The sequence below is a fragment of the Mytilus trossulus genome, chromosome 12 (assembly GCF_036588685.1).
Source record: "Mytilus trossulus isolate FHL-02 chromosome 12, PNRI_Mtr1.1.1.hap1, whole genome shotgun sequence".
NCBI lineage: Eukaryota > Metazoa > Mollusca > Bivalvia > Mytilida > Mytilidae > Mytilus > Mytilus trossulus.
In genome coordinates this window covers 13,297,171-13,369,259 of record NC_086384.1, presented here as the reverse complement: position 1 = coordinate 13,369,259, position 72,089 = coordinate 13,297,171, and the positions used below count along the sequence as shown (strand labels likewise).

The window sequence follows — 72,089 nt, the reverse complement described above, 5'->3', positions numbered from 1 at the left end:
ATTTTTTTTAATTTAAAGTCGGCTGATTGTTTGTTGTTGTATATTTATGGCCAGGAGTTTTGTCATTACAGTTTTTATCGATATATTTTGCATTGTCTGAGTTTCTACAGCATTTAATCTAAAATCCAGAGCTGATATTTCAATTTGCTTTTGAAAGTTAAGATATTGGAAGTCTAGAGGTGTGTGAGACAGTTGTAAATAGGTTGGCTTACCGCATTGATATGATTGCTGATCATTGGTGAAAGTAATTTGTGTTTCAACACCCCTATGAGATTCTGTCTTTTGATGAAGGTCGATTGTTTTTTCTTGCTCTCTTATTCGCTTTTCTAGTTCTATAGCATTTGTTCTGTTTTAGACTGATTTATTAGTTTTTGAGCGACTCGGTGATTTTGGTCTGGTCAGGTGAATGTCATTCAATCCACATACTGATGCGGTATATGGTTGAGAAGATTGATGAGGCGTTTAACTAGCCTGAATAGATGGCGCAGGTTCAGGTAATTGATTTTGTAATATTTTGTCATCTTGATCTAGACACAATATGATTGGAGTAGAATTTCTCTGTACTGGCAGATATAGGATATATATTGTTGTCGGAATTTGGATCGTTTCCATTACATGACACGCAGATGAATTGTTTGATTGATTGATTGATTGATTGATTGATTGATTGTTGGTTGCTTAACGTCCAGTGGCAAATATCTTATGCATATTCAGGACAAGACAAGAAGAGGCCATTTGAAATGATGGTCGGGTAAATTTGGACTGCCACTGGAAAATGAGGGTATATTGGATAGGGACAGAAATTTTGCCTTGCAACAGACCACCTACGGACCCCTCAAAGAGTTGCTGCATTGGTTCTTCACGTGCTAAGACAGGTGTGCCTAACATTGAACTCTGTCATTTTCTGGGCCAAGATAAGATGTTTGGTCATGTTCATTGTCTTCATGTTGATGGTTATTCAAGTTATTCAGTGATTTTGGTTGTCTGTCTTGAATTACTGATTTCAGTTTTGTATTCATATCTTCTAATTGGTTATAATTATTGCGAACCCAATTGAACCTTTCCATAGATTCACCTGCAAGTTACCTGTCCATTTTAACTTTTGGCAGTTCTATTGTCCCATCTAACAAATACAACAGTTATTATTCTCTGTATATAATACTAGTTTATTCACTAGGACCTTTAAATTTCTTCTAAGAGAAATCTATCACTCATTGATCGATTTATCTGAGCAAAAAAACTTATTTGCCTAATTGATGGAAATAACATGTTTACTTTTAATAAAAAAAGACTGTTATGAGTTTAACTGTATTATATTTTCAATCTGTTGAATGTAAATACTGACTCAAACATTAATAAAAGTTGATTTCTGAAGAAAAAAATTGATAAACAAAAATAAAAATGGTGATGTTTATAACCAAAGCCTTCTTAAGGGAGTTCGCTTCTCAGTTTCAAAGTAATTAACTTTTCAAAACACTAGTTTATATTGATAGGGAATTAATAAAGGAATCCAAAGAGCAAAAAAAATATATAGGTCACCGTGCTTGTTTTCGAGATATAAGCCATTGAAATTTTGGCGGGAAAATATTCTCTCTTGACTTTTCATAGCTTTATCATTGACAGGTTGAAGTTCTCAAAAACTGTTAAAAAGTAATTAAAATTTTATAAAACTTTTACAGATGGCTTATCATTATACATGTAAAAGATTTACAAAAAGAAAAATAGGGGTCACCGGGCAAATTTTTTCAAGGCATTCAAATGGATAAAACCAAAGGATTCCGAAAATATGACAAAAAATCCAAAACATGACAAGCCAGCTTCCTTAAACGTATTCTTTAACTAAACAAAAAGTAAAAGTTGCAAATTTTCTTACAAACAATTTTTTTTAGGATTCAATTATTATTTATTTTGAACATATTGAAAAAATATTATATATGTTTAATAAACACGAAATCACAGACATATTTTTTATGTGAAACATGTTATTTCTATCAGTTTAGCAGATAAACTTTTTACTCTGGTAGATTAATCAATGAGTGATATATTTCTCTTAGAAGAAATTTAAAGGTCCTGGCGAATAAACTATACAGAGAACAATATCTGTTGTATTTGTTAGATGGGACAATAGAACTGCCAAAAGTTAAAATGGACAGGTTACTATCAGGTGAATCTATGAAAAGGTTTAATTGGGTTCGCAATAACACCAAACTAATGTAGTCCTTTAAAAATGCCGGTAAGATAGACTCTGTAAAAATGTTTACGGACCATTTATCAAAAATGATGAAATGGTATTATACACCTCTACAGTAAATTTTAAGTAGGAGCCTGTAGAATCATCTTTCGTATGTTCAAAATGTTGTGTTGGAGCTGAACTATACCGTTCAATTTTGCCTTTATTATTCCAAATGCTGTTGTGTTGCATTTAATTATGAGATTTTTTATCCTTCAGGTAAATTCCAGTGGAGAGCATTTTTCCTGTATTTTTATCTAAGGCACTTTCTTGATTCAGAGTGAAATCTTTTAGAAATATTTCACATTTGATTTTTGAGGTTGACGCATTAAATTAGTATTTGATCTATTGCTCATGCGCAATGTTTTTGGTGGCCTATAGCCATATTTCTTTCAAATGGATATCATATTAATATGGTTTTATATAAAGTGGAACAAATGTTCTGGGCTTTTATGTAGCAAAGAAAAATAACTTTTCAGACTGGCTTAAATACAAGGATACAAACGGTTAATTGACACAAATTTTCATCGCTGGTCATTTATTATTGACTTATCATGATCCCCTAAATTTTCTATTTAAAAGTAATGTATAATGTTTAGAACGTTACTGTTTCTCCACTGCAACACAGAGCAGTTTCTCTGAACATACCAACTGGCAACACATTTCCATTGCTAAATTTAGAATGATGTTACTGGCGGTATTTCCTAGCTTTCGTCTCAATTTCCCGCAAGAATTGATGGGGGAAACTTGGAAGCAAAATCCGTTTCATATCGTTTTAATAATTCCATCCCTTATCAGATTATATTGATGAACGAATTTTATTGACTTCATACTGACGATATGCCCATTTTAGAATATTGTTGATCGGATTTACTATCATAAATTGAAGAAAACAAAATCAAATTTTCTGTATATAAAATAAAAACTTTCACACATAAAATTGAATGATATTTTTAATGTAACATAAAATAAACAACTAAAACAATTTGCACTACTTTTACATGTTATAACATACACTAATATTCACTGCAAAAAATAAGATGAATTCCCATAAACTACCAACGAATTTCCTTTGTAATTTTATTGTGTAAAGAGTTCCTCACGTGACATTTAATAGCCGGTGTAGATTATGCATTATTCTGTAATTAATGTACAACCGGTTCATTTTATAAATAGTAATATAAACAATTTGAATCATTTTATTATTTTAACACATAGCTTATGCATTATATTGTATACATAATAGTACTTTAAGAGTTAGAACACAATTGCTAGGTCGTGGATGTACTTCAGGTTAAGAAATGTTGTTAGATGTTCCTACGATACAGGGTCACATATTTTACGCGTATAACTAATTTTTTTCATACAAGATTTCAATAGCTCATACAAGGTCATTTACCACAAAATTCAAGGAGATTCAAATAGTACTATTACAAATATAAGGTTGAAGTCCGAGTCGACCATTGCGTGCCTCTTTTAAACATTCTATATCTCGAAAAAAGCTTAATTAACCCTAATATTTTTAGTTGATTTTATCTTTACTAATGCTCTTCCGACTTAACGTATCAATTTGAAAATCTAGATTTTTTAAAATCTCAACTGTGAATTACATTGCGGTATTTAATATTTTTATACCGCAATTATATTCCATAGACACTGCATGGTTACTTTACAGTCTTCAATTAAGAAGCAGATAAGAGGAAAATAGTTCCACAAGAAAACTAATTAAGAGTTGTTTATATTCAGATGTAAAAATGTTATTAATAAGATAAAAAAAATACTTTTATTCTGGTTTAAATCTATATCACTATATGACGGGGAAAGACTTTTCACCGGATACAATTCAAAATGTAAGTATAGTACTGTATAAAAATTCAGAGAACATGCCAAGAAATTGTCTACGTTGAAATTACATGAATGATTAATATTGACCATTTGATATATGGCTGTGTTCTAAACGACACGTACATAAAGGTCATCAATTGATTTGTTGAATGAAATCAAATCTTTCACTACTAATGGGTGCCATAGGAGGTCGTATGCCATAGGTGTAGCGACACACGCCATTGCTGGTTATTGCTAATAGTTATCAAAGGTGCCAGGATTATAATTAAGTACGCCTGACGCGCGTTTCGTCTACATAAGACTCATCAGTGACGTTCATATCAAAATATTTATAAAGCCTTACTAGTACAAAGTTGAAGAGCATTGAGGATCCAAAAAGTTGTGCCAAATACGGCTAAGGACGATTATAATTGAGATATTTTCTCATTCTCTTAATTTCCCCTCAGAATTGAAGGGAGACAACTTAATATCCTATTCTACTGGTGAAGATGGAAGAAAATATACACAAATGACTGTCAGAAAATACTATCCTCAATAGCTTACTGTTGCTGTCGTGATTGTGGTAATCTCGGGATATATGTAGGTACTTCAACAAAATTGTGCAATTACAGTCACATTTATCTGGTTTTTTTAGATAAGTTTAAAGGAGTGCGTGTTTTTGCTCTCTAGTGTACATCTACAGAATCCTGGATATGGAGATATAAAGAAGACGTACTGCCATCATACTGTTTATGACGTCTTTACACTAGATCCGTTGGCTGTATACCGATTGATATTTTAGTATGTGATAAAATGATTTATCAATTTGTTGTTATTGATTTGAACTATCTTTCAGTAAATTGGAACTTATTTTTACCGTTCGTTTTAACATAAATGTTCCTTGTTATGGATAGGTGGTTGAGACCTCACATACATGTTAATTAACTTCGCCATAATCTTTATGTACCTTCCAATGACAAATACACGGCAAGATTCAGCGTATAAAGGAACTCCTAAAATTCAAGAATGAATTAAACCTCATTGGAATTTGTCAAGAAAAATGCAATTAGTAATAGTGTAAGTTTTCTATTGTTTGTCCCTTTTCAAAACGATTATGGCCAGAAACAATGATCCCCCCCCCTTAATAATATAGACCTTTCATTTGGTCAAAGAGCTCCTTAGACATACAATTTTATCGACCGAAAACAATAAGTTCCTTGTCTTTTGGATTCTAATCTCTGAACAATTTGGATCATAACCCTTCAGTATTCTCAACTTTTTTTGGAAGTACGGTACAATTAAATCCATACATTTTTTTGTGGGTTTGTTTTGCATTTTCATTTAAGTTATTTCTCTTGTTGATCATATTTACTAACTTAACTACCATAAACTGAAGGAAATGTTATCAAATTTTCTGTACATCAAATAAAATATTTGACACATAAAATGGAATGATATTTTTAATGTAACATAAAATAAACAACTAAACCGCTAGTTTGCTCTGCTATCACACATAATAACAGGCAATCTTACATACAATGCAAGAAAAAATTTACATGAATTTTCACTAATATTTTTATGGAAATATTTCCTGATGTGATGTAACATGTGTAATATATAGCCTGGTGTATATAATACATTAGTATGTAATTATTGAACAACTGGTTCATATTATAAACAGAAATTAAACAATTTGATTTTCTACAGGTATTGAATGTTAATACATAATTTATACATAATATTTTGTATATATATTATAAAAGTTAGAACTAGATTAAGGATGTAAGTTTATGTCAGGTTTAGGAATTCGTGTCAGATGTCCGGACTCCTGAGTTTCTTTCCCTGCAATACAGGATAGCACATTTTACCCTTATACCACCATTTTTTTCCTTTTCATGAAAGACTTCAATAGCTCAACATAGGTCATTTATCAAAATTTAATCAGATTCTAAATTTCTGTCCTACCCAAATAGTACCAATGCAAATATAAGGTAAAAGTCAAGGTCAGCAGTTTCCCGTCACTTTTTTAAAGGAGTAGGTCCAGTAAGACCCCTTTTTTGTCCACAAAATAAAGCAGTTTTACAAAATTGTTAAATTGTGAACTTTTAGTCATTTATTGGATATTAGAATGATTCTGCTACATAAATATGGGCTGTTTTTTGACATTACAATGCGCATATATTGAGTACTAGCACCATTAAGTCATGCTAAATTACTGAAATCTTCACACAATTCCAGCATTTTAGTTAAATTTAAGACGGTGTCCGTATAAAACGAAAGTGACCGCATTCGTTTTCATCCAAAATATTGAAAAGGAACTTGTATTTGATGATAATACATAACATATATAAAGATTGTGGATGAACACGGATGCGGCCACTTTCGTGTTTGACAAAAACCATCTGAAAAGGGACATTTTTTCGCATATTTGGTAGATTTTTCATATTTGAGCCTGAATCGGATCGTTTTTAATGACTAAATAAGTTAAAATCTTTCACATGAATTAATTGAATCATATGAAATAGACACTTAAGTGTTTAAAAAGTGGTCAAAATCTTTCGTCAGATGAAACTGAAATTTGAGGCCAAAATCGGTCCTTACCTTTCTTGGAAGTTTAGATGTTGTTCTCTTAACCATAACAGTGAATAACATTACATTACAGTATTGTTTTAAACAATATTTTATTTCAAAAATATTGCACGAAATATAATTATGTAATATAAATACAGGGATTCGGAAACAAGAAAAACTTAAATAAATCCGTCTCCCTTTGTTTATATTCAGATATTAAAAATATCAATTTAAGATATAAAAAATAATTTCATGCTGGTTTAAATCTATATCCTTATATAACGAGGAAAGACTTTTCACCGGATATATATCAAAATGTAAGTACAGTACTGTATACAATTCAGAGAATGACAAAAGCCGGAATGGTCTGTTTTTTTGGGGGGAAGGGGGTGGAGATTTATTATTATGTACCAATTTGATATCATTATTATTTCCGTTTGTTTTTAAAAAGGTCATTGGTTAATCAAAGATTTTTTGACAAATTAACTGGTTTATTCTATGGTCAGTGAACATTGAAAAAGTTTAATTTCTGGTAGATGTGTTTATTCTAAGTAAAAAAGTTTAGCAACATATATTTTGATTTAAAAAGAAGTAAAATTTGGAAAAACATAACTTTAAATTATAATAGTTGAATTTTGTCGAGTGGTTTATTTTCTTAGGTACAAAAGGAGAAGGTTCAGTAAGACCCCGTTTTGGCCCCAAAATATAGCAGTTTTACAAAATTGTGAAAATGTAAATATTTTAGATATTTACTGAAAAGTAGAATGCTTCTGCTACAGAAATTTGGGCTGTTTCTGACAATACAATGCACATATATCGGGTAATAACATCATTAAGTCGTGCTAAATTACTGAAATCTTCACAAGATGAATTTTAGCATTTTAGTTCTTAAATGAAATTGGCCGCATCCGTGTTCATTCATAATATTGAAATGTAAGTTGTATTTTTTATGATAATACATAACATATTTAAAGGTTGAGGATGAACACATAGCGGCCACTTTCATTTAAGACAAAAAAACATCTGAAAAGTGACGGGTTTTTTTGCATATTTGACAGAATTTTCATATTTAAGCTTGATTCGGAGCGTTTTTAATGACAAGTTGAGTTTAAATCTTTCACATAAACTAATTGAATCAATTGAAGTAGACACTTCTAAAAAAAGTTTGATAAGTGTCCAAAATCTTTGTTAGATGAACCTGAAATTTGAGGCTAAAATCGGCCCTTACCGGACCTACTCCTCTCATTTAATGTAATTCGAAGAAGTTTACCGGTTGTTCATTTTTGATATATATGACATTAAGAAATTTGAAACTACACTTGTTACTCTGTCAAATTCAAAATGCGAATATAAATTATTGCGATTATAACACTGTCGCATTTTTTTGCAATATAATAAAAACATCGCAATAATTTCTGAATCAACAGTATATATAATATAATTTCATCTCTACACCTCTACAATTAATCATAATGATTTGTTTTATGATATTTTAGTTTTTTAATCAGCGCACTCTTCCTGCTAATTAGATTTCGTAAACAAAAAATTCTACGTTACATTTTTGTTATTGGATCGAAGATGTGACCTTGACTTATCCTTGGATTTTGTGCCAAGCTGTAACTTGTTTCCTTGGCAACTGAATCATTTCCATCCAGTGTGCATGAGAATCAGCATCTAAATTCGGCCCAATATAAACTCGACCTAATAGTCTATGCTCTTCCTTAGTCTTTCCGGCGTGTAGTAATGACACTCGGAAATAAACGCTCCCAAGCTTCTGACTTGGTACATCGAATGCAAATGTTTCATCAAATTCAGGATTGAGATCTCCTTTTTTGATAATTGTTTTACTTTTCTTAAGATGTCTACCATCGAACATTAAAGCGACCCTGGCGTATGCATCTGAAAGAAATACAATAAGTTAGTAAATAGATGCATAGCTACTTTCACTTTTCCACAAACGATTCCATAAATTAAAATTTAAGATTCAGGAATTGACTTTATCATATTGAATAATTTCGACCACTAACTTTTCCAAAATCTTGTAAAAATGGGATGCCTGCAATAAAACAAATAATGGGTTACGAAACGATTCAATTATCATTACTATGCAAATATTTCGACAAATAGTACTCAATGGTAATAATTCTTGACATAGCTGCGCAAATGGAATAGAAAAATCGAAATGTTTGACAAGACAAAAATGTATAGTACAAATGTAACAAGCAAGTTGAACGGATAAACAAAAATATAATATTCTACAGATACTTATAGTAATGTTATTAATTAACAACGAGTACTTAAATTATCTTGCACAGAAAAAGGCATCCTTTTTTTCTATCCTAATATAAACTCACCGGTTGTATTATCTTGTTTATTCATCGGTCGAAGTCCACGGATTTTTACAATAGTCAGATACAACTTTTCTGCCGTTGGTAGATAATTAAGTCCTATAGAGACATCTCCTATATCTTCCTGTTGAAGAAAATAATATCATTGGACTATATTAAAGCAGATCATAGGGAGGGTTGATATCTAAATGAACATTTAACTCCGCCACATTTATATACCTGTCTCATTGAAGTCGGAACGGGGAACATATAGCAGCAGCTTTTGTTAGTTTTGTGTGTGCTTGTTTTTTTTTTTTTTTTAATTTTAGTTCATTTGTTTCGGAGGTTAATTTTGCGTCGTTTTCGCTAAAACTGCCTCGTGCTGAGAGATTTCCTCGCTGTTTTGAAGACCAATTGGTGTCCTTGGCTATGAGTCATACCACATCTTATATCTATTTTTGTCTATATAACGTTTATTTATATAGTAAGTGTTGTGAAAAATGTGTTCAAACTTCATTTTACTCAAAAAGTGAATTAACATTATACCATTGAGCTTTTTGGTTAATCGAACACCTCCCTTACAAGGAAAGATCACAACCAGGGAAACACCACTACTTTAAAAATACCGTTAGTATTTACCGACCGTTCGAGTGCTGTATATAATAGCAAGTCAAAATAGTTAAACAGACTAATAAACTTCATTTGAATGAGATCATACAGTACTCATCGTCAAATTTGCCTTTTCAGAATCTAAAAAGCTATAGGTAATCACATTGTTCGACACACGTACCACCTTATAACATTACGTCATTGGTTGGTCCTGATACTAGCTAGTAAAAGCAGTTCATAAAAATATGAAAAGCAAAAATCTGAAATGTATTGCCGTAACTTTATGTTGACATAAACGTCTATAATATGAACAACATCAGATTAATACTCACATCTATAGGAGGTTGTAGATTTTCAGAGCATTCTGCTTCTTCGTTTTCCGCCAGATTAAGTTTCTTTAGTGTAAACGTTGCCTCACCGAGAACAATATGGCGGGAATATTTATCTAGGTCACATAGTTGTATTTTTACGGTATATAATTTTAAGTCGTCTTTATCTATTGGAATCACAAAAAGTTCATTAAATGTCGGATTGTCATTATGTTTCTTCATTTTAGTTCGAATTTCAATATGTAAATTATTTATCACGTGATCCTTGCTGAGACTAAAGAATTGATATGGAACCCTGTAAAAGCGCACGCGCACATAAGGGGAAATCACTGCTGCTGTGTCACTCAAGATCATTTCGGTTACTTTTAAAATGTTTACTATAAGTTTACGTTCATTTTTATCATATTTCATGGTAAAATCCAGACTCCCCTTCAGTAACGTTACTTTATGGTCCATGGAGTCGACATTGGGAACACTTAAACTTCTCTTCTGCATTAAACCGTCTTTCCATTGTGCCTATAAAAAAATCAATTGTTGTTATTTTTGTCAAAATTTAAGGCAAATCAAAGACATACTTCGTTTGGGGACGTATTAAACTATCCTTATCCTTTAAAAAAAAATTATGTAATTATTTGCATTATTTGGCTCAATTACGCCTTATACAAGTTCACTGGATTTTAATTGGTAGCTAGCCATGGCAGTGGCTTGCATGTATTTGTTTTTTAATGCATATCGTTCACATTTCATTAGCTACGGTAGATATGCATAAGGATGGGAGTTTCTCCCTGTCGTGGTATTTGCAAACTACAACTACGTCTTTTTTAAAACCATCAGGGAGACAGACATGTGCCCTTGGTTCAATAAATTAGCATTATTATATTCATGATAAACAAAATGGAATGCATAAAGCCGGAAATCAAATGCGATATAAATTTATATTCGGGTAGACATAAGGAATTATAAATCTAATTTACATATACCATTCAAAACTTATTTATTAGCTTTCTAAACTTTAAATTATTTCTGTTATTTTTGATAGTGATTTCCTTTTCCAAATCAACTTCTGCGATTTCGTTTGTAGATAATAGATCATAATAATAATCATGATAATTATAACAAATTTCGACAAAATAGCTTAAAACATATAGAATAATCAATGGTTGATCTAGGCATATTCTTTACAAAAAATAAACAATACTGAAACTGAGAGGTTTTGAGAGGTTAACCGTCTGTTAGAGCATAAAACGAAAAAGAAAACAAGCATTCCATAAAACAAATGCAATACACTGTACGCAAAATAAAACTCATCCGTCCATGACGGTAAGTAGTTCATACTCCATTTTGGTGCTCAAATCTAATTGACATAACCAGTAAACAGTAAGAGGTTCGTCATATTCGACAAAAACATATCAATAAACAAGAATGTGTCCAAAGTACACGGATGCCCCACTCGCACTATCATTTTCCATGTTCAATGGACCATGAAATTGGATAAAAATTATAATTAGGCATTAAAATTAGAAAGATAATATCATAGGGAACATGTGTACTAAGTTTCAAGTTGATTGGACTTCAACTTAATTCATCAAAAACTACCTTGACCAAAAACTTTATCCTGAAACATGCACTTTCATTTTCTATGTTCAGTGGACCGTGAAATTGGGGTCAAAAGTTTAATTTGGCTTTAAAATTATAAAGATCATATCATAAGGAACATGTGTACTAAGTTTCAAGTTGATTGGACTTCAACTTCATCAAAAACTACCTTGACCAAAAACTTTAACCTGAAGTGGGACAGACGGACGAACGATCGAACAGACAGACGAACGGACGGACGGACCAGAAAACATAATGCCCCTCTACTATCGTAGGTGGGGCATAAAAATCGATAACCGAGAAAAAGACAATAAAAAACTGAAATAAATCATGTTAATATGTGACCTAAATACTCAATAACATGCATAACGTTCAACTTTATATTGACGATTGTAGTTAGGTATAAAAAGTGTGAAATAAAACAGTTTATTATATTATAGAGGATGAGAGAATGTAAGGACAAAAGTCAATTTATTTGGCCAAACTATGTGCAAGTCTTGAATTAGGTATTTTCCAGTAATATGAGGGTTTTTTATAGATCAGACCGTTGGTGTTCCCGTTTGAGTGGTTTTACACTTGTAATTTTGGTGCCTTTTATAGTTTGTTCTTCGGTGTGAGCCAAGGCTCGGTGTTGAAGGCCGTACCTTGACCTATAATTGTTTACTTTTATAAATTGGATGGAGAGTTGTCTCATTGGCACTCATACCACATCTTACTATACCTGAGTATGGATAGTCTGTATCAATGTAAACCAGAAAATAACAAGTATTCTTAATTGTTTACCCTTTTCATTTCTATCATGCTAGGACCACTAGAGTCAGAAAATTCTGACGATTCTTTCACGGATCCAACACGCATGCGTGGCGATAACGGCATGCACTCAGATGGAGGACTTTGACTTCCAGTGGAAGTTGATCCATATCCTTGCGCTGGATCATGACCTTGAAAAATATACAATAATATATTGAAAATAAATATAATCAAGGTCTTACTGATTCGTCTAAAGATTTGTAAGGACATTGAACTCGCATCGAAAATATTATATAATTCTTTGCAAACATTTTTTAAACTGATTAACCAGGTGACAAATCAAACTAAGAGCTTCAACAGGCGAATTCATATGCAGATAAAACAATTCAGAATGTGATGAACTTTTGGGATCCGGGAATTTTATAGTCAAATAAATATGAGGTAAAACGTTTTATTTAGGTCAGTATTATCTAGATGCTAGTTATCAAGAATTAAAATCAATATTTTCTTTGTAGGATACTCTGTCCAAAAAACAACATTGTAGACCAAACATTTCGTAATTCCATATTTCAAGAATCCTTTATATGTAATATCACTACCACCTCATGAAGGGTGAAGATGTGGCATATTTAGAAATTATCATAATTTGTTTAGATCACGGCTGCTATCGACGGCTAGCTTCAAACTAGTCTTAATTTTACGCTAGTTATTTGGATTTTTTTCTTTAGAATCAACTTATTTTATTCAAATGACATAACTGAAAAGAGAAATATGGCTGATACCGTTCCTTTCTCTCTTGGTCAACTGTCATGAGATAGAGGCTCCCTCATAATATAATTTCGAAGTGGATAACTATTCATTTTCACTTGAACAAATATCAAGAAACAATATGACATTTGTTCGAACAGGAACTTACTGGTATTATGGCATAGTGTACATGTATAACGTAGTTTCCAAGGGAACTTCTGTAAGCCAGAACAAATATACGTTTACAAAACTCTAGCAGAGATAGTTTTGTGAGGTTAATGTTATCCAAATGTCATATATATATATATATATATTTATCATATGTTTAGTAGTAAATACAGTAGTTTTGCATATGTGATAAATAGCCTGCTGTTTAATCGATATCGCGCAACTTTGATGCGCACCCTTTATCGCATACCCTTTATCACACCTCTACCCTTTATCGCATACCCTTTATCGCACCCCTACCCTTTATCACACCCCTACTTTTTTTTTTTTTTTTTTACATGAAGTCAGTTTTATTTTATTTTGTTAAAAAAAAAATCCTCAAAATAGGTCATTTTTTTGAATGACGTCATTGTTTGGTATGTGACGTCACGAACGTCAAGTTTTCTATATTGTATGTGACGTCACGAACGTCAAGTTTTCATATTTTTGACACACTTAATGCAACTTTAAAAAGTACAAAACACCCAAATAAATACAATAATAAACACAATATTTTTTTTAAACCGGCAACAGCACGCAAATTGTAAGGTGCTTCGGATAAGTAATTGAGCAGTTCTTTTTTAAAAGGCCTTTGCAACAAGACAAAAGAAGAACAGAAGGTAACCAAGTGCTATGGACCAGAAAACAGTTCATATAATATAATAGTCTTCTGTTGAAATATATGATAAAGCGTATAATACATGGCAAAATCCGTATCACATGCCGTATCACCCTCGACCAATATCATCCCTCGGGTCCCGAGACATCAATATCAGCCCAAGGGCCTTTAGACGTTTGTGACATCACATACCAAACAATGACGTCATTAAAAAAAATGACATATTTTGAGGAAAAATTTTCTTTAGCAAAAAAAAATAAAACTGACTTTATGTAAAAAATAGAAAAAAAAAGTAGGGGGGTGATAAAGGGTAGGGGTGCGATAAAGGGTATGCGATAAAGGGTAGGGGTGTGATAAAGGGTATGCGATAAAGGGTGCGCATCAAAGTTGCGCGATATGGATTAAACAGCAGGCTATTTATCACATATGCAAAACTACTGTATTTACTACTAAACATATGATAAATAGTAATATATTTAACATAGAGAGGAATACAGGCAGGAAATGAACTGCTAGTGCAATCCAAAATCGAATGTATGCCGATAGCGGAGATGGTATTAGATGAACTTAACTTTAGTTCATCTATATATTTTGTAGTTTAGTCTGACTTCCATTTTCATTTAATTAGTCTAGTTCCAATTTTTGTTAATGGACCAGCTGAAGCTCGACTCCGTTTGTGGGATTTTCTCGCTGTGTTGAAGACACGTTGGTGTTTATTTTTACTGTTTTCTGCTCTATGGTCGGGTTACTTTCTCTGTTACTGAGTAAACATTCCATATTTCCGTTCTCAATTTTATTTTAATAAGGGTAAAATATCAATTGTGATACAAGATATTGCTAAACCGCATACTAACTTTTAATAAAACAAAATACACCAAAAAAACACATTTGTTTTGTTAACTTTTAATGTTTTGTTAGATTTTAAAACCTTCCCCAAAGCACTCTAAATAAACTAATTCCTTTGTTTGATATGTGAAATCTGAATAATTCGATGCAATATGCTGCATCGAATATTCAGATCAATTGTTGACATTGTTGCACGTATATATTTTTTTTTATGTATATACAAACTTACTATTTATCAAATCAATACATATCACGGTTAACAGTAATGGTATTAGCCTTTACTGTAAAAACTGATATTGATATTTTCATTTTTGTTTATTTTCATATCTTTACCAGTAGAGTAACTTAAAAGCTATCGTTACTAACTTATCATAAGCCGTTTTTAACTGAACAACAACAACAAAATTATCCAAGTGGTCAAATGTCCAATGACAAAATAAAATACAAATATGATGAACAGAGACTCGATATAAAGTTCTCAGAGTTGTTAACCTTAACTTCTTTCAAGTACAAGTCAGACTGAACTACATGTATTTTGTATAACAATACTAACTCTTTGTTGACGTATGGTGTTCGGTAACTATTTCCGGCATTTACGTTCAAACGTCCGACGTTTAATTTTTAAATTTTTATGATAATAATTGTAATGTAAATTTCTGAAATCTTGACTTACCTTTGTTTTTGGTAAACCAGTTTTTTAAACAACAAAACATATTTCACACGTATCTAAACCATGTCAATAATATCCAAAAATTATTTTATAAATAAGGGCCGGATATAGTTAGGTGATAATTGGCCAATTCGCCATATGCTGCATATTATTTATGTATAATAATACCACGTGGGTCATGTCAATGAGAAAACAACACGTTTCAAATATGGATTTATAATCTAGGTCTGGACGTAATCTTTTATAGATACATATATAAATCGAAAATTGTTATATTTTAAATAAATATGAATAAAAAATGAGACAATAGCACAGATTATGATATGACAAAACATTGTATCAAATGTTAAATAAAAATGGCAAGACATAACATTGCACACCTAAGGCAGACGAGTTTATGTTATATATAATGTACCTTTTACTGGTGCATGGGTCTGGAATGGACAGTAGTGGTGCAGCTGACAGAATAGAGACAAGACACACACGATACAGAAGTAGAAGCTAGATATACACTTACCTTTTACAGGTGCGTGGGTCTGAAATGGACAGTAGTGGCATAGCCAACAGAATGGAAAAAGACACACATGAGACAGACGCGTAAAAGTTATATACCGTACCTTTTACTGGTGCATGGGTCTGGAATTGGCAGTAGTGGTACAGCCAACAGAATGGAGACAAGACACACATGATACAGACGATTATAAGCTAGATATACACGTACCTTTTACAGGTGCATGGGTCTGGAATGGACAGTAGTGGTACAGCCAACAGAATGGAGACAAGACACACATGATACAGAAGTAGAAGCTATATATACACGTACCTTTTACTGGTGCATGAGTCTGGAACTGGCAGTAGTGGTACAGCCAACAGAATGGAGACAAGACACACATGATACAGAAGTAGAAGCTATATCTACACGTACCTTTTACTGGTGCATGGGTCTGGAATTGGCAGTAGTGGTACAGCCAACAGAATGGAGACAAGACACACATGATACAGAAGTAGAAGCTATATATACACGTACCTTTTACTGGTGCATGGGTCTGGAATGGACAGTAGTGGTACAGCCAACAGAATGGAGACAAGACGCACATGATACAGAAGTAGAAGCTATATATACACGTACCTTTTACTGGTGCATGGGTCTGGAATGGACAGTAGTGGTACAGCCAACAGAATGGAGACAAGACACACATGATACAGACGATTATAAGCTAGATATACACGTACCTTTGACTGGTGCATGAGTCTGGAATGGACAGTAGTGGTACAGCCAACAGAATGGAGACAAGACACACATGATACAGACGAGTACAAACAACAGAAATAGCCCAGCGCTGGCGATGATTAAAAGTTTATCCCATGGATCTAATGTAATAACAGCTGCTGATGCCTCTGTTGTGATAGAGAACATGATAGTTCCATCAATACGCGATATCAAACCTGAAAAAAAGATTATACAATTAGCTATACGTGATATCAAACCTGAATAAAAGATTATACAATTAGTTATACGTGATATCATACCTAAATTAAAGATTATACAATTAGTTATACGAGATATCAAACCTGAATAAAAGATTATACAATTAGTTATACGTGATATCAAACCTGAAAATAGATTATACAATTAGTTATACGTGATACCAAACCTGAAAAAAAGATTATACAGTTAGTTATACGTGATACCAAACCTGAAAAAAAGATTATACAGTTAGTTATACGTGATACCAAACCTGAAAAAAAGATTATACAGTTAGTTATACGTGATACCAAACCTGAAAAAAAGATTATACAGTTAGTTATACGTGATATCAAACCTGAAAAAAGATTATACAATTAGTTATACGTATTACCAAACCTGAAAAAAAGATTATACAATTAGTTATACGTGATACCAAACCTGAAAAAAAGATTATACAGTTAGTTATACGTGATACCAAACCTGAAAAAAAGATTATACAGTTAGTTATGTATACGTGATACCAAACCTGAAAAAAAGATTATACAGTTAGTTATGTATACATGATATCAAACCTGAAAAAAAGATTATACAGTTAGTTATGTATACGTGATATCAAACCTGAAAAAAAGGTAAACAATTACAATACGAAATATCAAACCTGAAAAAAAGATTATAAATTAGTTATAATACAATATCAAACCTGAAATAAAGATTATACAATTAGTTATACGTGATATCAAACCTGAAATAAAGATTATACAATTAGTTATAAGTGATATCATACCTAAAATAAAGATTATACAATTAGTTATACACGATATCAAACCTGAAAAAAGATTATACAATTAGTTATACGTGATATCAAACCTGAAAAAAAGATTATACAATTAGTTATACGTGATATCAAACCTGAATAAAAGGTTATAAAATTAGTTATACGTGATATCAAACCTAAAATAAAGATTATACAATTAGTTATACGTGATATCAAACCTGAATAAAAGGTTATAAAATTAGTTATACGTGATATCAAACCTAAAATAAAGATTATACAATTAGTTATACGTGATATCAAACCTAAAATAAAGATTATACAATTAGTTATACGAGATATCAAACCTGAATAAAAGATTATACAATTACTTATATGTGATATCAAACCTGAAAAAAGGGGAAAGGTTGTAACTATAAAGCCTAGATCATAAAAACGCAATTGATACAAATAATTCATACTTGTTGAAGGCCGTTAGGTGACCTATAGTTGTAAATGTTTGTGTCATTTTGATCTTTTGTGGATAGTTGTCTCTTTGTCATACCACATCTTCTTTTTTATATTATTATCAAGATGGAATCAGATTTTTTTTATTCATGCATGAAATCAAGCTTGTCGGGGAATGATAATTTATATACTTGATATCAAACCAAGTTAAGAAAAAAAAAATTCCTACTTATATCATGCATGGATCACAAAACAACTATCCATACTTGATATCAAGCATGGATCAGAAAAACACCATTCATACTTGATATCAAGCTTGGATCAGAAAACCACTATTCATACTTGATATCAAGCATGGATCAGAAAACCACTATTCACACTTGATATCAAGCTTGGATCAAAAACCACTATTCATGCTTGATATCAAGCTTGGATCAGGAAACCACCATTCATACAAAACAACCATTCATACTTGATATTAATCTTGGATCAGAAACCACCATTCATACTTGATATCAAGCTTGGATCAGAAAACCACCATTCATACTTCATATCAAGCTTGGATCAGAAACCACCATTCATACTTGATATCAAGCTTGGATCAGAAAACTACACTATATACTTGATATCAAGCTTGAATCAGAAAAAACACTATTCATACTTGATAGCAAGCTTGGATCAGAAAAAACACTATTCATACAAAACCACCATTCATACTTGATATTGAGCTTGGATCAGAAAACCACAATTCATGTTCGATATCAAACTTGGATCAGAAAACCACCATTCATACTTGATATCAAGCTTGGATCAGAAATCGCCATTCATACTTGATACCAAGCTTGGATCAGAAAACCACTATTCATACTAGATACCAAGCTTGGATCAGAAAACCACTATTCATACAAAACCACCATTCATACTTGATATCATGCTTGGATCAGAAAACCAACATTCATACCTGATATCAAGCTTGGATCAGAAACCACCATTCATACTTGATATCAAGCTTGGATCAGAAAACCACCATTCATACTTGATATCAAGCTTGGATCAGAAAACGTCTATTCATACTTGATATTAAGCTTGGATCAGAAAACCACCATTCATACTTGATATCAAGCTTGGATCAGAAAACCACTTTTCATACAAAACCACCATTCATACTTGATATCAAGCTTGGATCAGAAAACCACCATTCATACTTGATATCAAGCTTGGATCAGAAAACCAACATTCATAATTGATGTCAAGCTTGGATTAGAAAACCACCATTCATACTTGATATCAAGCCGGTATTAGAACATACAGTGCATGTTTGATATGGAACCTAGATTGATATATAATCAAGCCTTTTCGATAAACGAAAAGTTAAGGTATTAAGCGTAATTCACCATCAACAAAAATGAGTCTATAATAAGTAAACAGATCCCCTACTCGCACTATAATTTTGTATGTTTATTGGACCGTGAATTTGAGGTCATTAAAATAAGAAATATCATATCATAGGGAACATGTGTACAGACGAACGAACGCACAGACTAAGAAAAATAATGCCCCTAGGTGGGGCATGAAAATATGAAATTGGAAAACGTATTTTTTTTTTAAAACTATTAGAACAAATAATATCGGCTGTCGTTTTCTTGGTGTGATAGAGTTAAACACTACTACGTAAAAGGAGTTACCAAGTATGTTGTCAATTTGGGGTATTTTTCTGGTATCTCCATCAGATCCGCTCGAGACCTGATGTTCTGTGTTATTTCTAAGGTGCGTTCGTAATTTATTTTTCAACAGACGGAAGCTAATTTTGAACATGTGAGTAAGCTCAAACTAACTATGGGTTATAAATATCAGAAGAAAGTAGTGTTAGTCGTACTCTAACTTGGTGACACTGAAATCCTTTTCCAGGGATAATAATGGACAAACACAGATATATCTATAAAGCTGTGATATTCGTTTCAGATGACTGATTTCAATAAATATGTATATTTCCTTGCATTAGAAATTAATATTATGTACACAGATGTTACCACTTAAAGCTATTTAGAGCGGTTAGAGCGACCTACATTTTATAATTTTGTTTGTTCAAATTTCACTGAAACTTTGCACTCTTTGTAATATAGTTCAATTCTAAACAAATAACAATTGCACCAATCTCAACAAACCATCGTTCCGTAAACTAGTCTTGCATCAATGTGCTAGTTTAGGCAACAGTAGTTAACAAAAATCTCAAAAAGCAATTAAGAAGATACTATTCAAAGTCAAAACTAGAAAAGTGAGCATAAACTCCAAAGTGAGAAATTCAGGTACGAAAACTTGAAATAGACAGTTATCGAAACTATAGCTTTTGAAATAGTATATCAAAACTTGTAATCGTAGACGCTAAAAATTTATAGAGTGGGTTTCTGTAGCACTTGGTCGGGATATATGCTGCTTCAAGTAAACTGATAGTCTTCGAGGGTATCACCAGCTTAGTAGTAAGAACTTCTGTTTTGGCATGGTTCATTGATTTATAACTTTCTTTAATTCGTTGATTGATTCAGAAAATTTTAAGAATATAAGGTTCCGACTCCATCAGGAAACATCAACCCCTCATGTGAATTGACTATTCTTGTTAGATCCATTTGGTTGGTCCTATTTTAGCTTTTAAATTATTTAAAGAAATTGAGAATGGAAATGGTGAATGTGTCAAAAAGACAACAACCCGACCAAAGAGCAGAAATTATTGAGTATTCTTGTACATCCGAGCTTTTACCATTTTTTGGTTTAAGAATTTCTGATGAAGATAAACCAGCGCATTGAACTCTTCAAATTTATTGATTTTTTTCATTCATCATATAAAAAACAGCCCAAACTTACATACAGACATAAACACACAACAAAGCAAGTTATAAAATCGTAATCACGACAACCAACAAGGATATGCAAATACTTGATAGCTTTCATAGGCAAGTTTTTGGTTGATTTGTCTGCATCTTAAATTTCAGCATGCATTATTTTCATATGGACTTTTGTCATTTTTATCATACTTACATGTATAATGTTCAGAAAAGGAAGTGCTTACCTATAAACACTCAAAATTCTAATACAATGTGCATGCAAGGTAAATGGTCAGTTGTGGAAAACAATATCAAAAATGAAAAAAACATAGTAGGTATTTAGAAGATTATATTAGCTATGTCAGCTATGCAACTACTGATGTGAAATTTCAACAAATGTCTTCGCCTGGTTATACATGTATATTGGGCGATTTATTCATTTACGTTTCAGATATATATTGACACTGACCTTCTTTCTCAGCCATTTTGTTCACATTGTTAAGATTTATCAATCTAGTATCTGAGATTGTCCTTATCACTACGGAAAAGTTGAACAATTGTTGTTCCACTTAATTCCTTTATAGAATGGCACGATCGCATGATGTTTACTAAATACATTCTTCTCCAAACAATATTTATGACAACATTAGATCATGATGGTTGTAGTTTCAACATAATAGTAGAGTTATCATGAGCATCATGAAATGTTTTTACTTTTCAGAATTAAACGATCAATTTCAAATTTTATTCTAACTATCCTTACTCGTTTTAAAAATAATAATTCGGTCGGACTGTTTAATGACAAATACCGGGAACCTGTACTGAAACATCTGACATTTAGCTTCAGGAGTTAACTACGGTAGTATATTAATTTTAATCATCAGATAGAATACAATTGATAATAGTACCCTCCAATTTTATGTTATTAGATACAATGACCTGTCGGATATTGAGCCTGCCGCGAGTTACATTTATCGTGCAATTATTGAAAACGGATGCAATAATGAAGTTTAAAAAAAATTATTTGGGATCAATCGTATAGAAAACTTAATAGTAAAAAGCGATACCAGCTTACAGTTGTTTTTATGTTTTAGGGATCTCAAATTAAAATACCCTAAATAACCCTATTTCAATGTCGTTTGAAACAAATCGAAATCATTCAATTTGAAGTCTTTGTACAATCTACTTCGTCTTGTAATACTAAACTATAATTACGAAAACGTTCATAGGAAGATGAAAAGCTGCATGTATATGTACATAAACAAATAAATTTATTCCAAAATTTATTTGTTGATTTACTTATACTCACATAAGATGATGATCACATAAGAATGGATTACTTTTGTTTATGATAGCTCGATTTAATATTTCTATCATTTTGTATAGAAGAAGACTTCATTGGTGACCAAAATGTGTGATTGCAGATTATATCTAAATCATGATCGAATACAATAATTGAAACTAAATTTTCAATGGTTGCAAATCAAATCAAATCAAAATAAACATTTTTTTATGAAAAATATGCTCTTTCTTACAAGGAATTATATTGTAATAATTTATATTGCCAAAGATACATATGACCTTCATCAAACAAAGTGATTTTGTCTATTTTCTACCCTCTTTTTGAAATAGGTGTTTTTATATTCAATTTAGCTTTATAAAATGTGGTATGTAGGTTTTTAATTAAGAACAGGCAACCGACATACATATACCTGTACCTGGAGTAAAAAAAACAGATATGAAAACATTCCTTCGACTGAGTCCATGGTCTTGTAATCCCTTGAAATTGTCAAATCTTATAGAGCTGTCATGATTAGATACATACGATGCACAGGCACTTGTCTCAGAAAAAAATTCCTATATATACCTTTGCTATATAAAGCTATATAGGGAACACAAATTCTGAGACGAGTGCCTGTGATACGATAGAACTAATCGACTCATATATCACTTCGCGGACAACGTAGAGTATAAGAAGAATTGAATAACAGCTTTTTATTCACTTGAAATTAAGCATACTTCTAGAAATGCCTCTATCAAACAATATCTGTATTGAAAGTGAGTATTCATTCAATATATAAATACAAAGATGAGGAATCATTGCCAATGAGTCAACTATCCACCATTAATTTTTCATACATATATTAGGCCGTTAGTTTTCTCGTTTGAATTGTTTAACATTGTCATTTCGAGACCTTTTATAGCTAACTTTATGGTATGGGCTTTGCTCATTGTTGAAAGCAGTGCAGTGACACAGAGTTGTTAATTGCTGTGTTGTTTTGGTCTCTTGTGGAGAGTTGCCTCATTGACAATCATACCACATCTTCTTTTTTATATAGATGTAAACAACAATAGGTCAGTGTACGGCTATCAATCATGAGCTATTACTCATATATCGTTTAGTCAGCTATAAACAACTTCAGTCCAATACTAGTAGATGGTTTGGACTGTCTAATCAATATGTCCAGTGGTATACAATTATTAATTTGTTTTATGTATATTTTATTGGACAATTTAACCATGACAAATGTAAGCCCTTACCTCAAGATGCTGATGATTTTTTTTCAAAAGTTTTTAATTATTATTAGCGGTTGGTTACCGGAGAGCAATAATTGTATTACAAAATTGCTTGTATCTGTCGGGACTTGTACCCGGGTCCACTGTATTATTAGGCAGTGCGATAACCGACTAAGCCAAAGAGGTACTTCCATAGCTCAACCTCTTACGACTGACTAGATATTTACCACATTTCTAAGTAAAGCAATCCCGTCACAGCTTTTTGTCATTCAGGACAATGTAATTTTATTTTCTCCACTTTTAGAGGAATACTTATCAATGCACGAACAATAAAATACACATTGCAACCTTGCTATGGAAAACACATAATATAACAAATTCATCACGATGACACTTTCGTCATAAATTCAGTACATTAAATCAAATATGATTTCCTTCTCCTTTTTTATTGAGTTCCTGTTGATTTTTAGCTATAAGTCTACTTTGTGATATCATTGTGTCGTTTTCCATGTTGTTTGTTTTTAACTGATAAGGCTGATCGTTTAGTTGCTTAACGTCCAGTGGCAATTATTTCATACGCCTTTACGTATTAAGAATAATGTTCGGCTAATAATTTATAGTGTCCCCTAGGGACCATTTGCCTTTTTTTATCCAATGTCATTTTTTTTTCTCACTTGGGTTGCTTTTGCATTTGTGAAAAAATATTTCTAAGAGTAGCAAACAGAAATTATTTGGTAATTAAGGACTGATCAAAACATTTCTATCAGTGAAAAATTACCTAAAAATCTGGTATAAAAACCGTAGCGGGTTATCAAAAAGTGTGTACCACATATTTATGTTATGTCGAATATACAGAGAAAAAAAGATTTTATGAACGTCATGGCTTAGCTTGAAGTCAAACCAAATTCCCGTATTTATTGATATAATATTAGTAATTGTTCAAAATAATGGTAATTACCTTGTTTAAACAAATTTCACAAAACCTGAATTATATTTGATGTTTATTTTAGGTATTAGGATTGGATATAACAACACAATAAGTAGCTTGATATAATCTTTTGTTGTTATTTGGACAACACGGCGTCCAGATATACATATTTCATGCATTGATGGTGCAGACTTTGAAATGTAAAAAAATATGCAGAGTACTTGAAATATTTCCCCCTGGTGGTCCTTGAGAGAAATATTTGTGTTAAATATTTAAAATATAGCGCAAACCTTTCTACAACTCAAACCTTTGGCCCAAACCTTTACGGTTGAAACGCAAACCTTTCATAATTAATGACAACTTTGCGTTTGCGAAATAACGATGCGATGTTACGCACGCATCCTGATTTTAATTTTTATTAAGTTTGGTATAAATGTCTATCTGTCATTAAATTCCGGTTGTGATTTAGTTAATAAAAATAACCATACTGAAATACAAGGCGAAATCTTTATAAATATAAATTGAAGGCCTTACTTTAACTTATAATGGTTTACTTTTTATATTGTTACTTGGATGGAGAGTTGTCTCATTGGCACTCATACCACATCTTCCTATATCTATAGGAATAAGCGAATATACTTGAAGTGCAATTTATACACAAATTAGGAATGGTTTGGGTATCACCAAAGTATAAAATTCAACAAGAAAATAGAAATGGTATAGGCATATATTTATTGAAAGGCAAAAGATATCAATCTTGGTAAATGTACATCTGCTTTAACTGTAACAGTTGTTCATCTCGAGGTTCATCTGTCACTTTATAATTATACTGTCACGTACCATGTTTTTGTTAATTCGAGTAAGATACCTTGCCCTTTCTAAGCAAGAACTAGGCTTTGTCTTTTCGTCATCACTCCACCCTTTTTTTAGACAGTCAGCATATACATTACAAATTACAAAAGCTCTCCAGATTAACAAATCTACTTCCACCCTGTGTACAGTAAACTAATACTTTCAAAACTTCCACCCTGTATACAGTGAAATAATACTTTCAAAACTTCCACCCTGTATACAGTGAAATAATACTTTGAAAACTTCCACCCTGTTTACAGTGAAATAATACTTGCCTATAGTTACTCATCTGTGTTATTATTCATTATGGACTTCACTGCTTTCTATATAAATTTGCAACGTCAACACAAAAAGTAGTTTTTGCACGTAAAGCATACTTTTACAGATTTCTGAATTTAGTCCTTTTAATCACCACAACTTTTGAGTTGGATTTTGTTCTTAATTGTCTATTCAGATACCGGCGAACATATATCTCCAGGTATAATTTGATATCCCATAAATCTTCGATTTTCCTATGTAATATTTTTATTTATCTATATTGTATCCATATATATGACTCAGTTCAATGCAAGCTGTTACCTTTCGCACAGAGGGGAAAAGTTTGCCGTCAGATGTCGCTTTTAAATAAAATCTATACACATGTATTTTTCATGTATACTTATCAATTATTAACAATATAAACAAACATTTAATACTTAATAATATGTTTAGTTTAAACAAATTTGTTTGAAATGCTATATCTGCAAGGAGATGTTGTGACATCAAAATTTTGGCACTGTTTGATCTTGGTTTCTGCTACAACTCTCGTTAGGTCCAACTTATAACTAAATAATACATTTAAATGATTTTGGATTTTCAATTGGTTTCATATTTCAATAACTTATGTTTAATTGTATATGACTGCATGTATCACTTTTATAACATAAGGCAAAATTTCCAATTTAAACTAAGAATATTTTGTTTGTATATCATGTATATTGTTGCTTTTTTTCTCATTATTAAAATTATTTTCACATTTTTTTCTGATATAGATCTATGTCTTTTTTTACCTGGATAATTGATGTCAGAGCAACGTTCTCTTGAAATATTTGCAGTACACAATTTGGAAAATTATTACTTTGGCTATTACCTAAGATACCAAAGAAATGTTAAGGTGACCATTTTTGTTAATACATATGAATCTCTCCAAACTTGTTTTAGTTATATTCTTGTTTCATATGATTGATTTTGATTTTAACATAAAAGGGACGATATCAAAAGTTCAATGTAGGATTAAAAAAACTTAATTCATATAGTTTTGTCACTGACATCCCCCCTTACCCCCTCTCTTAACTTAATTTGAGAAAAATCGATTGACCAATAAGGATTTATATAAAATCGATGTCAATTAAACAAAACTTGGGGTAATTTTGACCCCACTACAAACTATTTGAATTTAGTTTTGATCCTTCATTCTTTTTTTGATGTCGTCCCTATCTCATCCATTCTCCAATGTTTGCTACTAAATTGATTGAAATCGATTTCATCAACCTACGAACCCTGATTTTTTTAATTATTCGCACACATTTAAGATGTTCGATATGTATTCTATGGTGAACTTCACAAACACACACAATTTGCATTTAAAATAAACGAAACGAACGCGGTGCACTAACCGTCAATGCAAACCGACATGGATTTTATTTTTCTCCTGACTCATGTGTATAGTACAAGATTTACTTAATAAATTATATGGTACTTTTCAGTGCAATACAGTAATATTTGAGAAAATCATCAACACTGCGCGCAACGTAAATAGTTCTATCGTCAGCTTACGATTTCAAAACAAAACAAAAACTGTAGATTAAGTATCGAGCTTATCCCAAGCTAGCAGCCTCTAATTCAGTGGTTGTCGTTTGCTGTATAACAAGTTTATTTTCTTGTTTATTGTTTTATACATGCATTAGGCCTTTGGTTTTCTTAGGTTGCACGATTGCATGCTACTGGAGAGTGTCGAAGTCAAATATTCATTGATATTTGAATTTGAAATTGAAGTCTTTGCTTCGTAATGCTTAATCCTTAGATTTTACGTAGTGTTTTGAATAATATCTTTTGATCGTTTTTGTTGATGTTGTTACATTATTGTCTGTCTTATGAAGTTTTATTGTTCCTTTGGAATCTTCCGCCTTTTTTTTTTACATGAATACATCGTTACAATCTTACAAAGATAAAGATGTAGAGAAAACAGTGATATTACTTTATGATAGTCATGAATATATAGGTGACACGTGGGCGCCATGTTTGTGTTTGTTCTAAGAATGGATGAAATAGACGAATTCTTTATACTTTACAAAATCTATGCAACAGTGATTATTGTGAAATTCGCGATTTTTATGCATTATAAGTAGTAAACACTTGAATCTGTTTAAAACAAATAAGTCTTCAAAAGTACCAGTGTAACATATTTTGTGTGAAGGTTATTGCATTGTGAATTTGTACTTTGAACAATTTGCCGGACCACTGAAAATGCAATTAACTGAAGATGAACTATAATTCTAAAACATCTGTCATTCGAGTAGTACTATAAATTCTGAATAGTCTGAGTGTCAGTCATAAGTATCTAGAGAACAGGTATAGTGATAGACAACGTACTAGTACTATAACCAAAAATGAAGTTTGCTACTGTTTTTGTTATTGTTTTCGTTGTATTGGCAGGTACTCTTCTAGAAAATGGTAAGTAGTTAGTTATCAAAGGTACCAGGCTTTCAATTTTAAGATACGTCAGACGTGCTTTTCGTCCTTTACATTTGACTCATCGGTGACGCTCATATGAAACTAGCTAGAAAGCAAAACAAGTATAAAGTTGAAGTGCATTGATGACCCAAATTTCCAAAAAGTAATTTTCCAGAGTTGTCAGTTGTATGCCTCTGACAATCACACAATGAATTAAAAACTGTCCTTGCAATACTGTAATTGTCCTAACATATATTCGATAAGTTAAAATTGGTTCCTTTTTTTCAAACATGATTTAGCTTTAATGTCACGGATTTTTTTATTTTTTTTATAAAATTGTGCATGCAATTTGTGCATGTGTAACTGCATTTGAATTATATAAGTTTTATACCTTCGGATATATCTTTTCTGTAGAAAACAGTACAGAAGTAAAGGATGCAATGTAAATATCGAAGAAAAAAACGCTTTAAATTGCCTTTTCTTAAAAACATATCCTACGAATAATACAACGTTGATTTTAATAAAGTAAATTTGCTTAACTTTTGAACGACATTAATTAACGTTCTACATTTTTTGTGTGTTAAGGTGGTATGGGTGTCTTTCGCCATCTTGGATTGTAAAAACAGAGAATCTAAGGTCCATATTTTCTATCAAATTAGCAAAATTTGATGCAAAAATGCAGATATTTCATGTGTTTTTACATTTAAAAGATCCAATTTATAAGAATAAAACTTATAAATATAAATATATGTTCAAGTGTAGATTATTTTTGGTTGTTTTTAAATATTTTGAAACTGTCATTTTAAGGGGAGGTAACTCTAAAACAGTGCATTTTCTGTTGGATTGTTCATGGAATTTTCCTACTTTGTATTTTAGCCGGAAAAAACGCACGGTGACCCTATCTTTTCTTTTGATATTATCAAAGCATTGTTTGAAAGCTATATTTTCCTAATTTATTTTACAATTCTATCATTTCGTTTAGTTTCTATTCACAAAATGGTGTTTTTTCCTGTATAATCCATACAAAATGTGTCATTTTGTCACGACCCGTAGCTTGAAAAAATGCACGGTGACCTATCATTTTTGTAATATTTTTTAACATGTATCAATAGATACTACATTTTGGCAAAGTATGAACAAATTCTATCATTTTTATTTTAGACTCCCATACCACCTTAAACGCTATTTTAACTTTAAACGAATGTTTGGTCCTTAATGCCTTCAAATTCATATAGACTTTTGAACTGTTTTTATTCGAAAGGAAATGCGCGTCTTGCGCAGATACACAATTACAATCTTTGTATAAATGATGAGTTTATTTATCATGTTGATATTTCAAGAGGTAATATCACTGCGGAGGCGTTTTAATTTAAAAAGTATGTGAAAATTATAAGAAAATCTCCTATCTTCGGCAGAAAAACAGGCAAGTCAGCGTATCAGGAGTGATATTATGTACAGATTAAGTTAGATCCTTTTAGAAATTAATTTCTTATTTCTGAAAGTAAACAAGTTAAGTGATTATATTATTTCTGACAAAAGTTCCTTTTTTCTATTGTTAATTTTTCTTTTATATAAATGTTTATTTCTGATTCATCATACCCATGGGTTTTCAATTTTCATAGGTTTTAAATATTTTACCCGAAGTTTAACTTCATAAAACTGATATATCTTGATGAGTGCGTTTTTTACCTTTCTCCATGGCAATTTTCAACCAATGTCAGTCAGCACTCGGGGAGAACTAATTCTAAACATAACCCCTGGTTACATGAAAATCTTAAAAAGTAAAAAAAATTCTCAATTGTTAATGCAAACTCGTGGACTAGTAAATTGTGGTTCAAAATAATTTAAATGTTATATTTGGCTTTCACGAAACAATTCATATGTGGAAATTTTTAGGCCAGTAAGGATTTAAGTAAACGATGAAATCGAAACCATTCATATGTCCGGTAAGGCCTACTTTTACATGTGTTCTAAATTGGAGTGGGTGATTTGATGGTCCGATACATATAGGTAACCGGGGGAATTCAATAATATTCAAACACCAAACTGTCACAGCGCAGCAAACTATAATTAAAAGTCTTCAAAATGAGAAATTTTTTTTAAAAACAATTCAAATGAGTTTTTACATGCCATTGTTCTATCGTGTAGTCAAACATGATGTTTTATACGTGCCATTGTTCTATCGTGTAGCCAAACATGATGTTTTATGAGTCCCCTAGACAAAAAAGGCACTCTGCTCATTTTTATACGCCTACGTTTTAGCACATCTAGACTCAAATTATCATATCAAATTTCTCATTATAATGTTTGCTTTCATGTAAATTCACTTTATAGTTTAAGTAAAATATATCCTTAAAAGCACTACTCCTTGTCAAGATAGGGCTATACTTTAACACAATCATGTTTTACACGTGAGTGTTTGAATTGGTGGCGTGAGTTTAAATATGAACGTTATAGCAGTTGAGTGGTCTTATCTGGAACCTAATGTGTTCCTATATATTTTTTTATTTGAAAAAACAAATCTTCAAATACATAGATGAACTCAAAATAGCATAACAGAATAATTGAGATAACACTTATATGTTGTTACTGTCAAATTAACAATGATATCTATTAAATTTCAACAAATTTGAATGATCGAAAAAATGAGAATATAATGAACTAACGACTTTGATACAAATATAATGGAAAATTAATAATATAGCAGTTATATATTTAGTCTTTATAACCCTTGAGTTTGGGTTGTTTGGATGCCTATAGTAGTATTTATTGACTTTACTTCTGTATTATCTATATCTTTTAATAAGTTTTTTGTTCTTTTTCAGTTTCAATGGAATCCCCAATTTTCCCAGTTGAACTTACCACGTTAGGTTCAACACCGGTTACACCAGGTACAATTGGTTTTTTTTTAGTTTAAGGTATGGGAAAATATGGATTCTTCTTCTTTTTTTTTGTCATCTGCTTGACCAGAATGTATTTTTCATGAAATTGGGGGTCATCATTTTTTTGTGGTAAAAAAACATACTGCCTCCCCTTGAAGTTAAATGGTCGTTCCCATACGACAATGCATCTGTGAAAAAAAAGTTTAAGATAGTTAGGATTAAACAGCAACCATGACATTTTTCCGTCTTAACTTCGAATTCTACGTAAGTCTTCTTTATTTTGTAATGATAATGTTAATTGGTATTATCTATTATATTGGTGTTTTTTTCTTTTTCTTTCAGTAACAATGGCACCCCGGCCGTCTTTCCCACCAGTAGAACTTACAACGTTAGGTTCGACACCGGTAACAACAGGTACGATTGTTTTTGCGCCAGGCGTAAACATTTTTATAAAGTTCTTCGATGCTATTAATCAACTTTTTTGGTTTTTTGAATTAATCAATATAAGGTATTGGGAAAATATGGAACAGAATATTTAATTCATTTCATCTGCTTGACCAGAATATATTTTTCATTAAATTGGGGATCATCAGTTTTTTTTTTTGGAGGTATTATCTATTATATTGGTGTTGTTTTTTCTTTCAGTTACAATGGCACCCCGGCCTTCATTCCCACCAGTTGAACTTACAACGTTAGGTTCGACACCGGTTACAACAGGTACGATTGTTTTGGGGCAAGGCGTAAATATTTTTATAAAGTTTTTCGATGCTATTAATCAAACTTACCGGTATTGTTTTTTTTTTAAATTAATCAATATAAGGAATGGGAAAAATATGGATTCTTATTTAAAAAAATGTTGTAATCTGCTTGATAAGGATGTATTTTTCATGAAAATGGGGATCATCATTTTTTTTTACACAAAAAACCATAATGCCTCCCCTTGAAGTTAAATGTCGTTCTCTTACGAAAATGCATCTGAGTAAAAAGACAAGTTTTAGATAGTAAAGATTAAACAGCAACCATTTTTTATTTGGTAATGAACATGTTAATTGCTATCATCTATCATATTGGTGTTGTTTTTTCTTTCAGTTACAATGGCACCCCGGCCGTCTTTCCCACCAGTAGAACTTACAACGTTAGATTCGACACCGGTTACAACAGGTACGATTGTTTTTGGCGCACAGCGTAAACATTTTTTTTAAAGTTTTTCGAGTCGATGCTATTAATCAAATTTTGTTTTCTGAATTAATCAATATAAGGTTTGGGGAAAATATGGAACAGAATATTTTATTTTTGTCATCTGCTTGACCAGAATGTATTTTTCATGAAATTGGGGATCAGAATTTCTTTTTTTAGGAAAAAACATATTGACTCCTCTCGAAGTTAAATGGTCGTTCTCTTCTTACGACAATGCATCTGTGAAAAAAAACCAGTTTTAGATAGTAAAGATTTAACAGCAACCATGACATTTTTCTCGTCTCAACTTCTACGTTAGTCTTCTTTATTTGATAATGAACATGTGTATTGGTATTATCTATCAAAATGGTTTTTCTTTCAGTAACAATGGCACCCCGGCCTTCATTCCCACCAGTTGAACTTACAACGTTAGGTTCGACACCGGTTACAACAGGTACGATTGTTTTTCCCGCAAATCGTGAACAGTTTTGCTTAGTTATTCGACGCTGTCAATTAAATTATTGTATTTCTAATGATGCCTATATAAGTTTTTGTTTACTTCACTTCTACGAAAGTCTGTTGTAGTTGTTAATGAACATGTTTATAGATATTATCTTTTATATCATTTTTTTTTCAGTTACAATGGGACCCCGGCCTACTTTCCCACCAGTAGAACTTACAACGTTAGGTTCGACACCGGTTACAACAGGTACTAACTATAGTTTTCCCGCAAAGCGTGAACATTTTTGTTTAGTGTTTCGACGCTGTCATTTAAATTATTGTATTCTAATAATGCCTGTATTAGTTTTTATTTACTTCACTTCTACGAAAGTCTATTTTTGTTTATAATGAACATGTATATAGATATTATCTTATTATTTTTCTTTCAGTAACAATGGCATCCACTACTTTCCCACCAGTTGAAACTACAACATTAGGTTCGACGCCGGTTACAACAGGTACGATTGTCGTTCGCGCATGAATTCTGATAGCTACATCTTTGGCAAACAATTCACATCTTCTTATTTTTTCATTTATATATTTGTATATATATATCACCTGAGTTTCCTTATATTGCATATATATATAGGAAAATATGATATGAATGCCGATGAGGTTACCCTCCATCCAAGTAACAATTTCTAAAAGTAAGCCATTACAGGTCAAGGTACGGCCTTCAACACGGAGCTTTTGTGATAAATTTTAGCTCAAAATAATTCAAATATTTATCTCCTTTTCATATTTCCGAACGGATGCTTTTACAGTTAGAGTTATCATCTTTATGTAAGATGTTGTTTGCCGTTTCAATAACACAACGACAAAGACAAAAATGTTAGGATGGCTAGCGTAAAACTGCTCGTTCAGGTGGACATTAAAAGACTCGGCACTATTCGATGTTCTATTTTCCTCGGTGTCAGGAGGTGATGCCCAAATGGTTGATGGATATCTCAAATTGCAATTGCCATCTACATTAAATTCTAATATATAATCGGCAAACTTCATGCATCCATCGTCAGATGGAGCATCGGCTGTTAATTCAACAAAGCATTTTTCAATCATGTCAGTTCTCGAGTCTCCTTACCAGAGTCAACTAGTTATATCTAGTATATTGAAGATATAAGATCAGAACATTTTCTTTATTAAAAAAATAAAATAGATAATTTATGTAATATATATTCAAATATTTATAATTTACCAGATAAATATATTTATAATTTACCAGATAAATTTCCGGAAAAGTGATTAATACATGTTACAGAAACCACGGCAACGTAGTATTGGGAATATGAAAAATAAGCAGAAATGCAATAAGTCTATTGGTGTTCTAATTTGGAGTTGTTTAATTGGTCTTCAGCCAATATAATTCTTTCAGGTCAATATATCCTTATATCGACCTAATTCAAAGGCTATAATTGTATGTCATATTGTCTAATAAAATTGAGAATGGAAATGGGGAATGTGTTAAAGAGACAACAACCCGACCAAATAAAAAAAACAACAACAGAAGGTCACCAACAGGTCTTCAATGTAGCGAGAAATTCCCGCACCCGGAGGCGTCCTTGAGCTGGCCCCTAAACAAATATATACTAGTTCAGTGATAATGAACGCCATACTAAGTTTCCAAATTGTACACAAGAAACTAAAATTAAAATAATACAAGACTAACAAAGGCCAGAGGCTCCTGACTTGGGACAGGCGCAAAAATGCGGCGGGGTTAAACATGTTTGTGAGATCTCAGCCCTTCCCCTATACCTCTAACCAATGTAGAAAAGTAAACGCATAACAATAACTCTCTTTACATGTAAGTCACAGTTAAAAAAATGCAAATAACTGTCAATCTAAATTAAGATACCATGTTTTATAGGAGCACCACATTCTAAAGGATACAAATCTGAATCTCACGGATCACACTCCGGATCTGATGGTTCAAACAGTGGTTCTAAAAAATCCAAATCTGGTTCCAGAAAAATCCAAATCTGGTTCTAAAAAATCCAAATGTGGTTCAAAAGAATCCAAATCTGGTTCTAGCAGTGTCGGAGGTACGTATATTATAATGATTGATCATCAATTGCACGAAGGGGATACGTATTTCAAAATATGACAAAAATGATTCTGATTAACTTCACTTTAGTATGGCAATTTCGACTTACTTTTACAGAACTACAAATGTATACTGAATGTTGTTTGCTAACATTTATCATATAAAAGAAAGAAACCAGTCATGTCAGCAACCAGTTTCTGGAGAAAAAAATTAATTTGTTTCGACCCTGAGAAAAAAAAATATGTTTGATTCACCCTTAGGTGCCACTATATGTAATGCTGAAATTGAAAAAAAAAAATGATTTTATAGCAAGACACCCGACTCCTCGAGTTTTATAACAAGACGCAAGGCCCCTTGAGTTTTTATAGAAACACACCCGCCCCCTTGAGTTTTTCTAGCAAGACACCCAGCCCCTCGAGTTTTTCTAGCAAGACACCCGGCCCCTTGAGTTTTTATAGCAAGACACCCGGGCCCCTTGATATATTTTTATAACAAGGCACCCCGGCCCCTTGAGTGTTTAAAACAAGACACCCGCCCCCTTGAGTTTGTATAGCAAGACACCCACGCTCCTTAATATTTTTTTAAAGAAAGGCACCCCGGCCCCTTCAGTTTTTATAACCCCGGTCACTTTAGTTAGAGCTGTTTGAATGCCTATAGCTGTATTTATTGACTTCATTTCTACGTTAGTCTTCTGTTTTGGTAATGACCACATTTTACTGAAATAGATATTATCTATTGTTTTTTTTTCTTTTTCAGTTACAATGGCACAACCAACTTTGCCACCGTTTGAAATTACAACATAAGGTTCGACACTAATTCCACCGGAGACGATTGCACCAGGCGCATTTGTATCATGTCATTTCGTCTCTGAATGAATCTACATACTATCTTCTTTGTGTAAGAAAGTCAATAAATAAATGCAGTCAACTCTAGCATAGTGGTTTCTTGTTTTTTTAGACCGAGAATGTATTTTTTTTTTATTTTGTCGACGACAAAATAAAATACAGCTTGAATAAATATCCTTAATCCTACTTTTTTTTTCTATTAAATAACACTACTTGAATTTAAGCTGTCGCAATAATATTATTTTGAAATCTTAATGCCGTTTTTGCACCATGAATATTTAACATGACGAGTCAAACTAGCACAGCCAGTTACAATAGTACGGTAACAGAAGAAGAGTAGGATTTAATTTTGAAAGGGTGGATGTAAAGTGGTTTAGCAAAAGGTAGTTATCAAAGTTAGAAGATTGTAGTATGATTGACGTGACAATGAGACAAAACTGCATCAGAGACCCAAAATGACATGATTGACGTGACAATGAGACAAAACTGCATCAGAGACCCAAAATGACATGATTGACGTGACAATGAGACAAAACTCCATCAAAGACCCAAAATGACATGATTGACGTGACAATGAGACAAAACTCAATCAGAGACCCAAAAAGACATGATTGACGTGACAATGAGACAAAACTCAATCAGAGACCCAAAATGACATGATTGACGTGACAATGAGACATAAACTCAATCAGAGACCCACAACTCCATCAGAGACCCAAAAGAGACAAAACGTAATCAAAGACCCAAAAGAGACAAAACGTAATCAGAGACCCAAAATGACATGATTGACGTGACAATGAGACAAACTCCATCAGAGACCCAAAAAGACATATAATGGCTTACTTTTTAAATTGTTATTTGGATGGAGAGTTGTCTCATTGGCACTCACACCACATCTTCCTATATCTATGATTGACGTGACAATGAGACAAAACTCAAGCAGAGACCCAAAATTACATAGTTGACGTGACAATGAGACAAAACTCAATCAGTGACCTAAAATGACATAGTTGACGTGACAATGAGACAAAACACAATCAGAGACCCAAAATGACATGATTGACGTGACGATGAGACAAAACTTAATCAGAGACCCAAAATGACATAATTGACGAGAAAATGAGACCAAACTTAATCAGAGACCCAAAATGACATGATGGACGTGACAATGAGACAAAACTCCACCAGAGACCCAAAATGACATGATTGACGTGACAATGAGACAAAACTGCATCAGAGACCCAAAATGACATGATTGACGTGACAATGAGACAAAACTCCATCAAAGACCCAAAATGAAATGATTGACGTGACAATGAGACAAACCTCCACCAGAGACCCAAAATGACATGATGGACGTGACAATGAGACAAAACTCAATCAGAGACCCAAAATGAAATGATTGACGTGACAATGAGACAAAACTGCATCAGAGACCCAAAATGACATGATGGACGTGACAATGAGACAAAACTCAATCAGAGACCCAAAATGACATGATTGACGTGACAATGAGACAAAACTCCACCAGAGACCCAAAAAGACATGATTGACGTGACAATGAGACAAAACTCAATCAGAGACCCAAAATGACATGATTGACGTGACAATGAGACAAAACTGCATCAGAGACCCAAAATGACATAATGGACGTGACAATGAGACAAAACTCAATCAGAGACCCAAAATGACATGATTGACGTGACAATGAGACAAAACTCCACCAGAGACCCGAAAAGACATGATTGACGTGACAATGAGACAAAACTCAATCAGAGACCCAAAATGACATGATTGACGTGACAATGAGACATAAGCATCAGAGACCCAAAACTCCATCAGAGACCCAAAAGAGACAAAACGTAATCAGAGACCCAAAATGACATGATTGACGTGACAATGAGACAAAACTCCATCAGAGACCCAAAAAGACATATAATGGCTTACTTTTTAAATTGTTATTTGGATTGAACGTTGTCTCATTGGCACTCACACCACATCTTCCTATATCTATGATTGACGTGACAATGAGACAAAACTCAAGCAGAGACCCAAAATGACATAGTTGACGTGACAATGAGACAAAACTCAATCAGTGACCTAAAATGACATGGTTGACGTGACAATGAGACAAAACACAATCAGAGACCCAAAATGACATGATTGACGTGACGATGAGACAAAACTTAATCAGAGACCCAAAATGACATGATTGACGAGACAATGAGACCAAACTTAATCAGAGACCCAAAATGACATGTTGGACGTCACAATGAGACAAAACTCCAGCAGAGACCCAAAATGACAATGAATTTAACAACTGTAGATTTACTACGTTCTAAGTTTAAGTAGGTTTTAAAAATTACTACGTACTAAGTTTAAGTAGGTTTTAAGATTTACTACTTATAAGTTTAAGTAGGTTTGTTAACAGAGGAAATCGAAATAAAATGGAATTTCGCGACCGGGTGATGTTTTTCAATTTTTTAGGTTTAGTACCTTGTGTTATAAAAAGTATGCAGGAGAATTTTTTTTGAGAAAAGAACCTGTGCGTTCTGATATTTCCAATTGTGTGAAGGACAAAAGAAAGTATGGTTTAGATACAATTTTTACAGACATTGTGGCCCCTGGACAAAGAAACTTATTTATAATTGTGTGTGTTTCACCACTTTAATCTCTAGTAACTGGCTCATTTTGTTTGTAGTTGGTGCAGTCATATTACCAGAGTAATTTATGTTGATTTTAATCTGTGCTTCTCTTTTTGCTTTAGAAGTATCATTTTCAGTTTCCATCACAACTATTTTATTGAATGTCTGAAATAAGTGAATTCATAGATATGACATTTGGTTATACATATGATGATATGTTCACAATATTTGCAGTAGTACTTTGTTGTGGCACCAAGACAGGACATTTCTGCAATATACCGGACTTCTAAAATGATAAACATCATTTCACTGAGGTTGGTTAAGGTGGAAATTTAAGTTTTATTTAAAATATTTTTATCATCATGATTATATACTATTGCACAAATATTAAAAAAAAATTGAAAATTGCAGTTTCCGGCACTCATTGGACTGCAATTCTATGAACTAAGGTAAAAGAATGAAACCCTTTTTGAAAATAGCCTGAATAGGAATTGAATAAAGTGGAAATTGACCCTCTTGAAATTTCTAATAATAATAATATGGACTGACAGACAGACAATGGTAAAACAATATGCCTCATAAATTTCTTAGTGGGAGCATAAAATAAATTTCTGCATCAGTCCTGATCTTGGCACCTTCACCAGTATTTAAAAGTAATAGGTACCTTTTTAGGTATCATATGCACATACATCTATGGCTTACATATTCAAAGATTTGAGCTTTGCTGGTAAAAGTATTTTCTCAAACTTTTATTCAGTAAGAATTTAATTCACGTGCCAACCATACAGACTGGAATATGCTTTGTATATAATATGCATTAAAATGGAATAATTTAAACAAGAAGAAAATTAAATAGAAAAGAACTTGACTATTATACACAAATGTATCAATGATTGAAGCCATCACATCTTGTAAAATTCCAGAATTCAAAATGGTGACCTTGGTAGATTCAATGTATTTTTAAGACAATAATAGACAACTTTCGAGTTCGATGCATTTCTGTCAAAAACTTTGGTTTTAGTGAACGTTATTCGTGCATTTCCATTTCAATGTTGAGCGAGTGATTTGAAATTTTTAATATTATAATGCACAAATCATTTGGCAAATCAAATTATCATAATAAACAATCAGCACTGCTTTCATTAGGGAAATGTGATTAAGTACTTACAAAACAAATATTATTTCTGGTTTATCCTGCACGATGACGATGACTAAGACGCTTGATGAATGTTGATAGTGCAGGGATACAGGCGACCCTCTCTATCTGGTAAATGACGTCATAAAGGCATGTATAATTGGCGAGTTTTTTACAGTGATGGATGAACTCGAAAGTGGTCTATTGGTTCAGACAGATCTTTTGTTTATGTGAGATATATAATAAAAGACATAGGATAAGTTTCATAGTTTATTTTACTCTTCCCCTTTTTTTCACATTACAGTATCATATACAATATCTCATTTGGAAACAAACTAAGAAATAAATATCTATTTATAACATCTCAAATGTCAAATTGAAGTATTTTCAATTTTTTTATTTCAGTGTTAAAAACACTAAGAATATTTCACTATACATAATTATTACACATTCAAAAACAACTGAGTTTTCAAGAGCATCTTAGTAAATGGAAATGACTTTTAATCATTAAACCTGGATTTTTAAATAATATTGCAGTAACATCTTCAACCAGACGGGTTTAATGCAAAGTAATGCTGTCTTACAAAATAAAATGTAGGGTTCCATAAAATTTCTCTTCATTTGGGTAAATATGGTATTAATAATGGATTAGTTTTTTTTAGCCTTCAACATTCTTTTCTATTGCACTAAATGTACTAAGTATGGTTCAAATTCCGACTTGTAACATAAAAACAAATATTTCACAATAGAAATTCATTATTCCATGACATTTAAATATGAAGACAATAACAGAGCACTTAATAATAAATATTCTTTCAACAATTGTCATACAATGTTTATGATTGGTGAAATGTAACAATGTCTATGATTGGTTCATTTCCTGATCACATGATTATAAGAGTTCAATCCTCCAGTAGGTCTTCATCTAAATTCACATCCTGTTAAGAATAAAATGAACTTTTATAATATGCATAAATCTTATGAAATACCATCTCTTTAAAAATGGAATTCTAAAATCATCTCAATGCTATTTCTGGAAAATAATAAACAGACAGCAGGAAGGGTATTTCAAATAGGGTCTGTTTCAGCTTACACAACCATGAAAGCTTTTTAATACCCTTGACACTCAACCAAAAGTTATTGTCAAGAGAAAGTCAATATAAAATCTCCAATCCAATTTTGAGGATTATAAAAACATCCATCATGTCCATGTATGAAGTAAAATCCTGCCTTTCCTTCCCGTAAATGCAAACATTGAAATCATATTGTGTGTTGTATATTGCCAAAAAAAAATCATAAAAGAACAACATTGTAATTTTTTTCTTATGGATAAGCATATTTTTGTAATTTCATAACTACAGACAAACAATGATAAATGAACAAATTGTTTACCAACCACCTGCAAGGCAATAAATCTTTGTCATAGTTTGTTTCAACAGTATGAATACTGATAGATATAGGAAGATGTGGTGTGAGTGCCAATGAGACAACTCTCCATCCAAATAACAATTTAAAAAAGTAAACCATTATAGGTCAATGTACGGTCTTCAACACGGAGCCATGGCTCACACCGAACAACAAGCTATACAGGGCCCCAAAATTACTAGTGTTAAACCATTCAAATACATGTTTTTGTAATTGGTTCTACCATTACTTTGCAAGTTTAATGGGACTAAGATCAATGAAGATTTTGTTAAATAATTTTTTATTTTCATTAGAAATGAGAGATAAAAAAAAAATCTTTTGAAAAAGAGTATTTAACAAAGTTGTACTGTATCTACCAATGTTTTTCAATTAAACTTTTCATTTTTTTTTTTAAATAACAATGTCCAAAGTCTGTCTGTGAACCCTGAATGACCCTTCTAATAAACTGTTACCATTATTTCCATAGTGAATGAACTTTGTAACGGCTCTATGAACTATCCCTAACCCAAGCCGCTGAATTAATTTTACATAAAATCAGAGATGTGAGGTCTAAAGGAGGGTCTGGATGGGGAGGTCTGTTATTCTGTAAACATTTAATTTTCACTCCTTTTTTCTCTAATCTTCATTTTTTAAGGGCATTATTCTTTAATCATTTAACCCCATCCGAACCCTCCTAAAGTTGTTGCAAAAAATATTTTTTATTAAATAAAGAGTGAACAGGTAACATAGTGAATTGGATTTAAACCATTGTTTATTTCAAACTTTTCAGTGACTCTGGATGTAAAGAAACTGTACAAAAAACATTATATTTTTAATCATCCCCCAGAAAAACATGTTAGTTGGATAACACATAGTCCTTTAGTTATTTGCTCATTGTTGAAGGCTGTACGGTGACCTATAGTTGTTAATGTATGTGTCATTTTGGTCTCTTGTGGACAGGTGTCTCATTGGCAATCATACCACATCTTCTTTGTTATATACAGTACCACAAGAGATATTCAAGACTTATTCAAAAGCTTACACAATTTACCAAAAACAACTTCAAATATTTTGTAAGGACAGTAACATGGGTTTTTATTTTGTCAAGATTTTCTGGTACCCCATGCACAATGACATTGATGTTTAGTAAAATGTAATAATTTGGAAGTATCATTTATTTTGCTAGGTATTTATTTGATTTGATTTGGAACAATTATTCTACATTGGTAGATGTATGATTTGATAATTTGCATATAACAAAAGGATTGTATGCTGCTTCATGCCACGTCATACTAAGTAATATCAATTAGCAAGTCATTTAAAGATTTAAGAACAATAAACAGGGTTGCTAATTTATTCTTTTTTAGTTGTCAGTAAAAAAATATAATCATGATATAAATACAATATAATGCGATATTATCCACAAACTTCTACTCATATTCATAAAAGATTTAAAGGTCAATGGGGTTTAATATACATATGTTAACTAATGACCAGCTGACACTAAATTGTTTTAATACAAAAAAATCATAAATATTAAAAAGGGTCCAGTTATAATTTAATAGACAGTTGGCAGTATATTTTGAAATGACAAGTAGAGGCAAAACATACATAATTTTGCAGTACTTAAATTTGTATAAATTTGGAAATCATTAAACTGCATCTGAATATTGAAAATAAATGGAGAATGTGTCCCATTAGACACAGATGATGCCCCCGCTTGCATACAACAATATAAAGGGACATAACTCACGAACGATAAAAGTGAAGCTACCCAAATTTGATCTGAGTTTTGTGGTAATAAGCATTGTGTATAAGTTTCATAACATTTAGTCGAAGCAAACTCAAGTTAGATAATGGAAACTAATTTTGGACGTACATACATACAGACTGACTAGGGTAAAACTTAACTCTGCAACAGCATGAGCCAAAACAAATAGTATAGCTTGTATAGGGTGTAAATGTTATACTAGCCAAGATTAAATCAGTTATATATGATATAGATTTATTAGTGGATAAGATACACAAATATATGAATACATCATTTAGTTTGTTAGTAGAAATCTTCAGAACAATCCTTTCATATTTTGCTCTCTGGTATTTAAGTGCAAAATGGTGGCTTCTCAAGTTATAAAACTAAACACCCTTTAAATTTATGATGTCATCCAATCAAAACTGTTGTTACAAATTAAATTGCATTAGAAGGAACACATGTTAGGTTAGATTTAACATACGGTGACAAGAAGAACATAAAATAAGTTCCCATTAGAACTAATTTCCTAATACATGTAGAGTAAGACTTTGGTTAGCTTGCTTGGTTTGTTTGTACATTGTACAATTGTAACTGAGATATCTTTAAGTACAATGCTTGAGATAATGTTTATACAAACAAGGCAAGGAAGTCAAATAAAGTCTTACTCTACAAACTTTAGGAAATTAGCTCTAAATTCCCCAACACTAAGGTAATATATGGCTCAGTCAAAATTAACATTGACTGACCTTTTCAGGCACCGGGACAAAATTAATATAATGAATATGTTTGAATGATTAATAAATATCATATAAAGTATCAATTAATAAGATGTTAATACATTATAAGGGATTTATTCATCCAGCACCCAAAATCTGTAACCAATTTCAAATTTCAGATTCAAGAAATGAACAAAAAAATATGGAAAACTCCACACTCCCCCCCTCTCCCCAACATGAACATGATTTAGGAATGCAATTCTTTCATGCATACATAACAGGTCTAAATACTTGTCAAGGTTTGACTATGATTTTAGGTCTTTTTGGTTTCTTAACTCTATATTAAATTCTGGATTTCCAAATCTTTTAACGCGGAAAAAATACTGAAAAACATAGATCTTTAAAATGACCTTTTGGTGCATCAAATTTGGAACTGATTACTAACTTGTGGTTTTGAATTTCTGTAAAGCTTGAGTATAAACCTCATAGGTATTTTTACAAAAAATTTTTTTTTAGTAAAACTGCAGTAAAATGTTAGTTGTTTCTAAATGTATATATCAATATTCTTTCCATTTCCTTGAATCTGAATAAACACATGATCATGAGTAAAAACAGCTAAATTCAACACCCAACTATAAATTGAGTAAATATTAATTAATTTCTCTGAACAATTGATAATGGTCAATAATAATTGTTAATATATTATTAAAGGAGATTTGTCTAACAACCAACCAAATCTGGGTCAAATGGTACTAAAGTTTATAATAATAAGGGATCTGTCCAACAACCAAGCAAGATGTTTGTAAATGAAAATATTCAATTACAGATCAATAAACTGTTTGAAATGCAGGTGCCTCAAAGACCAGCATTTTGATGATGAAGAACTCTTTACAAAGGGAAGTAATCCAATACTCCATTACAAGAACTAACTAAAACTACAGAAATATAAACTGCCATGCAGAAAACAGGTGCCCTTTCTTACCTCTGATAAAAATTTTTGGTCATCAATTCCCTAAAATGTAACAACTAAATAAACATGTGGAACTTCAACAAATCTATATTTGGGTGAAATGGAATTCTAACTAATGAAAAAATAACCATAAACTTTGATATGGAAGAAACTAGATACTGATAACGAAAAGGTAAAACATCAAATTTAATAACAGAATATGAATGTTTAAAGGTCACCCTAGACTCTGGGTAATACTACATTTCTATCATATGTTGCCAAACAGCTATAAATAATCCTTCTATTAACTTACAGATGTATCTATATCATCATCAAATTTCATATTTTCTAAATCCAGTTCTAATTCTTTCTCTATATCATCCATGCCTGCCTGTGATAGGGCTTTCCCTGAGGGTTCAGGTGGGGGCTCTGTAGTCTGTTTCGGTTCTGTAGATTGTTTAGGTGTAGCAGGCTTCTGTAATTATACAACAAAACATTTGGAGAACAATTCCTAGACATTATTGGATGTTTTATGTTGTGGTTCATAGCTACACTGTTTCAACAGAATTGCTTCAATTTTTTCAATGTTAACTAATTCTTTATCTAAAATTACATTGCTATATTATATAAATCCGGTCATTAGTTTTCTCTTCTGAACATTGCATATTTTGTCATGTCAGGGCCTTTTAAAGCGATTAATATTGGTTTTCTGATTGTTGAAGTGTATGGTGACCATAACTTCTAACATCAATTTCATTTTAACTCTGGTTGATAATTGTCTTATAGCAATTAAATCATACTCCTCAAATAAGAATGTTGACATAGTGAATTGATTGTAGATTGTCCCTCCCCTTTCCCCAGTTTCACATATAGTGGATTCATTTAATTTTGTGGGCATCAATTTTCGTGGATTGAGTGAAACTTGCATTTTCTGGAATATTTGATATCATGGTTTTGCAACATATAAAGCCTCTAGAAAATTTGTAACTCATTGCATGCATTGAACATTTAAATTTGTCAATCACCTGAACCTATCAAACCCACAAAAATTGGTATTCAACAAAAAATAATCAATCCACAGTATATGGTATATGAGTTTTCTTATTGTTGAAGATTGCATGGTGACCATAATTGCTAACATCCACTTCATTTAAACTCTATTGGAAAGTTGCCTCATTGGCAATAGTATCATACTAATTAAAAAAAAATGTCGACATGGAGATTGGATTAATGATTGCCCCTCCCCCTTTCCCCCCAGCTTCACATATGGTATTACATCAGTACCTGAGTTACTTCAGATACTGGAACGTCCTCTGCCTCTTTGAAATCCTCCTCCTCCTCCTCCTCGTTTTCTTGTAACGTATCGGACACAAAAACAAATGAACCACTTTGTTCAGCAGCCTGCATCTCTTCTACTGGGTTACGTTCATGATTTGACTGGAAAAAAGATTATTAGGGTTATAGTTGCCACTCTTCTACAAGATTATAGTCAGGATAAAATTTGAATAAAAGTTAGAATTGAAGAGATCTACATCATAGTCTTTGTTGGATAATTGTCTCAATGGTAGTCATACCACATGTCCTTATTATTCTATATGGTGCATTAAACCATGATACAAAATTACTATTGGCACCTACTAGAAGAACTTAGATTTCATTGTAATTATGTACAGGGTAATGTTCAAGTCAGGAATTTGTTTGATGTGTTTGAGCATCTAGTCTTGCCATTTTGTTTAGTAGGGGCTTTTTTTCGTTTGGAGTTTTCCTCAGAGTTTGGTATTTTTGTTGTTTTACTTTTTTCATATGATTAACCTGAAATCTTATTTATTGTATTATAATGGGGGTCTCATTGGGGGGTTCAGATCCCAAATCCTGCTTATTGTTTTGTCAGATTCCCGTATCCCGCTTACACTATGTACGTAAGCAATTCTCATTTTTTTGTCATTTCCCGGGTCCCGCTAGACCTCATTTCTTGTTTTCACAACACAATAATTTGACTTTCACGTGTACCGCTTACAAAAAAATCAGCAATCCCACGTCACGCATAGACCCCAATGAGACCCCCTGTTATGTTTTTTCCCTTCAAGACATTGCAACTCTTATCAATTTCTTGGAATTATAAAACATCGTGAATTCCATGATGCATAATTAGTCTGCAATTCATAAAACTTAAAAATCTTTTGTCTTTTAAACCTCACCCGTAACAAGAGAAAGAGCTGAAAGTAAATCAATGAATACAAAACTCCAACCCCCAATTAACAATACGTTAAAACTTACAGGAACTTGTGGGTATTTATTAGCTGGTATTAAACTTTTTCTTTGTGGTCGTAGAAACTGTTCTGTTTTCTGTGCCTCAACAAAGCCAGGGAACAAGTTCTCATATTCCTCTGGATCAGCCAATGAATTAGCTGCCTTGTTGTTTACACTGCCTAAATTCTCCCGCCATAATTGTACAACCCTGAAAAGGAAACAAGATTTATTAATTAGTGTATAAGTTTTAATATTTTTAATTTCATATCTGATTGTAGCTATTTAGATATATTTTTTTTTGGGTCTGTACAATAGTGTTAAAACAGTTATGATTTACAGATTACTATTTGAATTTTTTTTAAAAGGGCTGAACTTTAGACAAAATTTTTAGCAGGAAATATTGCTGAAGACTGTATTAAAGCTAGTTGTTCCCTATATGTCAATTGTTTATTTAAGTTATCAAATTGCTGTCTCACTTATATAATCTCTTTTTAACAAACTGTAAATTACACTGCAATTTTCTGACCATATAGGCTTGTTTGTTGTTAAGACTTTATTAAAGTAAATTGTATGATGCACGACATCTCATTTATATTTTCAGTGAATCACAAAATCTGATTTTACCTAATTTTACATATATATTTTAAATCAATTTATCTTGTGTACTAACTAAGTTCTAAGTTGATGTGACCACTTTATGATTAACTACCTTAAAATTTATTTGTATCAAGAAACAGGACTGTCAGGAAATAAGAAATGCCACAACAAATATAGATTGGACATAAAAAGCTAGTCATTTAAAAAAAAACAGATTTCCTGTGTACACAATGAAATGTGCGTACTATAAAATAAAATTTCCAGATTTGATTATGATAAGCTTGTTACCTGGACACTTGACTAGGTAGGTATGTTCTGGAAAAGAATGCAGCTTCTGGTAGTCTCCCTGTGTTGATTAAAACCTCTAAACATTCTTCCAATCTGAAATAAAGTGTAATGTTAGACACAGGTTTAAGTTGAGACATGTGCAAATTTAACAAATCTTCTTATCAATTAAATGAAAATGACAAACAATCGTATTTAGGGAAAACATCCGTTTTTGTTCAATTGAGAAATTCCAATTATTTCTTCATATTTCAAATGAGTCCAATATATATTGACAGTACCATATGTTTTAGATATTATGAATTTTCAATGACATTACATCATAATCCTCAATAAAATTGTAATATAAGCTGACCTACAAATCTACATATAATTTAATGCTTTAACCCTATTACAAACAGGAGATATGGTATGATTGCAATTGAGACAACTAACCACCATATTTTAAGTGGTAGTAACATTTATAAGCCACCATATGGCTCCAATAACTAGTTTCTTGCACCCCCTTAATTCTACCTTCACCTACCTTCCAAGTGAGAAGTACGATAAGAATGCCACATTATTTTGTCCAGATTTTTCCGCTGTCTGTGCAAGTTTGGCCACCATGCCAACATTTCCTGCCGAGGTGGCAAGGAGTAAAAGACCACCATAGTCGTTGGCATTGTGTAGACATTCCTGGGCCAGTCCAAACTCACATTTACTAATGGCTAACTCAGCCAACTGTTTCCATTTTTGTTCACTCTGAAAAATATCAATGATAAGATAACAATCACACAAATGTGTATTTGACAACAAAACAGTGTCCTGTCAAAATTAACAATAATAATCAAATTAAATTGTTTTATTGAAAAGCATTATACAATTGACAACAGTTTATCTATCAAAGTTGTCAGCTTCTACCAAAGACCTGCATTTAATTTTTAAGATATTTTCTCTGAAATCTTGTGACAAGAAAATCAGCATAATTATCTCACACTCAGGTATATAACAAAACCTTCATATCAATAAGAATTGAAATATTTAAATTTTTTAGTAGTAAATTTTGACTTCCATAGAAGCCTTCATGTGAGATAAAGACATAACTTACCTCCGTTTCCTTGGCTATTTCATAAGCAGCTTTTAATTCTCCCAATTGTAATGCCAACTCAAACTTATGTTCAGGGTCATAGGTCACTGCCATAGCTTGTGATTTAAATCCCTTAAATAAAAAAGATTCAGCATGAAAGGGACTTCGAGATACATGGTCTTTGTCAGTGTGATGAACAGATCTTATGTAAGAAATTTTTATTTGCAATCGGTAATTTTAAACGACCTTGCCTGGCTATACAGCCATCACCTGGTCTGTTGCAATTTAAAATACTACTAAGAATAATTTATAACAAAATGTCTTCAAAAGTTGTTATCATATGTTGACATGAATTATAATTGTTACCTGTTTTTCTAGAAAATGAGCCACTCTTGTTCTGTGTTCTCTAGGAATTGTGGGTAAAACTTTATCAGCTGTTTCAAAATCTCTCCTCATAACGGCTGTCTGATATTCTAACACAGATAACAGTAAAGAGAAACTGACAATATTTAATTCTTTGTCACCTAAATACAATCTGTTGTCTTTAGGTATGTAACCTAGGAGATACATCACTCTGAAATAAGGAAAATAATATTCATGTTATCACCTGTTTAAATAATTTTACTGAATTTAGCAACTCACAAATCTCATTTCACAACAATTTTTTTTAAAGTATCCTTGCTACCACAAATTTGGACAGCTAATTGCACAAAAGTTTGTCAACATCAAATCCAGATTGGTTTGATATTTAATACCGGTAAAATGGTCTAAAGCTAATTTTTCATTTTTGAATTGTGAACACTTCAGCTCATAATTTGCTGAAGACAACTATCAAGACAAAAATTTGCAAGGATAAGTTTTTACAATATATATACTGTGATTTATTATTGGAACTTTTTAAAAAGTTGTATATACTCTATCCTCTTTTAATGTCTAAATATGCTCAAGTTATAATTTCTCTGCAGCTAGGAACTATTTAAATAATTGCTTTTATAGAGGTCAGTAGGCAGGTTGTGTCAAGGTCATATTTCTGCCTCTAATCTAGGTTTCTGTAAAAGTATTTGCAACAAAACTCACCTGTCTAAATGTGCCACCGTGACGATCTCTCCACCAACATAATAGTTTAATCTATTTACACTGTTAGTATATATAAAACAATCTCCGACCCAGATTCCTGTTTTGACTGTTTCTTCTATTTCACCAATAACCTACAATATAATAATAGTTTTAACTTGGATTAAAACAGTTAAAATGGAGATGTTATATCTGAAACAGTGTGTTAAAATAGTGGCCGTTCTGTTCACATTGAAGAATTGTCACTTAAAAGTCTGAAGATGGTTTATATTTCTGCCCCTAATCAATATTCCTCTTACTCCATATTCTCTTACTTTCCATTCTGGTTAAGCTTACCATTAATAAATTTATAGAACGTGTAACCAGAATGGTCATTAAAAGGTCATTTTATTGCAGTTCAAATGTGTTTAGGGGAGATAACTTTCAAATTTTGAATGTTTTCAACTATTGAAGTGGATGGACATTGTAAAACAATTTTTTTAGGTTAACTGAAAATTTTTTACATTATTTCCCTTAGTTAATTTGTTGATATCATATATTTTGCAAAATTTGCCACCATGTAGGACAACACTTAAAAAGAACAAAACATTTATATATGTACCTCAAAAGCATCCTCAATACCATCCTCTGTGATGTCTTCTTTACTTCCAGAAGACCTGGCATTGTCAACTGCTTCCTGGTTATATTTTAGTATAAAGAAGGACTCCTCTGTGGTGATACAAACAAGTTCACCATTCTCACTCCAAAATATCTGTAATACAACCCCAAAAAAAATCTATTATAAATGATTAGTACAGTTACTGTTTCTGTGCACATGCCTCATGTTTCATAATGACCTGCATCTGGTGTATTCAAGACTGAATGTTTGGAAAGTCGAAAATATATTATGTTTTAGGCCATATAAAACAAAGGGCCTAAATAAATGCTCTTCAGCTTCATACTTTATTTTGCCTTTTTAAACTAGTTTGATTCAAGCATCACTGATGAGTCTTTTGAGGACAGAACTAGTGTCTGTTGTACAGAAGTTTAATCCTTATATATGTGATCCGTTAATCTATCATTAGTAGTTTCACAGTAGTGTTAATTCACTGACAAAATGTATCATTCAAATCATGTCCATTTCCTTAGCATTTACTACTTAGTTGACTGGTGTCTGTTAACAGATCTTACTCAAAAGCATACTTACATTTTTAGGTGTGATCTCAATCCGTCTGACTAGTTCTGTTGTATCCCAGTCATAAAATGCCAGTCCACTCACAGATCTAACTCCTAACATATTTCCTCCATAAAGACCTAAAACATGAAAAAGATTCTTAGATATCTACAAGTTCAGATACATACATCTTTCATATCATTTTCACTACAAATTAAAAAATATTTTTTCTGTAGCAGGTCTTTAAAGTTCTTAATTAATGGTCACTTTGTGCACAACATACAGACAAATTGACTCCTTAATGACTTGATAACTTCCTTGAAGGACAATAATTTATAAAAGAAAAAAATACTTGATAAAAAAAATAACTAAAGCTACTGCAAAATTCAAATTAAGATCTTTTTGATGGACAGTTATAAAGTTGATCTTAAAGGTATTTAGCCTAAATCTAATATCTGAGAGAGAATATATATTATAAATAAATTACCTTCAGCTCCAAAGTCAGGCTTGAAAGCCTTTTGCTCTTTGAAATTTTTGTAAATTTTGAGCATGCTTGAACTTTCTCTAATGGCGTACACTGATGAGTCATTACTCCAGATAAACTCCTGAGCAGAACCAAAACTTTTGTTTCTTAGAGCCATAGCTGTATATATTATATATTCTCCATCTCCACAAACCACCACGAATCTGAAACAAAATCAAAGTGCTGAAAGTACTAATAGACAAGGTCAAAAATAGTTTTATAGATAGAGATAAAAAGACAATTTTCAGTGGTTGTAGTTGGTTGCTGTTAGCCATATTTGTTTTTGGTGTTTTGTTTCATCATTAATCAGTGCATTGGTCTTCTCAAGTGAATCGTTACATTTTGTCCCAAAAGGTTACTTGTTATTTGTGTTGATCTCACTTGACGTTTACCCCATATTGACTTTTATTCACATCAATTATGGATATATTTGATTACCTGTAAGCAATTGTGAACTTTAGTTTATATTAATGTGCAGTAACTTCTGATTGGCATTATGAGCAATAGTTTGTAGATATGGTTACCTTCCATTAGGATTGTGAGCTATGGTCTGTGGGTAGATTTCACAACTTCCCATATCTTTAACAGCCAGTGGTAGCCTTTCTCCATCTTTTATCTCTTGGTCTGCTATGGCTTTTATATTGGCCTGTTGGATCTCAGAATGCTTGGCCCAGATGATTTTACCACTACTGTCCATAGACATGGCGGGTTCTTCTCTTCCCAACTATACAAATAAAGAACATTCATTTTTTCATTAATGTTGTAAGAAAAATATGATGAAACGTTTTTTTTTATTACTTTAAATGCAAATTTACCAAGTTCATAGAATAACCATTAGAATTAATCCATACATTTTGATTTACAAGTGTTAATATGATGATTTTTTTTCTTACTTTTAATCAAATGACATATTAACAAACATATTGTATTTTTATAAATATTTCAAAAGACTGACAGAAAATTGTAGTTTTCCATTAAGTAAAAATCAAGAAAGGATGTTTCAAGTTCATGTCCAGAAAAAAAAGTTACATAAAACAATTTCAAACTGATAAACTGAAATTAAATTTTATAGTGATTTCTTTTTTACACGGTTACAAATAAAATGTACAATCTTATAACAAGATGATTAGATAATATTATTCAAGTAATTAATTGTCAGATAGATTCTTACTTTAATCATGATACTGCCTTCATCATAACCTAATGCTACATTATTTGAACCCCTCTGACAAGCAATAGCCCACACTCTCTCTAATCCATAGTTTAATGTACTCTCCAGTCTGTATGTATTGGCATGCCATACCCTAACAGTGCCTGAAAACAGATATAGAAAAACTCAGTGAATGACTGTATCTATGTTGATTTTGTTTAGAATCTGATGTAAGGTTTCAATTGTTTACCTCACACCAGACTTTTTTTATTTTTCAAAAATGAAAAAAACTTTTGACATTATACTATGGAATTCCTCCAAAAATCATATAAATAATTTATACAGTTATAGGTTCTGACCTAAGTTCAAGAGACCTTAAAATTCCAATTAATTCATGATCATCTAACCATGATTTTTTGTCTCTGTTGCTTTAAAAGAATGAAAGGTGTGTAAACATTGTAACCAAACTTAATCTCATCAAAATATTTCTAATTATTTGAGTAATCTCCCCTTTCACATTATTTTGAAATCAGTTATTTATCAATTTCTTTTCAAAAAATTAACCTATATAACAAAATGCTTATTTTGTAGAAGGTATTTTAACTGTTTAAAGAAGCATTGCAACATTAAAATGAAATACTTTGAAAATAGTTTTCTATAGTATTTTTTATACAAACCATCTTCACTTCCTGTGAGAATTATGGGTAATTCTGGATGGAATCTGACTGCTGAAATGTTCTGTGCATGCCCTTCTAAAGTCTGTACACAGGTTTTATTCTGTAATAGTAATTATTAATTAACCATTAAAACTTGTTTCTACAACATGTAATGACGGAAGAAATGTTTCAGGTAGTGGATACTAGAAATAGGTTTAATTCATCTCTAAATGTTTTAATATGCATCTGATAAATATGATGTTAAAATCTGCATGCTACTGTTGAATTAATTCATAAACTTGTAAGAATTTATTCTAGTGGTTATGTTTTGTTATTTTCAATTGGAATCATATAGTGATCTCTAAATTTATGGGCAAGTGTATCACTATATGACAACTTGATTATAAACAAAGGTTGCTATTGTTATCCAAATATATTAAAGTTGTTGTGTAGTGATACACTTGCCCATAAGATGCAAACATGAAATAACCCCTTGGTGAATTGCCACAAGGGAAAGGCATATCTCCTATTCCATAAATTTGTACCACACAGTGGCATTCAAATATGTCATATAAAGTTAAGGGAATGTACTATGAGCACACATAGATCTCAAAATGTATATTTATGTAAATTTAAGCTATCTTATTTAATACTTTTACTCTGTTACAAATAATATAGAGAACAAAACTAACATTCTTAAACTGGCAAAAGGCATTTTAATCATAGGAGTATTTATAGTAAAAAATTCTAGTTAACATGATGGATACTAATTTATATTTGGTTCTATTTCTATACCCTACTGAATTTTTCAAGGGCAAATGAATGACTTTCCTAGTTTTAAAATTATTTCATTTTTACATATCTTTATCATTTGATAATTTACCTGATAATCCCATATTTTGATCAATCTGTCATCAGCTCCTGATATTAAGTAAGGTTTATCTCCCCCTGAATAATAATCAACACAGTTAACTCCCTTCTCATGGCCTTCCAGTGTAAAGTTTGGTGTCGGAGATCCTAGTTGCCATACCTATAATAGATAACGTTATTGTAAACATAAATATTTCATTAATATTATGTGATTCCAAGAAATAACAACTATTTGTAAACAATTTTGAAATGTTCACAATTATTATATTTTTATAATACATTTATGTTAACAAAAAATTAACACAGAAATTATCAAATAAAAAAGTTTGCATGAGAACTGGAACTTCTCAAGTCCAGAAACACCTCATAGTAATCAATTCAGATTATTTTTTAACACGATAATGTTTTAATTGCATCCTTTTAAATTACTACCGCATGTATTGTTGTTTGAAGGATTAATTACCTTGACTGTTCTGTCTAGAGAGGCACTGGCAAATGTGTTGTTGTCTTTTGGGTTCACAACAATCTGCATCACATAATGAGTATGTCCCTCAAACACTTGTGTGCATGTCCATTTCTTGTCCCAGTCCCACAACTTGATCAACATATCATCTGAAATAAGAAAGTAACCATATATACAATGAGTATAACTATTAAAAGAAGCCTGTGTCATAACAGCTAATTATTAAATAGTTCATCAATTGTAAACTTTAACATGCCTCAAATTGATACAGTAGACGTCTAACCACTGATCCCCTTTAGTCTTAAGTACCTATAAATACTTTAAGTTGCTGTTCTAGAGAATGAATTGTGAAGGATGGTCTGCTATCGCACTAACAACACCAACTAGATCACTCTCTATTGTTTCTCAAGATTGTCTCTCTAGTCTTAATGTCTTAACCCTAAGTTACTAACTGAGATGTGATGGGTTATATAGGATTGACTGCTAGTAATGAAATGGAAAGACTTGAAATAGTTTATCCCTCTAGCATGTGTATTATATTAACCCTAGTGTAGAACTGATATTCTTATGTAGTCTGAATGGGCTTGTTTAAAATACAGAACCTTGTTTAGAATATATTCATAGCAATGGACCCAATGTCTTTATAGTACCATACATGAACATACCACTACTGCTCAGACAATGGGTTGTATAGGATGAACTGCTAAAGATCTTATGAAGTCAGAGGTGGGTCTAGTTTAGCATATATAAATCATATTGATGGACCTTACTTACTTAATACATGTAATAGTTGCCTAGTGCCTACATGAACTTACCACTACTGGTTAAGATGAAAGGCTGAGTAGGATGAACTGTGATAGCTCTGATGTAATCTGAATGGGCTTCAAACTGATGAACCCTCTCAAGTGTATTGTAGTTATAACATCTTACATGCATATCATCCTAAAATTAGAGAACATAAACAAATTAATAATCAAGTAAACTAAAATAGCATTCTGTTTTCTACTACATGTACTACATCAAGTTTAATATCCAAGCAAACTGTAAACATTTTAAAGGCTATTTATATGTGAGTGGTAATTCATATTACAATCTATTTGATAAACTAGGACCTCAAAATGGACCGACTATATTGATTAGGTATGACAAATAGTTATCAAAAGTACCAGGATTATAATTTTATACGCCAGACGCGCGTTTCGTCTACACAAGACTCATCAGTGACGCTCAGATCAAAATAGTTAAAAAGCTAAAAAACTACTCTTAAAAAGAAAAGTTTATTAAATACTCCTATGCTCCTGTTATACATGTAGTAGACATTACCATTTCAGCTGATTTTTATAGTTTCTTATGTGGTGCTGTTACACCACTGTCCCAGATTAGGAGGATTAAACGCTTACAAACATGTTAAACCTTACCACATTTTTTATGTGCTCGTCCCTATTTAAGAGTCTGTAGTTCAGTGGTTGTTGTTGGTTTGCATCTGTCATACTTGTTTTTCGTAAATTGCTTTCTTATTAGCAGTTAGTTTTCTTGATTATATTGTTTCATATCCTGTCCTATAATAGCCAACTATAGGGTATTAGTTTTTCTGATTGTTGAAGGCTGTACAGGTGCCTATAATTGCTTAAATCCATTTTATTTAAACTTTGGTGGATAGTTGTCTCATTGGCAATCATACCAAATTTCCCTATTTTTATATTGACCTTTAATTTCTCTGTACTGTGTCTATGGTGTCTTGACACAACAATAATTAACTTACAGATCCCGTAATAATCCAGTTCTTCCTAGGAACAAATGCTGCAGCTCTCACAGGCAGATCACATACTTCAAAGGACTTGATTAATGTCTGAAAAGAGAGAGTATGTAATTCACAGCCAACTCAAAGGTGTCATTTATGTACTGAAATCTTGAATAACATGAATAAGACAATCACAAACTTTAAGTTACAAATTGTACATATGTATTATGTATGACTTATAAAAGGTTTACATTTTTTTAAATTAACAAATAAAAATATTAATGAATGTTATCCTCATTTGCTAATAATATGTTAATTCTGAAAATTAAACTGATACCTTTGAGTTCTAGCATTTAAATGGTTATTTCATAAAAAATGTTCTTGAATTAAAATACACAGTATATCTACCATGTCTACAATTATTTATCTTTCATTTTTTGGAAGCATTTCCAATTGAAAAAATCTACCAATACAGAATTCAATAATCAGATAATAAGTCACCAAGAAATTATCCATTTGATTGATTTCAATTATAAATCATCATGTCCATGATGTCATGCATTTGTATTATTTGTTTGTGAGGCAATATCATGTTTTAGCTACTGCAAATTCTCTGAGATTTTTCTTGTAATATGTTGAATTTCAAATTCTAGAAAAGGACAACCAAAGCTTAAGATACATTTAATAAAGTACAGCAAAATTGCATTTAAAAGAAAACCTATTTGAAGTGTATTAAATGTATCAAACAGATTTTTTCTTTGAACTTCAGACAATAAGTTCATTGTAAGGTGTTTTTTCTTTTACATTCATGACATTATATGTTATGAAATGGCACAACCAAAGTAAACACAATATAACAATACTCTAGAGAGAGAGGGCTGTTTATTCCTTTTGGACTGTTTTATTCTGAAATTTTTTGAGGTTTTAATGTAAAATTTGGATTATTTTAGATCTGATCTTAATAATTTGTGAATAACAAATTCAAAACTGTCTGAAATATATATGGAGAGATATTATGTCTGAACACAGTCAAATAGAATTTCTTTCCAAAAATTAATACAAACATATTTTTATGTCAAATAGCATTAATTAAAACATAAAAAGCAGGTACATTGGTTAGAACATATAAAGGTATCTGGACAAAGGTATGGACAAAACAATAGGAAAAACATGCAGCACATTATATCAGTGTTACTTGGAGCATATAAAGGGGTACACTTGCTCACATGCTAGCCTAGAGAAACTTTGAGATACCTGCGATTCAAAATTCCAAATGTGTACATTTCCATTGTATAAACTGGCTAACATCCATGGCTCTGTAGGGTGCAAGTCCACAGATTTGACACGATCAGACCTAGCTGACAGCTTCCGCTTTATATCCAAACGTAGCGGCTGAAAAGAATAATAAAAGTCAATAGTTATATACCTGAGATTCAAAATTCCAAATGACCACCTTGCCATCATACAAGCTAGCCATCATCCATGGTTCAGTTGGGTGCAGACCCATGCTTTTAACACGATCTGATCGGGCTGTCAAAACCCGCTTTATATTCAAACGTAACGGCTGCAATATATAATTCATTAGATATTAGACTTTGATCATGTTTAAGTATAGAGTAAGATTGAACAGTGTAGAGCTGTAAATACTAGATTTCATATTATTTTAATACTATGTCCTTCCCACTGTTGTTTGGTAGTTCCTTTTAACCCATCATAGAAGTTCTCCAGATACAAGAGTACTTTTTCCATAACAAAAAGGAGCATGCACAAACTTAACCCTTTCACCGATTGCTGCCCTGACAGAAACTACTCTGAGACGATGGCTTGCCTGGCTACTATAACTCAAGTGGGAGATGATAAATGTCAATAAAAACTTGTTTATAATTGTTTATGTGTATTTATTTCATTCACTCACACCATTTTCACAGTTTTGTTCATGTTTTGACCTTTTTTTCTTCATAAAATATTCAAAATTCAAAGTTTCAAATTTTATGCATTATCCAATTGAAATTCTCAAAATTCGGCTCTTTCAACCCAAATCGTAATTTTTTTAACCCAAAACGGCAAAATTTTGAAAATTTTAATGAGGTTGTACAATTTCCTCACACTGATCGATGTCTATTCCACGTGTTTTGTACATACAACAACATTTTATGTCAAAAAAGTCTACTTGTTTGGCTTCAATTTTTCCATATTCTTTCAAAAAAAATGTTCCCTCATTTCAAATTCTTGTAAATTCTGTAAATTTCCTCTGATTTTGACACGGTTTTCAACAAACAGAAGCGCCATGTTTACACTTTCATCCAGGTTTTTCATCAAAGAAAGATAACTCATGTTTGCACTGTTTGAGCGGGAATTATAAAAGAGGTATTCCGATCCCGGTAAAACGGGACTCATCGTCAGCTGTCTGAAGCGTGAATCCTGGTAAACCGGGACTCGTTGGCGAAAGGTTTAATAACATGACAAAAGAAAGATACATTTAGAAGACTATTGTTAATCAGAAATATATTATTAAAATTTCTGGTTTTTAATATTATCAACATAGAAAAAGTGGGTAACAGAGATTGGACTTTTATATCACATATATATGTACAATGTATGGTTGACATTGAAATATATAATATTCACTTGCTACAGTGTTCTCCCCAGGATTTTTGGATAGCACCAGGGTAACGCGTGACGAAATGAATTTAACAGTATTTTGTGTCGCGTTGCGTCGCTTATTTTTTTCTTGTTACTTTTTGTCATTACCTGTTTGCCTTTGTTTTGTTTACTGTGGTACTGTTTTGTAGGACTTTGGGTCAGAAAATTATTGGTAGAAAAAGTAAATCAATAAACAGTTTGTATACTTTAATATCTTTGAAGAATAAATAAAAGAAAGCACAATTAGTCTTTAAGCAAAAGTCACTTCTTATATTTTGATCAAGCCATTTTGTCCCGATACGTGTAGTTACACTACACATTCCCCATGTTAGATTTCACCATAACAATGAACTTTGAACAAGATTTTGATATAGAACCTTCAGTAAATTAAAAACTATTTTCCATAGTTTTAGACGTGATTCTTTTAGACAACAACAAATTTAATTTCATGGTTAATATTTTGTTACAGACACAATGAGAATTTTATAAGAGTTATCTATTGACATGGTTCATTCCTAGCTATAGTCCTGCATGGGAATTTATTACTGTTCTAGCAGTAGGCTTTTTATACCTTTAACAGTCTAATAAATTCTCCATTTCAAAAACATACCCATTTATTATAATATGTCTGTGCATCAATAATGGTATGATTCTCAAAAATAATTTGCAAAACATTTTTGTTGGTATGTTCTAAGAATGTTTTTATCCTTTAAGTAACATTTTAATATAATTTTGCATTCAATTTGTACTTTATTTTTATTTGCAATGAGAAATTATATGTAAGGAGCATTTATTTGTAATTAGCAAAATCAGGGGAAGTAACTTCACAATTAATTCCTAAAAGGCAAATTATTTTGACTTGAGAATGGCGTAATAGGGTTCATTAACAAATGTCTGCTTGTCCCTCACAAGTCTGTTATTAAAATTATGATCTCTTAATTAATTAAAACACAAAAGAATCATGTACATCGATTAAATCCAATCATCAAGGTTAACCTCAACAGGTAAATAGATCACGTGGTGTAAACAATTTACTTGTCAATACTGGATTAAACTGGTTAGAACTGGTCAATTTTGATGTGAAGTTGAAGTCATCTGAAACTTTACCGATTTCAATACGGTTTTTTTACTGAAAACTTTAGCACCACGGAGAAAAATTATACATCGCGGCAAGAACGATACCACCACGGTAGAAAATTATACATCGCGGGCCCGTGGTCCTTTAAGGGCCTGGGGAGAACACTGTGCTACATATATATGTAAGTAGCCTGTAGGAAAATTTATGCTGATTCAAAATGAAATTTACTGGTATTTGAGTGGTTGGTCCTACTAATTCCAAACTCTTACTGACAGTATTATAGAACTGGGTCACTTTCTCAATTGTACCTCATGGAAGATTTCTACCTATCAAATAGGTTTTTATTTATACCATTTCTAATAATAACTTCATGGAAAGTTTGTAGTACCTTTTTGTACCTCATGAAAACTTAGTTATATACCATTTCATACCTTATGGAAAGTTTGTGTGTAAACCAATTCGTTACCTCATGGAAGTTTTTTTGTAACCAAGCCATTTCGTACCTCATAAACAACTTATGTGTATACCATTTCTTATCTCATCAAGTCAGGTTTGTATGTTTACCATATTTTACCTCATGGAAGTTTTGTATGTTTTATTGTTATCATTTTAGAAGGTTTGAATGTATACTATTTCATTGATGTATGTACTCCACATGAACTTATTGTACAATTACTTAATCATGAATAAATTAATAACATTCAAGCATTTTTGAGTTATACAGGGCTCATGCAACCAGGCGACTTGGGCGAAGAAATCGCTTTCCCGACCGTCACTTCACTTTCCCCGACCCCCAAAAGCGAAGACAAGTCGCCCTGTTGTTTACAATACTCGATTTCAGTAGCTTCCGTCATCGGACATTCATTTTTTACCAAGTTGATGAAACATCAACTTTTTGTTGATAATTACAGAAATTCAGACAAAAACGATTCATTATCATATGACAGTCAGGGGTATTACATGTACAAGTATATTTTATTTACTTGAAGAAGTAAAAAAAAATATACACATATAAGTAAATTTGTAGGATACTTATACAAGTGAATTTTATTTACTTGTATAGGTAAAAAAATAATTGGCTAAGTTATGTCCCTTAGGCATTTGGAATTTTTTACTTACATATTAGTAAAAAAATCATCCTTTCTACTTTTCTTGAATTCTTAAGATTTCTTTGCTCTAATAGAATTTTAAATTGTGTACCCTTTGCAGATGTCTTTACTAATCATTTAAGCATAATTTCATGGACAATGAAAGTTCCATTTGTCTGTTATCTTCTTAACACTGCTTAATTACAAGCCACAAAGGAGCAATTTTTTAATGCCTTGCGCAAATATACAAGATCATTGCTCAATCAGTTTCTTTGATGATTTAATGAGATGAAGCATTGAACTTTAATGAAAAAATTTGAGCAAACCTGGGAAAAATCATTTAAGGCATGATTTTACATCTCAAAACTTGAGGATTTTTGTGGGATTGTAAGAAAAATTTACTTACATAAGTAAATTTTTCAGAAAATTAAGGGGACATTAATCATTGTTAATCAAACATTATTTATTTACTTATATGTGTATATTTTTTTTCACTTCTTCAAGTAAATAAAATACACTTGTACTAGTACGGTACCCCTGACTGTATGAATAGACGTTGAAGCATTGTTTTTGCAGTGTGCAAAATGGTGTGTAGCAAGTTATTTAATAAAAATACAACTTTTTATCACTTCATGCACTTCCGAAAGGTCCGGTGCTTGTTACTTGAAAACGTACATCAACCTAACTTTCGGCTGCAAAATAAGTTTGTAACTTCATTTAAACGTGATAACAAGTGCCTCCAGTAAATGTTCAATCCATTTATTGCATTAAAAACGTCATGATCCTTTCCTTATAACTTGTCAAACATAGTTTTTTTATGTAAATTTTCTTGCAATCGTCCGCCATTGACCGATTTCTAAACAACTAATCGGAAATGGACCAGCTATGACCCAAATCCGTATTTTTACAAAAATTACTATGGACGCACGTATGGAACAGCTGACAGAAGAATATAGATCCCAAAAGGAAAAATTACGCATTCCACACGCATTAAAATACTTTTGGTTACATCTAAATAAACTCATCATTGATTAGTGTATATAATTCCCTATAATTTATATGGATTGTTGTAAACTATTGTAAAGTTGCTTTTAAAACTCTTAGACTAGCTATTACACTAATATCAATATATTATGGCCCAGCTTACGGTACCTTTATATATCTTTTGATGAGAAACACTGAATTTCATACACAAGATAGTTTTTAATCAAATTGAAATTGATATATTATAATTTCTTTACCTTTCTGAAAAATTTTTTTTTTTTAGTGTTAGATATTTAGTTGGTAGTTTCTCACAAGGACCTTAGTAAAATTTTAACAACTTTTAATTTGAAATGTGACTTTAATTGTATACTCAGATATGAATTAAACAATATCAAAAGAACATTATTTACTTATGACCGTTTATACTACAGTAAATCCAAATATTGTAGCACACCGTGCGAATGAGCACTTCTCTTTCAAATCTCACCACATCTCCCTATCAGTTTCAAAAAGAGAAGTCACTTCTTCCTATAATTCTGAAGTAGTGTGAGCCCTGGTTATATATTGTCCAACAAATTGACGACGGAAGGACAGACAACGGTATACCATAATACATCCCGTAAACAGGCGTATAAAAACAAACAGATTTGATATTTTTTAAATATTACTATCATTTACCAAGACTGTTTGTAATACGAAATAGTTAAAATGTATTTTGTTCATGAGGGACAAATAGACGTATTTACACTTGTATGCAAATTTGTCCTCCATTACATAACATCACACAGGTTCCCGTAAACTTTGACTTCATAATTCAAAACATATGACGTCACAACTAAAAAGTGATTGTTGCTTGACGTCAAAAGGTTATTTGGAGGTGATCTAAGGTCATTCGGAGGTGATATAAGGTCATTCGGAGGCAAGATACAGCTAAATACCAAAAGTGTAAATACGTTTATTGATAGATGCTTTGGCCCATAGGCATAGGGTACAAAATGGGAGAGCCCCAGTGGTACAAAAATGATTAGCTTACAACCATTATGACCTCATTTCATAAATTAGAGTCGTTTTGCTTTACGCTTAATGTCTTATTGCAATAATTTCGGTAACCTACAGGGCTCGACATTACCGTTTGTCCGATTGTCCGGGACAAGTGGAAATCGGTGTCGGGCAAGTAGATTCATCATACTACTTGTCCGATGGGACAAGTGAAAAAATCGATGTCAGATGTTAATAGATCAAATTCAAGACTTATACATTCCTAAAAAAATGAATGATTGTTTAATTGATCATACAAAATGAAATAAATATTCATTGATTGAACCAGAGACATATAAACTTGTATAATATGTCTCTGATTGAACGAATTTGAACATGCTGGCAGCCATTAACCAGGGAAAAATAAGTAAGGGGAAGGAAACCAATGTAAATGTCTTCTTAGTATAAGCCTCTTGAATTAGGAGCACCTCCATATTCATGATATGGAGTTTTACCTTAACTTTAAAATTTTTAATTAAAGTTTGTATCATTTGATTTTGCTTTTAGGCATAACATTAAATTAAATAAGGTTTTATTTAATAAGATCTATATGTTAAAATAATAAGTTAAGATGTAAAAATTAAATAAAATCTAAAAAGGCAGATTTTTTACTAAAATGTTTAATGTACTTCATGATTATATATCAATGTATGTAAAAATCAAAATAAATTGTAAAATCTTGTTTGGCACCATCAATAAATTAAAAAGGTTTATTTGTAAACAAGGTGCTACCACTACTTCAGAATGAATATAGGTCCATGAATAGGAGAACCTAGTGGTATGGGAAGAGATATGATTTAATGATCGACACATGATAGTAACAATGAGTCAGAGAGCTCAGTCTTGCAAATAAGCCTTCAGTCTGAAATAATAAAATGAATTCTGATGTGGCATTCATATAACATAATAAAATGCTCCCTTTATTGATCTTTATTAGGTACAATCAAAGGGCAAGTGTTATTATTGCCTACAACATGTATAATCAATATGGAGGATTTTCAATTATAAATTCGGACAAGTGAGTTAAGAGTTCGGACAAGTTGATTTTCTTGCAACTTGTCCGAAGGGACAAGTGAGAAAAAATGATAATGTAGAGGCCTGACCTACAACATATTTAATGTTAAAAATGTGTCAACAATGGTCCATATCCCCCCTTTTCACATTTAACGTTGAGCTATACTATTGTTCGCCCTAAAACCTGACAGCTACTACATATTGAGAATCTCATGCGTTATAAAATTCTAAAATATTAATTCGTTACCATTCTCTTGGGTTATAAGTTTGTAAACAAATAAGTTTCGCCGGTTCAGTTTCAACCTGGATGAAGAGACGTGTCCACAGTGAATGCGCAAGCGTGACCGGAGTCGGAAGTTAAACATGATTTGTTTGAAAATGGCCGCCAAACAAGCTTAGACATACCAATATTTTTATACTTATGCATTGTGTACATAGTGCATAGCAAGTTATCATCAAAGACATAACCATTTTATTGTAAAAGCAAAACTTAATGGTTACGCATACTTAAGGAGTTAAAACAACACTTGGCAAGAAGTATACTATCGTAATTTGTAAATTCTTAGTTACAACTTACAAATACAAGGAATACATACACAGTCAAAATGAGAATAAGTGGTCTTGTTCCAGCAAGATTTCTCACAATTGTCGCCCATCTTGTGGTAGTTATAGTTTTATTTTGGTCAAAAGTAAGTAAACTTTACACAATAATACTTTTTACAATACACCTAATAGTTAGTCCAACGCAGTTACTTATCTCTATTTTGTGTAGTCCGAGATTACTCTGACGACCGATGGCTGTTTTGCCAGACAAGCTGGGGCCGTGGGAAGTCGGGGCTGGTCTCATATATCAAAAAGGGGATATTTGCCCACCCAAAATAGATGCACTGCTTCCTGGCTTCTGGAGCCGACTGAGGGCCTTACCCTTGGAATTATATAAATCGGGCATCAATCTCTTCATTTTTCATTTATTTCTTCATTTATGTAAGTTTCACCTACCTGCCAACCTTTATTTTTCTATATTTTAACAGTTTTCACAGAGACCCGTCGATTTCTGCATTTTGCCTTTCATTTTCAAAGATAATCACGTGACCACGAAAAAACAGTGCAAATGACCATAATGTAACACCTCGTTCATTTACTATTCAAGTTACCTTAATGTCCGAGAGCCTCCGATTGTTATCGTGGTTGGAACTAAATGCTTATTATCGATCTCATGTAAAGGAGGTGAAAAAACGTGGTTGCATCTAAATGTTAAACATCGATCTCCTATAAGGAAGGTAAAACTTTTTTTAATCATTTGCATATTTGAATCTTGAGGCCACGACCTCTCTCGTAACTTGATGTCCATTTGAAAGCGAAAGTCAAAATGCACGGCCCCAGCTTGTCTGGCAAAACAGGCGTCGGACGTCAGAGTAATCTCGGACTACACAAAATAGAGATAAGTAACTGCGCAAGGACTAAGGTGTATAATTTGTGATAAACCTTATCGCTATTTGTCTGCTATTACAATTAACTGGACATCATACAGGTTCACATAAAATTTTGATGTCATAATACAAAATATCTGACGCCACAATGGAAAAGCGATTGTTGTATATATGACATCAATAGTTCAAGTGGGACAGATTCTGGGGTGACTCAGACTGGATTAGCGATAAGGTGTATCCAGAGTCCAACCTGCAGTGATTTTGCAAGCGTTCCATCATTTCGTCATTCAAAAAATGGTTTTTAAAATGTTTAAAGGAATTCAACTCAATTTCGTCTCTTAAATTTTGACATGTTTGAAGGTCTAATAATATTTTTGTATTAAAAATCTAATTGTCTTCATGTTTCTGACAAGTTTCTGAACCTGAGCTGGTAATTAACATTTACAACAGGTGTTACAAGTTGTGATTTGAAACAGCTTATCTGCTTATCACCATTCGATTGTTCACTAAGGGATCAAATTTAACCACATACATAATTATCAGTGCTCCAGTTAGAAATCAAAAGGGGCAGGGTGCCAGTGGAGGGCAGGGCACTTTATTATGACGGGAAAAGGCACTGCTTATTTCTTTTGTCAACACTCCTGTGTGTATCATGAGTTCACATATTTTTTTACTGTATATATTGTTAATAAAGATACATAAGTTGTTGTTTTGATTATTTATTCTATAAAATTTGCATTAGAAAAGTCATTCATACTTTATGTTCATAAAACATGGCAATACACATTCATGCTATTAACCAAAAGAGGCAAAATAAACTTACTTTTCTCCCCCTTCCCCTCTCCTTCCAAAAAAACAACATGGACTTACCATCTCATAGTTCTAAGCATACATGTACATGATGTACATGAAAGAGTAGCTGTATTTCAACATTTTCATCTAGAGCTTGGCCCTCTAAACCTTTTTTCAGAAATTATTTTGTATAGCTTCATCAAAGTTGAGTTGTGATGAGAGTTTAGCTGCACACTATCATTTTTGGAAACTCAAAGTATGATGTTACATTAATATTTCTTCAAAACATATTTCTTACTTGAGACATGGATTGCCAAAAGTATGATTATCAAATAATAATAAATTGCAATATATATATTTTTTTGTACATGTATGTTCAAAGACAATTAATATCTTAAGATAACATTCTTATATAATTTTGTATTCAATTGGTTATTAATTCCTATTTTTTATGTAAGATAATATTTTAGGAGTACAAATTTGTAATAAGCTTTTTCAGGGGAAGCAACTCCAAAATTAATTTCCAACATGTTTACGTTTGCTTGTTGCTCACAAGTTGATAAACGTTGTTTCTGTGAAGGCATAGTTTTATTTTAATAACTTCAATTCTATTCTAAAGTCATGAAAGTCTTCATTTATACTCTCTTCCATTGTGATTTGGAGATCGAAAATATGCCGACCCAAGCTTAAAACACTTGTGACATAATCATCAAATTTATGACAATAAGGTATATTGTCTTAACTAGTAATTACCGCCTTTGAAGTCTTATCAACCACAATAATAGATTGTAATGGGGGCAATCACCAGGTGTCATATACATGTATGTCATTTAAATTTCGATAAGAAATCCATGAAACAAAAAAAAGGCAATTTTACCAAAACGGCACAAGGTTTTTTCGGAAAAGTCGGGGCAGAAGTGTGCGTCTGAGGGCAACCGGGCACAGCTTAGTTTTTTGTATGCAAGTTCCTTACGTAACAAATTTGATGGCTGTTATTATGTGACATATACATCATCTACAAGTACCAGCAGTTTATAAAACAGCAATGTAGAAAAATAAATTAAAAAAACATGAATAAATTAACTATTGGTGTTTTCTTTTTCAGGAGGAGAATATAAAACAATGTTTGCCGAGTAGCTACACTCAGTCAGAATATGATGACAAAGATATGCAGTAAGTACACTATAATCTTAATAATGACAAACTAATTGTATATACACATGACAAAGAGAAGAATTGTGGCTATTATTCTGATACAGTTTCATGTACCTGTAAACATTGCAACAATTTCATGAATTTACAGTATTATTCATGCCACTAAGATAATTAAAATCTTAAAAATAATGATAATATGACAAGTGTTTTACTGGTATTGACCTCCAGGGCAATGTCCTTCAAGAACTCTGCAAAGAGCAATCTAATACCAGGGAACAAATATAAACCATCAAGACAATGATATAGTGCAGATTTTTTGGGCTTTTGTTTTGTAATGTTTCTGTTTCAATGAGTTTAATCGTCTTTTTTATTGATAAGATTTAGGAATGATTTGATGATGATGATTGTATTTTTATTACTTCAGAATGATAATCTGTAGCTCTAGGATTGTTTGGTACAGAGCTGATAGGATTCCTCGGTGGCATCTCTGTATTTAATATAGTTTTTATCTATTTCAGAATGATAATTGGTTTGTCTGTAGCTCTAGGATTATTTGGTATAGAGCTGATAGGATTCATCGGTGGCATCTCCATGTTTTTACCTATGCAAAGCATGTTATGTATCCTTTTTATCATAAAGTAAAGTAAATGATGGGATAAACATGACAAAATTAATGGTGGGTGATGGGGGCACTTGACATCATCTATGTGAGTTAGTCAGGATCTTGGCAAACACAAAGACTAATGCCTTAAGCTTTCTTCATTTAAAAGTCATGACTTTTCAATAGTTCAGTTTGGATTCCCCTTCAACTGTAATGTATCAGTAGTATTATGGTAATATGCTTGCTTAGACTATGGAAAGTCAATTTGGTTCAATTTTGTTTTGGAAAGGAATGAACTTAAACACAATTAAAAAGCATATGTAGATGTGACAAAAAAAACCAGTTGAGTTAACATGTATATAGAATTATTTGTAGTACAAGTACATAGTAAAAATGTACATACATGTAGTAATAACGGAGGTGAATTTTATGCATCTTTTTCAATAAAAGAGCTAACCAGAAAAATGGACAATAACATTCTTAAACATACAAAGTACCAGCTTCAAATATGACAAACCTAATAGAGGGTCAGATAACCCAAATTGTTATACAAAATGAATGATTGAGGCAAAATTTGAAAATTATATTGATGTTGAAAAATATTTTACTAGAATTTTCTTTTATTAAACTTGATTAAATTCCTTGACTTTTGATTAGCAATAGCAGCACATTCAGGGGCAGCTGTAGCATTGTCATATTTTATATTCCGATCCTGGCCTTGTTATCGCTACTGGTATATCTTCAGCTTCTCAAGTGCTCTGCCGGCATTTACAGAAATCTGTGTTATGATTTTGATTGGATGTTGTAGACGAGGACTTTTATAGCCCTTATTGTTAGTAAAAGTGCATGTAAACATGATAGAAAAAAAATTGCTAAATTATATGAATATCAATTGGACTTTGACTTAAAAGTGATCTGAGTCTAAAAGTAACTATATTTTGTTGCTATTGAGTAACACAGCTTTATTGATTTGATATAGATATGTGTTAAATGATCAATATTTGTGGTTAATTATGTTAAAACAATTATATTTACAACAGTCTCATGATCTCATCATGGAGATATAATGATTACGTTAATAGATATTTCATGAAACATACCAAATGACTATCTGTTGAAATTACTTCCCTTGGCTAGTTTGCACAAGGGAGGTAAGAATACTTACTACAGAATGTTATCCTTGACAATTGAACAGCTTGTGCAGCACATGCATCTGGTACAGTGGCATTAGTTTACTTCCTGTTTCAGTTTTGGCCATGTGACTATTACTGGTACATCTTTGGATTTTGTAGTGCCTTCCCGGCATTTATGGAATTATTATCAATGTTGGGTGTGGCTTGTTTCCATGTGGAATTGTGATCTTATACAGAATTATTGATTTTAGGTGTATTGTTAAATTATTGCTGTAAACATGGTAAATGGAAGCCTAAGAGAACTTGTTTACAATTAGAAGCTATACATTTGTTGGCCTATTTGGCCCATTCAATCCACCAAACATAAAATCTTATGAAGTTATAGGATACAATTAATCATCTTAATTTTGATACTTTAAATCATGGATTTGTGTTGAAATTTCACTGTGACTTTATCATGGAAATATACATAATTTAAGTATAAAGGTTCATAATACCCACGATTATTTTTTGCCTTGAGTCTAGAAGCACATATCATACTTTTTTGTAAGCAAAAAAGTAACTTGTATTACTGTTTAATGTTTAAATGAAGTACATTGCCAGATTGAAAGGCATTTATGAGATATTTGAATCTTATTTGAATAGGAATAATTACGTTATAAAGGAATAATAACGTTGTTTATACTACCTTCAATTATTTATCAGTTGCATTTTTTAGATATATACAAGACTTAAAAATACTTAGATAAAAAGACTACGCACATTTCAAATTTAGGATTTATTACAAAAAATAATAATAAAAAACTTTAATACGAAGACAATATTCCATGAGAATTTGTTTCATAGTTACAAATGCATGTAAAGATTTGTGTGAAAATAATCAAGAAAGTTCTGAATCAATTTACTCCTATAGAACCGTCCATGATCCCCAAAGATCATCAATATAATTCCTCGATACGAAAAATCTTTTGCCTGGTTGTGATTGTGTATTGTGAATAAAAAATTTATACCATGCTGCCAAATTTATATTTATAATATAATGTATATTTTCTGTAAATTATAGATCTGAGTTTGGATATTTTGTTAAGATGTTTAGATTTTTTACTTTTATGTAAAAATGAAATGTGCTAGTTCATAGTCTGAAAATAAAATCATTTGAAGAAAAGACTGTTTGAATGTATGTCTTAATTCACATAGAACATTATATGTAGTCTTATATTTATTTACAGTGAACTGTACATGACATTTAAATTAGATATACAATGTATACATGTCTAGTGTGTTGAAGTTACCTGTAGATACTGATAAAGATGAGAATCCAAGAAATTTTCATATCTGGCCTAACATTACTATGCATGGTCTACAAATTTTACGTAATAAATATATTAAATCTGTGAATTTTGTTATATATTTGGAAGGATGTTATTCTTTATAGTTTGGTGTTTTGTCTCGCCTTTAACCATGGTAATCTACGAGTTGTCACCAGATGCATACACTTTTTGAGAGGATCACTTTGGTATTTTCTCATTGTTCTTGACAGTATTTTTATGGTTCAGTGACTTCATTGATATATTTAGTGTATAAAATGATTATAAGGTGTACTTGGCTTAAAATGATTATAAGGTGTACTTGTCTTGCAGACTGAATCTCTTATTGGACTTCTTTTGGAGTTGATCATTCAGCATAAAGTTTTTGTGAGCAATTGGTCAACTTTTTTTAGTGTATAGAATGATTGTAAGTCATATCTGGCTGGATCTGTAGATATATTTCTAACTTAGTAATGTGTGACTGATCAATTTGGGCTCTCTTTTGTTATTAATTTATTTTTGCTTAATGTTGAGTTTTCTGTATTATATTGTGCAGACATTGTTTTGGTGTTTGACACTAATTCCTCGTTTTATATCAATTATTTACTGTAAAGGTATCTTAAAATATAAATAAGATGTGGTAATATCTCCAATGAAACAACTATCCACAAGAGACCAAACTCTTTGCTTCAAATCTTAAATTATAATACTGGATACTGACTTTTAATGGTATGTTAAGATCACTGCATGTTAAAATTTTTACAAATCAGTAAATTCCACATGCACAGGAACTTTTTAAATTGACCAATGTTTTTTCACAGTTATCATGGTTATATGGACAAACAATGTACTATTGTATATGTAAAATGACATCAAAGCTAATTTTAATATCATTGATTTGGTATTTAAACAAAATGTTGTGAAAATTGAAGGAAAATCTAAATCCTATCTAAATGGACACCATGGAACGCCATCACTGCCTTATAAGAAGAAACTACTATGACATGATGCAAATGTTGCTTACATGATGTGAATTCTCCTTTATATGATGTGAATTCTTCTTTACATGATGTGAATTTTTCTTTACATGATGTGAATTCTACTTTTCATGATGTGAATTCTTCTTTACATGATGTAAATTTTTCTTTACATGATGTGAATTCTACTTTTCATGATGTTAATTCTTCATTACATGATGTGAATTCTTCTTTACAATTTTTGATGAAAAATCTTCTTTACATGATGTGAAAACTTCATTACATGATGTGGTTTCCTCTTTACATGATGTGAAAACTTCATTACGTGATGTGGTTGTTTCATTATCTAATCTGAAAGTTTTATTACATGATGCGAAAATTTCTTTACGTTATGTTAAAAAATATTTATGTCGTATTTCTATTACATTATGCCAAAATATATACATCGTAATGTCAAATGTGTATTACGAGGTAAGAAACACATATGACGTTATGTGTACACTTCATTATGTCGAAACATCTTTATAAGAACACGGGACCTCTCGGACGTTATAATTATTATTCAGACTCCTTGGATTTTTTCCAAAGCTATAGGGTAAAATATTTTGCCCCATAACACCAATTTTAATTTTTATAAAAATCTTCAATAGCTTATTTTGAAATCCAATTAATATCAATGCAAATGCAAGGTAAAAGTCCATATCAGCCTTTTCCCGACATTTTTTAAAACTGAAATATCCCAAAAAGGGGCTCCATGACCTATCAATATTTTTTTTAGCTTATTTTGTTCCTTAGCTGATGCTCTTTCGACTTATAGCATCAATTTTAGTTTCTGGATTTTTTAAATTTCAACTTAGTACATTCTTACATGCATTTAAAGGGAGCTGAATATAAAATTTCTGTAAATTATGAGTGATGCTATACATTTAAAGCTTATATACGCATGGCCGTGTCATATCTAAAATTTTCTTTTTAAGTATACATGTAAGTCATTTTTTTTATATATTTATATAAATTTAGGAACCTAATTCCAAAGAATTTTATATGCAAATAGTAAATAGAAAATATATAGCAATGTTGGCAAACCCCTTCCAAAAAATATTCGAAAATACTTCTCCTATATCATGTATATCC

The 72,089-nt window shown here is 31.8% G+C and overlaps 3 protein-coding genes across 7 annotated transcripts; 1 reads left to right on the top strand and 2 right to left on the bottom strand.

Annotated features, from left to right (window-relative positions):
* Positions 1–7,610: 7,610 nt before the first annotated feature.
* LOC134693000 (synaptotagmin-A-like) lies at positions 7,611–21,579 on the bottom strand. 2 transcript variants are annotated; one of them, XM_063553667.1, is made up of 6 exons: positions 21,301–21,579; positions 16,559–16,771; positions 12,270–12,427; positions 9,894–10,406; positions 8,980–9,097; positions 7,611–8,524 (listed from the first exon to the last, which is right to left on the bottom strand). In XM_063553667.1, the coding sequence occupies exons 1-6, from the start codon at positions 21,314–21,316 to the stop codon at positions 8,217–8,219; spliced, it is 1,326 nt and encodes a 441-aa protein (XP_063409737.1). In that variant the 5' UTR covers positions 21,317–21,579; the 3' UTR covers positions 7,611–8,216. The 2 variants fall into 2 exon arrangements, with proteins under 2 accessions (XP_063409737.1, XP_063409738.1); XM_063553668.1 differs by lacking the exons at positions 16,559–16,771; positions 21,301–21,579 and adding an exon at positions 15,329–15,463.
* Positions 21,580–39,322: 17,743 nt separating this feature from the next.
* On the bottom strand, positions 39,323–63,921 carry LOC134693234 (coatomer subunit beta'-like). 3 transcript variants are annotated; one of them, XM_063553978.1, is made up of 22 exons: positions 63,808–63,921; positions 56,970–57,107; positions 55,737–55,823; positions 54,790–54,916; positions 53,975–54,123; positions 53,525–53,671; positions 52,663–52,762; positions 52,007–52,149; positions 51,360–51,559; positions 50,800–50,999; positions 50,346–50,452; positions 49,761–49,910; positions 49,163–49,293; positions 48,452–48,659; positions 48,107–48,217; positions 47,546–47,760; positions 47,023–47,115; positions 46,165–46,345; positions 45,172–45,324; positions 44,201–44,362; positions 43,921–43,950; positions 39,323–40,003 (listed from the first exon to the last, which is right to left on the bottom strand). In XM_063553978.1, exons 1-22 carry the CDS (start codon positions 63,808–63,810, stop codon positions 39,968–39,970), a joined length of 2,871 nt encoding a protein of 956 aa, XP_063410048.1. In that variant the 5' UTR covers positions 63,811–63,921; the 3' UTR covers positions 39,323–39,967. The 3 variants fall into 3 exon arrangements, with proteins under 3 accessions (XP_063410048.1, XP_063410049.1, XP_063410050.1); XM_063553979.1 differs by lacking the exon at positions 56,970–57,107 and adding an exon at positions 57,142–57,279 and having other exon boundaries at positions 63,808–63,906; XM_063553980.1 differs by lacking the exon at positions 43,921–43,950 and having other exon boundaries at positions 63,808–63,861.
* Positions 63,908–70,069, top strand: LOC134693235 (transmembrane protein 107-like). 2 transcript variants are annotated; one of them, XM_063553982.1, is made up of 4 exons: positions 63,908–64,249; positions 66,888–66,955; positions 67,456–67,556; positions 68,734–70,069. In XM_063553982.1, exons 1-4 carry the CDS (start codon positions 64,166–64,168, stop codon positions 68,895–68,897), a joined length of 417 nt encoding a protein of 138 aa, XP_063410052.1. In that variant the 5' UTR covers positions 63,908–64,165; the 3' UTR covers positions 68,898–70,069. The 2 variants fall into 2 exon arrangements, with proteins under 2 accessions (XP_063410052.1, XP_063410051.1); XM_063553981.1 differs by having other exon boundaries at positions 68,196–70,069.
* The last annotated feature ends 2,020 nt before the right edge of the window (positions 70,070–72,089 follow it).

Excerpts from the sequence above, each read along its gene's own strand:
- LOC134693000 (XM_063553667.1), bottom strand. Across the intron at positions 9,098-9,893 it reads ATCTACAACCTCCTATAGAT|GAAGATATAGGAGATGTCTC; the intron begins GTGAGTATTAAT and ends TTTCTTCAACAG. Across the intron at positions 8,525-8,979 it reads TAAACAAGATAATACAACCG|ATGCATACGCCAGGGTCGCT; the intron begins GTGAGTTTATAT and ends TATTTCTTTCAG.
- LOC134693234 (XM_063553978.1), bottom strand. Across the intron at positions 49,911-50,345 it reads TTGAGATCACACCTAAAAAT|ATATTTTGGAGTGAGAATGG; the intron begins GTAAGTATGCTT and ends GTTGTATTACAG. Across the intron at positions 44,363-45,171 it reads CAGTATCTGAAGTAACTCAG|AAGCCTGCTACACCTAAACA; the intron begins GTACTGATGTAA and ends GTATAATTACAG.
- LOC134693235 (XM_063553981.1), top strand. The coding sequence starts at position 64,166 with ATGAGAATAAGTGGTCTTGTTCCAGCAAGATTTCTCACAATTGTCGCC. Across the intron at positions 64,250-66,887 it reads TAGTTTTATTTTGGTCAAAA|GAGGAGAATATAAAACAATG; the intron begins GTAAGTAAACTT and ends TTTCTTTTTCAG. Across the intron at positions 66,956-67,455 it reads TATGATGACAAAGATATGCA|AATGATAATTGGTTTGTCTG; the intron begins GTAAGTACACTA and ends TATCTATTTCAG.